Source organism: Lolium perenne, chromosome 1, assembly GCF_019359855.2.
Source record: "Lolium perenne isolate Kyuss_39 chromosome 1, Kyuss_2.0, whole genome shotgun sequence".
NCBI classification, from domain to species: domain Eukaryota; kingdom Viridiplantae; phylum Streptophyta; class Magnoliopsida; order Poales; family Poaceae; genus Lolium; species Lolium perenne.
This window is the reverse complement of record NC_067244.2, coordinates 108,703,119-108,775,207: the sequence shown is the minus strand read 5'-3', so window position 1 is coordinate 108,775,207 and position 72,089 is coordinate 108,703,119. Positions and strand designations below refer to the sequence as shown.

The window sequence follows — 72,089 nt, the reverse complement described above, 5'->3', positions numbered from 1 at the left end:
AACCTATGCATCCGAGATAGTTCCATTCGTCTTTTGTTGTTGCAGGAGGCAGATTGATGGGTCACTTTGGTGTGAAGAAGACGGAGGATGTACTTGCTGCACACTTCTTTTGGCCACGTATGCGTCGAGATGTTGAGAGATTTGTGGCACGCTGCACTACATGTCAAAAAGCTAAGTCTCGACTTAATCCACATGGTTTATATATGCCTCTTCCTGTTCCTAGTGTACCTTGGGAGGATATTTCTATGGATTTCGTTTTGGGATTGCCTCGTACACAGAAGGGGAGGGATAGTATCTTTGTTGTTGTGGATCGGTTTTCTAAGATGGCACACTTTATTCCATTTCATAAGACTGATGATGCTACACATGTTGCTGATTTGTTCTTTCGCGAAATTGTTCGTTTACATGGTGTGCCAAATACTATTGTTTCTGATCGTGATACTAAGTTTCTTACCCACTTTTGGAGATGTTTATGGGCTAAGTTGGGGACTAAATTGCTGTTTAGTACTACATGTCATCCCCAAACTGATGGACAAACTGAAGTAGTGAATAGAAAATTGTCTACTATGTTGCGGGCTGTTTTGAAGAAGAACTTAAAATTGTGGGAAGAGTGTTTGCCTCATATTGAATTTGCTTACAATCGTCGCTGCATTCTACCACTAAGATGTATCCTTTTGAGATTGTGTATGGTTTTGTTCCACGTGCACCTATTGATTTATTGCCTTTACCATCTTCGGTGTAAAATGATTTGGATGCTACATGATACGTCGCAAACGTATCTATAATTTTTGATGTTCCATGCTTGTTTTACACCAATTACTATATGTTTTAAGGGACTAACCTATTAATAGTTGCAAAAGTGCACAAGTTCTAGGTTTCAACTTTGTTGTGCAGGAAATAGGCAAATATGGAAGGAAATAGCTCATTATGGTGAAATCTGGAATTTCCCGGAATCTGTCCCTGCTGAACACGTTTCAAAGATCGCTTCAAAACTCCATCAAAACGACGTCCAATGGAAAATTCGTAAACTACAAGGTTGTAGATAATTGCAAGCCGAATAATTTGAACATCTTATTCGTCCAGAACGGACAACGGATGCATCCGGAATAGCAGAATTACTGCGGGGGTTTGTGCAGTCTCGGGACTCCGAAAGTTGGTGACGTATTTGACACAAACTCTTTCCATAGCTGGATATTTCGGCCCAGTCACGTGTTATGAGGATCATGAAGGACATATGGGAGTCCTAAGAAAGTTCTAGAGGTGCCCAAGAGCCCTTGGATCAAAGGGGCATCCATCCCATGGCCTATATTGCATCTCCAACACTATATATTGATGGAAACCCTATTTTTGGAGGCCCCCAAGCATTGTCACGAAAATCCTCCTCCTTGGCAGCAGCCAAGGAGGGGGAAACACTCATCTACACCAGCACCAACTCAAGGAAGAATAAGGCTAAGGGGCGGCGCTCCCCCATGATGCCGGCGGCGGGGAAGGAGTCCCCCGCGCCACCGCCGGCGCCGCCCAGGCCTCCGCCTCTCGGCGCTCCTCGCTGAGCCCTCCAACATCTTCACCGCCATCTCCATCACCAACTCCTCATTTTATTCAGTGGTCCATCCTCTCACAAAGCTCTGTACCGCCCTATGTAAACATGGTGTTTGATGCTATAAATTATAATCCTATGATCTATGTCATGTTGCCATAGTTTATTTGTTCTTTGATTGATTGGTTGTTTCTCTTTGGTTCATTAGAGTTGTATGTTGATATGTTACCGTCCTTGGTGCCCATTATATTTGTGCGCGCATGGATCAAGCACCATAGGGCTGGTAGTACTTGTATACTAGAAGGGGGAAGTTCTGCCGGAGTGACAGAAACCTAAGGAAGCGAACCGGATAGTTGCATGTATGGGAGTAAGAGGACCATTTACTTAAGGCTATGGTTGGGGAAACCTTAATGCTTGCTAGTATTTACGGATGTTTGCTAGCAAGCCAATCATATAGTACTTGTAATCCCGGAGGGAGAGCATGTATATTTAGCCTTTCCTACATTGAAAACTACATCAAAGACAATGAACTAAATGTCTTCACTAATTAATCTTGGACAAAGCCACCACAATTACCACCACTTTTCCACACTCATGGTACTGTTAGTATATGGTTACTTAGTGTACTTTATTGCTGCAGCACTAACATTTACTTTCATGTATTTATTATCTTGCAAAGCTATCTCTCATACCCGTAATGCTACCGTAGTTTTATTTCCCAGATAATGCAAACGTTTAATGCGCGTAGAGTTGTATCAATGGTTGATAGAACTTGAGAGAATACTTATCCTACCTTTAGCTCCTCGTTGGGTTCGACACTCTTACTTATCGAAAAGGCTACATACGATCCCCTATACTTGTGGGACATCAAGACCTTTTCTGGCGCCGTTGCCGGGGAGCCATAGCGTAGGTGAATATTTTCGTGTGCACTTGTTTGCTTTATCTCTAAGTAGTTTTACTTCCTGTACCTAGTTGTTCTCTATCTCTTGTATGGATAGGGATTGAGAATTACAAAAAAATTAGTTGTACTTCCTATATAAAAAAATAAAAAATGTTTTCAGAAAAGAAAAGTGATTGGAAAGATGAGTAATGGTGAAGTGGGGGTCGACCTTGAACACTTGTATTCATGCCTGCGAAACCAAAACAATTCTTTCCATGGAATTTTTTCATTAAAAACTTGTAAATAGTGTATATAGTGTACATATCCCGCTGTAAATAGAATGTATAGATAACCCCTAGTTTGTTATGCAAGTTTGTCACTATGTTGCCTAGAAAACAGATTTCATGTGCTCCACTGTAGAAAATTTTAAAAATCACCAGAACATGATCTTGATCTGAAATTTCTTGAGCGCATAGTAGTGCTTGCTCTCTAACTTTCGTTAGTTCTGACTTTTCTGATTTGAGGTACGTAGACAAATGTAATAATTCAATCTTTACGGACTGATTCTGTTGAGACAGATTTGCTGTGCTGTGCTGCAAAAATTCGTGAAAAATCTCAGTATGGCATTTTGATCTGAAATATTTTTGTGCACAGACCTGAGGTTATGATCTGTCTTTCATTAATGATGAGTTTTTCGATTTGAGCTACGTAACTATCTCATTGAGTGACATCTTTACAGAGTGTTCAGTTTTGACAGATTTCTATTCTCTTTGTTTAAATATTGTACTTAGGATTCAAAAGTTTCCTTCGTTTTCGACGTACGATTGAAATAATAAGAAACCTCAGTATTACTGTGGCTAAATATTTGATAGATTTTATAGAAATTAGGGATACTTGAACACTTGTGGATTTTATTTAATGAGTACTAACCTACTAATGAGTTTTGTGAAGCTTTATGTGGATGCAGTTTTTAAGTTCCAATCAATATGGTGATATGAGATGAGCAAGAGGATGCAAGAGCTCAAGCTTGGGGATGTGTAGATGGATACCAAGAGAATATTCAAGAAGATGCAAATATCTAAGCTTGGGGATGCCCAAGGCATCCCCTATTCATCAACCAACATGAGGTTTTCTCCTTCAAACTCAATATTACCCATCCACATGTAAGCATTGTATATAGTTGCTTTTATTATCTTTGGTTTTATCCTATTTAGTTTTATTAGGTTCTTTATTTGGTTCTTGTTTCTTTGTCAGTTTCACTTATAATTGGAAAACAACAAAAAAAGGGGGTTTGAGAGCTACATCAAATAATCATGTCCATCTTAAATGGCTATAAAGAAAGAGTTTTATGGGAGACAACCCAATATGTTTATATTTCTGTTATTTACTTCTTTTTTGAGTCTTGGAAGTCATTACTACTGTAATGACCTCTCCTTATCATGTTTGTTTTGTTTTTGTGCCAAGAACTGCCTCTAATGGTAAGAAAGTGGTATTTGGGAGATTTGCAATCATGTTTACTGTTTCTGGTTCGTCACGAGAAAAATCGCCAAAAATCACCAGAACGAAAGTTGGAGCTGCCAATTTACGAGCATCTTCCCCAGGTATTTATCTAACTTGCATTAGTTCAGAGTTTTTCGAGTTACGCAGCGTAACTATTATTCAAAAATCAATTTTTTCGAACTGTTCTGTTTTGACAGATTCTTGCACTGTTTTGCATTTGCATCTTTTTGCCCACCTTTTTGAGTTCTCTTGATCAAAGAACCTTATTGAAGTTGTGCTAAAGTAGCTAATGCTTATTAAAATGCTTTTCATATGTCATACTGAACTTTGTAGATTTGATTAATATTATCATTGCACTAACGCTGCTAATGAGATTTGTGATGAGTTTTGTATGAAGGAAGTTTTCAAGTGTAGGAAAGAAGAATGATGAGATGAGATGAAGAATGGACAAAAGCTCAAGCTTGGGGATGCCCATGTCACCCCAAAATATATTCAAGAATTACAAGTGTCAAAGCTTGGGGATGCCCAAGGCATCCCCTTCTTCATCAATAAAACTATCAGGTCATGTTTCTGTTCACTATATTTTTATTGCTTCATATACTATGTGTTATTCTTGGAGCGTCTTTATTTTCTGTTGTGTATTTTATTTTCAATAAAGTGGGCACCATCATACCATGTTTGTTTGGGAGAGAGACACGCTCCGTTTTAATAGTATGAACGCTCTAGTTTTCACTCTTATTGTTCAACGAGCGTTTTATTTTTGCTAGTACTGCGTTTAGCTCTGGTTTTTCACTCCTATTTTGTTCAGAGCTTGTTAGTATGCTTCAGTTATATATGATTAGCTCTCTGATCTTTAATGAATATTATAAATGAGAGTTGTTTCAAATAAGTTGATTGGTGTTGGATACGAGTAAAAAGATTTCATATTAATAGTGATGCAAATGGAAGATCTCCTCTGATGTTTCAATTGGGTTGAATTGATCATTTAGTTTAGACTTTTAATATCACCATATGCTTTAATTAATAAGTTTTGTCGCTATGCATGATTATGACCATTATTGCTCTCTTAGTTGGTCGCTATCTTTCTTTTTGCTAGCCTTCATTCTGTACTGAGTATGATCTCTACTCGTGCATCCAACCACCAAAAACCAAAATATGCCAAAAGTGTCCACCATACCTACTTATATGTGGTATTTCACCGCCACTCCAAGTAAATTTACATGTGCTACCTTTAAAACCTTCAAAATAATTCCTTGTTTTTGCAATACATAGCTCATGGGAAAGTAGCCTAAAAAATATTGTGGTGAGGAATATGTCACTTATGTATCTTAGTTCTTATAAGCTGCTTGTTGTGTGGCAACCATGCTGACATGGGGACACCATCATCATATTTTTGATAAATATCATGTGAGTTACTATGCATGTCCGTCTTGTCTAAAGTAAAGGAGATAAACATGATAAAAGGTTAGAGTATGCATATTGTTAGAGAAGAACATTGGACCGCTAACCAAAGCCATGTTTACATGGTGGAAGTTTCAGCATGGACATTAAAACCTTAAAAATCTCTTATGAGAAATTTATGTTGCCAAAAGCTTTAAGCTTAAAGAGGAGTCCATTTGTCTGTTGTTCATGTTGTCCCGGTATGGATGTCTAAGTTGAGAATAATCAAAAGCGAGAAATCCAATGCGAACTTTCTCCTTAGACCTTTGTATAGGTGGCATGGAGGTACCCCTTTGTGAAACTTGGTTGAAACATATGTAATGCGATGATAATCCATGGAAATCCAAACTAATTAGGATAAGGTGTGGGCGCTATTAGTATTCGATGCATGAGGCTTGCAACTTATAGGAAGTTTTATACATAACCTATATTACTTATTGCTACCGTTGACACAATTGCCTCTCTTAAAATTTTATATCTCTATGTTTTCCAAATAAAAAGCTCTAGCACATGTTTAATCTCTGCTTCCCTCTGCGAAGGGCCATTCTTTTACTTTTATGTTGAGCCTTCATCTTCTAAGTTATATGCACCGTCTTATGAGATCTTAGTTGTCATTCTTAGTTCTATGTGCATGGTCCCAAACTTATTATTGATTGAATCATGAATGCGTTATTAATTATTCTTAAATTATTTGTATCTAGTCATCCTTTGAACTTTGAAGGTGCATGTCACCTCAAAAATTATTCTTTTTATCACTTACCTACTCGAGGACGAGCAGGAGTTAAGCTTGGGGATGTTGATACGTCGCAAACGTATCTATAATTTTTGATGTTCCATGCTTATTTTACACCAATTACTATATGTTTTAAGGGACTAGCCTATTAATAGTTGCAAAAGTGCACAAGTTATTGGTTTCAACTTTGTTGTGCAGGAAATAGGCAAATATGGAAGGAAATAGCTCATTATGGTGAAATTTGGAATTTCCCGGAATCTGTCCCTGTTGAACACGTTTCAAAGATCGCTTTAAAACTCCATCAAAACGACGTCCAATGGAAAAGTCGTAAACTACAAAGTTGTAGATAATTGCAAGCCGAACAATTTGGACATCTTATTCATCCAGAATGGACAACGGATGCATCCGGCAGAGCATAATTACTGCAGGTTTTGTGCAGTCTCGGGACTCCGAAAGTTGGTGACGTATTTGACACAAACTCTTTCCATAGCTGGATATTTCGGCCCAGTCACGTGTTGTGAGGATCATGAAGGACAGAGGGGAGTCCTAAGAAAGTTCTAGAGGTGCCCAAGAGCCCTTGGATCAAAGGGGCATCCATCCCATGGCCTAGATTGCATCTCCAACACTATATATTGATGGGAAACCCTATTTTTGGAGGCCCCCAAGCATTGTCACGAAAATCCTCCTCCTTGGCAGCAGCCAAGGAGGGGGAAACACTCATCTACACCAGCACCAACTCAAGGAAGAATAAGGCTAAGGGGCGGCGCTCCCCCATGATGCCGGCGGCGGGGAAGGAGTCCCCCGCGCCGCCGCCGGCGCCGCCCACGTCTCCGCCTCTCGGCGCTCCTCGCTGAGCCCTCCAACATCTTCACCGCCATCTCCATCACCAACTGCTCATTTTATTCAGTGGTCCGTCCTCTCACAAACCTCTGTACCTCCCTATGTAAACATGGTATTTGATGCTATAAATTATAATCCTATGATCTATGTCATGTTGTCATAGTTTATTTGTTCTTTGATTGATTGGTTGTTTCTCTTTGGTTCATTAGAGTTGTATGTTGATATGTTACCATCCTTGGTGCCCATTATATTTGTGCGCGCATGGATCAAGCACCATAGGGCTGGTAGTACTTGTATACTAGAAGGGGGAAGTTCTGCCGGAGTGACAGAAACCTAGGGACACGAACCGGATAGTTGCATGTATGTGAGTAAGAGGACCATTTACTTAAGGCTATGGTTGGGGAAACCTTAATGCTTGCTAGTATTTACGGATGTTTGCTAGCAAGCCAATCATATAGTACTTGTAATCCCGGAGGGAGAGCATGTATATTTAGCCTCTCCTACATTGAAAACTACATCAAAGACAATGAACTAAATGTCTTCACTAATTAATCTTGGACAAAGCCACCACAATTACCACCACTTTTCCACACTCATGGTACTGTTAGTATATGGTTACTTAGTGTACTTTATTGCTGCAGCACTAACATTTACTTTCATGTATTTATTATCTTGCAAAGCTATCTCTCATACCCGTAATGCTACCGTAGTTTTATTTCCCAGATAATGCAAACGTTTAGTGCGCGTAGAGTTGTATCAGTGGTTGATAGAACTTGAGAGAATACTTATCCTACCTTTAGCTCCTCGTTGGGTTCGACACTCTTACTTATCGAAAAGGCTACACACGACCCCCTATACTTGTGGGACATCACTACACAACGTGCTGAATTGATATTAAAATTGCATAAGACTACTAAAGACAACATAGAACGCATGAATGCTAAGTATAAAATTGCTGGGGATAGAGGAAGAAAGCATGTTGTGTTTGATGTTGGTGATCTTGTTTGGTTGCATTTGCGCAAAGATCGTTTTCCTGCATTGCGCAAGTCTAAGTTAATGCCCCGTTCCGCTGGTCCTTTTAAGGTGTTACATAAAATAAATGATAATGCATATAAACTTGAGCTTCCTGCAGAATTGGGTCCCGTAAGTCCTACATTTGACATTGCAGATTTGAAGCCTTACTTTGGTGATGAAGATGAGCTTGCGTCGAGGACGACTTCAATTCAAGAAGGGGAGCATGATGAGGACATCCCATCTATTGATACAACCGCTGTGCCTACAACCACACAAATACAAGGACCAATCACTCGAGCTCGTGCCAAACAACTTAACTATCAGGTACTTTCGTTTCTTGGAACTATTCCTCATATACATGAGAATATGATGCTGCCTAAATCAAATATGTTTGTTACTCTTAGGAATGATGGACCTAGCATGGATGAGGAGGACAAGCATTGGAGCATGATCACACATGGAGGAGATGGCAGCTGATACGTCTCCAACGTATCTATAATTTCTGATGTTCCATGCTTATTTTATGACAATACCTACATGTTTTGTACACACTTTATGATGATTTTATGCGTTTTTCGGAACTAACCTATTAACGAGATGCCGAAGTGCCAGTTCCTGTTTTCTGCTGTTTTTGGTTTCAGAAATCCTAGTAAGGAAATATTCTCGGAATTGGACGAAATCAACGCCCAGCATCTTATAATTCCACGAAGCTTCCAGAACACCCGAGAGGGACCAGAGGAGAGCCACAGGCCCACCACACAGGTGGCCGGCGCGGCCCAAGGGGGGGTGCCCCCCTATTGTGTGGCGCCCCCGTAACACTTCCGACTCCGATTCTCCACCTATAAGAAGCCCCCTGACCTAAATCTTCGAGACGAATAAGCCACGGTACGAGAAACCTTCCAGAGCCGCGGCCATCGCGAAGCCAAGATCTGGGGGGACAGGAGTCTCTGTTCTGGCACGCTGCCGGGACGGGGAAGTGCCCCCGGAAGGCATCTCCATCGACACCACCGCCATCTTCATCATCGCTGCTGTCTCCCATGAGGAGGGAGTAGTTCTCCATCGAGGCTAAGGGCTGTACCGGTAGCTATGTGGTTAATCTCTCTCCTATGTACTTCAATACAATGATCTCATGAGCTGCCTTACATGATTGAGATTCATATGAGTTTTGTATCACTATTAATCTATGTGCTACTCTAGTGATGTTATTAAAGTACTCTATTCCTCCTCCATGATGTAATGGTGACAGTGTGTGCATCATGTAGTACTTGGCATAGTTTATGATTGTGATCTCTTGTAGATTATGAAGTTAACTATTACTATGATGGTATTGATGTGATCTATTCCTCCTTTCATAGTATGATGGTGACAGTGTGCATGCTATGTTAGTACTTGGTATAATTGCGTTGGTCTATCATGCACTCTAAGGTTATTTAAACATGAATATCGAATGTTGTGGAGCTTGTTAACTCCGGCATTGAGGTGCTCTTGTAGCCCTACACAATTAGTGGTGTTCATCATCCAACAAGAGAGTGTAGAGTAATTTTATTATGTGATCAATGTTGAGAGTGTCCACTAGTGAAAGTGTGATCCCTAGGCCTTGTTTCCAAATACTGCAATCATCGCTTATTTACTGTTCTACTGCATCTTTACTTCCTGCAATATTACCACCGTCAACTGCACGCCAGCAAGCTATTTTCTAGCGCCGTTACGGCTGCTCATATTCATTCATACCACTTGTATTTCACTATCTCTTCGCCGAACTAGTGCACCTATATATATGACAAGTGTATTGGGTGTGTTGGGGACACAAGATACTTCTTGTATCGTGATTGCAGGGTTGCTTGAGAGGGATATGTTTGACCTCTTCCTCCCTGAGTTCGATAAACCTTGGTGATCCACTTAAGGGAAAACTTGCTGCTGTTCTACAAACCTCTGCTCTTGGAGGCCCAACACTGTCTACGGGAAAAGAAGCGTGAGTAGACATCAAGCTATTTTCTGGCGCCGTTGCCGGGAGGAAAGGTAAAAGGCACTCACACGCTGGTCCCAGGTAACTAAGTTATTTTCTGGTGCCGCTGTAAGTGCTCGAAGCTATTTCCTTTAGATCCTGCAATTGCATCTTTTTGTTTCTTGTTTATCACTAGTTAGGCATAATGGAAAGCAACTGTGAGCTTTTGAAGCTATTTCCTGAGTTAAGACATGGATTGTTTGCTGCGAAAATTAAAAAATCTATGGAATCTTATTTGCATGATAGTAGCAATGATATTAGTATGAACGCTTTGAACACCATTGTTGCTAATGATATGAAAAATTCTAAGCTTGGGGAAGCTGGTTTTGATGAGCATGATATTTTTAGTCCCCCAAGCATGGAGGAGAAAATTTTCTTTGATGATACTTTGCCTCCTATTTATGATGATTATAATGATAGTAGCCTTTTGGTGCCACCTACTATGGAGAGTAAATTTGATTATGATTACAATATGCCTCCTATATTTGATGATAGCTACTTTGTTGAATTTGCTCCCACTACAATTAATAAGATTGACTATGCTTATGTTGGGAGTAGTAATAATTTTATGCATGAAGCTCATGATAAGAATGTTTCATTTGATAGTTATATTGTTGAGTTTGTTCATGATGCTACTGAAAATCTTTATGAGAGAGGAAAATACGGTTGTATAAATTTTCATGTTACTAAAACACCTCTCTTTTTGCTGAAAATCTTGAAGTTGCACTTGTCTAGTTTTCCTATGCTATTCACTTTGCTCTTCATGAATTTGTTTATTTACAAGATTCCTTTTCATAGGAAGTGGGTTAGACTTAAATGTGTTTTGAATTTGCTTTTTGATGCTCTCTTTTGCTTCAACTACTATTTCTTGCGAGTGCATCATTAAAATTACTGAGCCCATCTTAATGGCTATAAAGAAAGCACTTCTTGGGAGATAACCCATGTCTTTATTTTACTACAGTACTTTTGTTTTATATTTGAGTCTTGGAAGTTGTTATTACTGTAGCAACCTCTCCTTATATTATTTTATTGCATTGTTGTGCCAAGTAAAGTCTTTGATAGTAAGGTTGATACTAGATTTGGATTACTGTGCAGAAATAGATTTCTGTCTGTCACGAATTTGGGCAGTGTTCTCTGTAGGTTACTCAGAAAAATCTGCCAATTTACATGCGTGATCCTCAGATATGTACGCAACTTTCATTAAATTTGAGCATTTTCATCTGAGCAAGTCCAGTGCCTCTAAAAAATTCGTTTTTACGGACTGTTCTGTTTTGACAGATTCTGCCTTTTATTTCGCATTGCCTCTTTTGCTGTGTTGAATGGATTTCTTTGTTCCATTAACTTCCAGTAGCTTTGGGCAATGTTCAGAAGTGTTAAGAATGATTGTGCCACCTCTGAACATGTGAATTTTTGATTATGCACTAACCCTCTAATGAGTTTGTTTTGAGTTTGGTGTGGAGGAAGTTTTCAAGGGTCAAGAGAGGAGGATGATATATGATTAAGAAGAGTGAAAAGTCTAAGCTTGGGGATGCCTCCGTGGTTCATCCCTGCATATTTTAAGAAGACTCAAGCATCTAAGCTTGGGGATGCCTAAGGCATCCCCTTCTTCATCAACAATTTATCAGGTTTCTTCTATTGAAACTATATTTTTAGTCCGTCACATCTTATGTACTTTACTTGGAGCGTCTGTTTGTTTCTATTTTTGTTTTTGTTTGAATAAATTCATGCTTGTGTGGGAGAGAGACACGCTCTGCTGGTTCGTATGAACACATGTGTTCTTAGCTTTTAATGTTCATGGCGAAGGTTGAAACTGCTTCGTTAAGTGTTATATGGTTGGAAATAGAAAATGCTACATGTGGTAGTGGTATAATAAAACACTTGCATAATCTTGTAGATCATTGAGCTTTGATAACTTGATTCTTTGCAAATGTTTTGAGGTATTTAGATGGTAAGGCTTGATGGATAAATAAGTTAAAATTAGTAGTGGATTGTTGTCTTTAAGCTTGTGCCGTACTACAAACTCTATCTAAATAGCTGAAGGTGTAGTTGGACTTGATAGCTTTCCATGTCTAAGAGTTCATCGTAATAACTAAGTTGTGCTGAAGGTCGAGGGAGCTAGCGGGGTACTTGTGCCACCGTGAACGTCCCTCCTTGGAGTAAATTTTAATCATGCTCTTAATGTTGAACCTGCTAGTTGTTTGCAATAAGCTTGTGAGTTCTTTTTGACTAATGTTAAGCTACGGTTTTTGGCACTTCCACCATCCAAATTTGCCAGCCTCTTCGGTACTGTGCATTGCCTTTTGCTCACATTGAGAATTGTGCATACTTCGCCAGTACATCCAAACCCGTGGGAGGACTTTCTCTTGTTCTCCTACACATAATTAAGCCCATACATCTTCCTCAAAACAGCCACTATACCTACCTACCACAGCATTTCCATAGCTGTTCCGAGATATATTGCCATGCAACTTCCATCTTACATTACATGTTGTCATTTAACATTTATATATTGCTTTGCATGATTCTATACAGCTGATGTGAGGTTTACCCATGTTACGCTAGATCATTGCACATCCTGCTACACTGGCAGAGGCATATAGTTTCATACATCATGTTTTATTCATTATTAGTTATTTGTAGTAAAAAGTGTGTTGTCATATTAGGATGTTGCCCCTAAAAGTGAAAAGAGCCATGGAGGCCATCAAAAAGAGAAATAGAAAAGAAAGAAAAAAATAGAAAAGAAAAAGAAAAAGAAAAAAAGGGAATAAAGAAAAAGGGGCAACATTACTATCTTTTATACACACTTGTGCTCATGTTTCAGCACCTGCATTATTCATAGTCATCATTTGTGCTCATGTTTAGTACCTACACTTCATATGAGAGAGTTTTCATGTTTTACTAGTATAACTATGTGGGGAATTTACACTATAGAACTTGGGCTGTATATTCCAATGATGAGCTTCCTCAAAAGTGCTCTAGGTCTTCGTGAGCAACCAAGTTGGATGCACCCCCACTAGTTCCATTGGAGAGCTTTCATACACGTATAGCTCTATGTGCATCCGTTGCATGGCAATCACTACTCCTTGCATAGCTTCGATCATAAGGCTTCCTCTTGTCTAATGATCACTTATAGCTTTGTAAGCATTTCTTCTATTTGGCCTTCCAAACCCACATTAACGTTCTTTATGCCATAACATCCTGGTGCTAATACCAAATGCTTGCGCTCACCGGTTGAGTAGACTTCGAAACAGTTGATTCATGACGTTCATGTTTATGTTTACTTGACTGAATCCTTCTTATGTTGTGAAAATTTACATGATGCTTGGAATGAAGGATAGAACTTCTACGCTGAATACGTAACACATCTTTAATGAACTTTGTACGGTTTCATGTCTTTAAAGCAATAGTTCATGAAAACTTCTAGCTTGTTTAACTCTTGCATTATCATCTCTTATATCAATATAGACATTTGCTTTGAGTGATTTGATCTCAGTTCATATGCTTTACATCATTATTGGATCAAGCTTATGTTGGTAGCATGTAACTTCAGAAATTATCTTTGTTATCGTTTACCTACTCGAGGACGAGTAGGAACTAAGCTTGGGGATGCTGATACGTCTCCAACGTATCTATAATTTCTGATGTTCCATGCTTGTTTTATGACAATACCTACATGTTTTGTACACACTTTATGATGATTTTATGCATTTTCCGGAACTAACCTATTAACGAGATGCCGAAGTGCCAGTTCCTGTTTTCTGCTGTTTTTGGTTTCAGAAATCCTAGTAAGGAAATATTCTCGGAATTGGACGAAATCAACGCCCAGCATCTTATAATTCCACGAAGCTTCCAGAACACCCGAGAGGGACCAGAGGAGAGCCACAGGCCCACCACACAGGTGGCCGGCGCGGCCTAAGGGGGGGGCGCGCCCCCTATTGTGTGGCGCCCCTGTAACCCTTCCGACTCCGATTCTCCGCCTATAAGAAGCCCCCTGACCTAAATCTTCGAGACGAATAAGCCACCGTACGAGAAACCTTCCAGAGCCGCCGCCATCGCGAAGCCAAGATCTGGGGGACGGGAGTCTCTGTTCCAGCACGCTGCCGGGACGGGGAAGTGCCCCCGGAAGGCATCTCCATCGACACCACCGCCATCTTCATCAACGCTACTGTCTCCCATGAGGAGGGAGTAGTTCTCCATCGAGGCTAAGGGCTGTACCGGTAGCTATGTGGTTAATCTCTCTCATATGTACTTCAATACAATGATCTCATGAGCTGCCTTACATGATTGAGATTCATATGAGTTTTGTATCACTATTAATCTATGTGCTACTCTAGTGATGTTATTAAAGTACTCTATTCCTCCTCCATGATGTAATGGTGACAGTGTGTGCATCATGTAGTACTTGGCATAGTTTATGATTGTGATCTCTTGTAGATTATGAAGTTAACTATTACTATGATGGTATTGATGTGATCTATTCCTCCTTTCATAGTATGATGGTGACAGTGTGCATGCTATGTTAGTACTTGGTATAATTGCGTTGGTCTATCATGCACACTAAGGTTATTTAAACATGAATATCGCATGTTGTGGAGCTTGTTAACTCCGGCATTGAGGTGCTCTTGTAGCCCTACACAATTAGTGGTGTTCATCATCCAACAAGAGAGTGTAGAGTAATTTTATTATGTGATCAATGTTGAGAGTGTCCACTAGTGAAAGTGTGATCCATAGGCCTTGTTTCCAAATACTGCAATCATCGCTTATTTACTGTTCTACTGCATCTTTACTTCCTGCAATATTACCACCGTCAACTGCATGCCAGCAAGCTATTTTCTGGCGCCGTTACTACTGCTCATATTCATTCATACCACTTGTATTTCACTATCTTTTCGCCGAACTAGTGCACCTATATATCTGACAAGTGTATTGGGTGTGTTGGGGACACAAGAGACTTCTTGTATCATGATTGCAGGGTTGCTTGAGAGGGATATCTTTGACCTCTTCCTCCCTGAGTTCGATAAACCTTGGTGATCCACTTAAGGGAAAACTTGCTGCTGTTCTACAAACCTCTGCTCTTGGAGGCCCAACACTGTCTACGGGAAAAGAAGCGTGAGTGGACATCAAGCTATTTTCTGGCGCCGTTGCCGGGAGGAAAGGTAAAAGGCACTCACACGCTGGTCCCAGGTAACTAAGTTATTTTCTGGTGCCGCTGTAAGTGCTCGAAGCTATTTCCTTTAGATCCTGCAATTGCATCTTTTTGTTTCTTGTTTATCACTAGTTAGGCATAATGGAAAGCAACTGTGAGCTTTTGAAGCTATTTCCTGAGTTAAGACATGGATTGTTTGCTGCGAAAATTAAAAAACCTATGGAATCTTATTTGCATGCTAGTAGCAATGATATTAGTATGAACGCTTTGAACACCATTGTTGCTAATGATATGGAAAATTCTAAGCTTGGGGAAGCTAGTTTTGATGAGCATGACATTTTTAGTCCCCCAAGCATGGAGGAGAAAATTTTCTTTGATGATACTTTGCCTCCTATTTATGATGATTATAATGATAGTAGCCTTTTGGTGCCACCTACTATGGAGAGTAAATTTGATTATGATTACAATATGCCTCCTATATTTGATGATAGCTACTTTGTTGAATTTGCTCCCACTACAATTAATAAGATTGACTATGCTTATGTTGGGAGTAGTAATAATTTTATGCATGAAGCTCATGATAAGAATGTTTCATTTGATAGTTATATTGTTGTGTTTGTTCATGATGCTACTGAAAATCTTTATGAGAGAGGAAAATACGGTTGTATAAATTTTCATGTTACTAAAACACCTCTCTTTTTGCTGAAAATCTTGAAGTTGCACTTGTCTAGTTTTCCTATGCTATTCACTTTGCTCTTCATGAATTTGTTTATTTATAAGATTCCTTTTCATAGGAAGTGGGTTAGACTTAAATGTGTTTTGAATTTGCTTTTTGATGCTCTCTTTTGCTTCAACTACTATTTCTTGCGAGTGCATCATTAAAATTACTGAGCCCATCTTAATGGCTATAAAGAAAGCACTTCTTGGGAGATAACCCATGTTTTTATTTTACTACAGTACTTTTGTTTTATATTTGAGTCTTGGAAGTTGTTATTACTGTAGCAACCTCTCCTTATCTTATTTTATTGCATTGTTGTGCCAAGTAAAGTCTTTGATAGTAAGGTTGATACTAGATTTGGATTACTGTGCAGAAACAGATTTCTGTCTGTCACGAATTTGGGCAGTGTTCTCTGTAGGTAACTCAGAAAAATCTGCCAATTTACGTGCGTGATCCTCAGATATGTATGCAACTTTCATTCAATTTGAGAATTTTCATCTGAGCAAGTCCAGTGCCTCTAAAAAATTCGTCTTTACGGACTGTTCTGTTTTGACAGATTCTGCCTTTTATTTCGCATTGCCTCTTTTGCTGTGTTGAATGGATTTCTTTGTTCCATTAACTTCCAGTAGCTTTGGGCAATGTTCAGAAGTGTTAAGAATGATTGTGCCACCTTTGAACATGTGAATTTTTGATTATGCACTAACCCTCTAATGAGTTTGTTTTGAGTTTGGTGTGGAGGAAGTTTTCAAGGGTCAAGAGAGGAGGATGATATATGATTAAGAAGAGTGAAAAGTCTAAGCTTGGGGATGCCCCCGTGGTTCATCCCTGCATATTTTAAGAAGACTCAAGCATCTAAGCTTGGGGATGCCCAAGGCATCCCCTTCTTCATCAACAATTTATCAGGTTTCTTCTATTGAAACTATATTTTTAGTCCGTCACATCTTATGTACTTTACTTGGAGCGTCTGTTTGTTTCTATTTTTGTTTTTGTTCGAATAAATTCATGCTTGTGTGGGAGAGAGACACGCTCCGCTGGTTCGTATGAACACATGTGTTCTTAGCTTTTAATGTTCATGGCGAAGGTTGAAACTGCTTCGTTAATTGTTATATGGTTGGAAACAGAAAATGCTACATGTGGTAGTGGTATAATGAAACACTTGCATAATCTTGTAGATCATTGAGCTTTGATAACTTGATTCTTTGCAAATGTTTTGAGGTATTTAGATGGTAAGGCTTGCTGGATAAATAAGTTAAAATTAGTAGTGGATTGTTGTCTTTAAGCTTGTGCTGTACTACAAACTCTATCTAAATAGTTGAAGGTGTAGTTGGACTTGATAGCTTTCCATGTCTAAGAGTTCATCGTAATAACTAAGTTGTGCTGAAGGTCGAGGGAGCTAGCGGGGTACTTGTGCCACCGTGAACGTCCCTCCTTGGAGTAAATTTTAATCATGCTCTTAATGTTGAACCTGCTAGTTGTTTGCAATAAGCTTGTGAGTTCTTTTTGACTAATGTTAAGCTACGGTTTTTGGCACTTCCACCATCCAAATTTGCCAGCCTCTTCGGTATTGTGCATTGCCTTTTGCTCACATTGAGAATTGTGCATACTTCGCCAGTACATCCAAACCTGTGGGAGGACTTTCTCTTGTTCTCCTACACATAATTAAGCCCATACATCTTCCTCAAAACAGCCACTATACCTACCTACCACAGCATTTCCATAGCTGTTCCGAGATATATTGCCATGCAACTTCCATCTTACATTACATGTTATCATTTATCATTTATATATTGCTTTGCATGATGTGAGGTTTACCCATGTTACGCTAGATCATTGCACATCCTGCTACACTGGCAGAGGCATACAGTTTCATACATCATGTTTTATTCATTATGAGTTATTTGTACCAAAAAGTGTGTTGTCATATTAGGATGTTGCCCCTAAAAGTGAAAAGAGCCATGGAGGCCATCAAAAAGAGAAAAAGAAAAGAAAGAAAAAAAATAGAAAAGAAAAAGAAAAAGAAAAAAAGAGAATAAAGAAAAAGGGGGCAACATTACTATCTTTTATCCACACTTGTGCTCATGTTTCAACACCTGCATTATTCATAGTCATCATTTGTGCTCATGTTTAGCACCTACACTTCATATGAGAGAGTTTTCATGTTTTACTAGTATAACTATGTGGGGAATTTACACTATAGAACTTGGGTTGTATATTCCAATGATGAGCCTCAAAAGTGCTCTAGGTCTTCGTGAGCAACCAAGTTGGATGCACCCCCACTAGTTCCATTGGAGAGCTTTCATACACATATAGATCTATGTGCATCCGTTGCATGGCAATCACTACTCCTTGCATAGCTTCGATCATAAGGCTTCCTCTTGTCTAATGATCACTTATAGCTTTGTAAGCCTTTCTTCTATTTGGCCTTCCAAACCCCCATTAACGTTCTTTATGCCATAACATCCTGGTGCTAATACCAAATGCTTGCGCTCACCGGTTGAGTAGACTTCGAAACAGTTGATTCATGATGTTCATTTTTATGTTTACTTGACTGAATCCTTCTTATGTTGTGAAAATTTACTTGATGCTTGGAATGAAGGATAGAACTTCTACGCTGAATACTTAACACATCTTTAATGAACTTTGTACGGTTTCATGTCTTTAAAGCAATAGTTCATGAAAACTTCTAGCTTGTTTAACTCTTGCATTATCATCTCTTATATCAATATAGACATTTGCTTTGATTGATTTGATCTCAGTTCATATGCTTTACATCATTATTGGATCAAGATTATGTTGGTAGCATGTCACTTCAGAAATTATCTTTGTTATCGTTTACCTACTCGAGGACGTGTAGGAACTAAGCTTGGGGATGCTGATACGTCTCCAACGTATCTATAATTTCTGATGTTCCATGCTTGTTTTATGACAATACCTACATGTTTTGTACACACTTTATGATGATTTTATGCGTTTTCCGGAACTAACCTATTAACGAGATGCCGAAGTGCCAGTTCCTGTTTTCTGCTGTTTTTGGTTTCAGAAATCCTAGTAAGGAAATATTCTCGGAATTGGACGAAATCAACGCCCAGCATCTTATAATTCCACGAAGCTTACAGAACACCCGAGAGGGAGCAGAGGAGAGCCACGGGCCCACCACACAGGTGGCCGGCGCGGCCTAAGGGGGGCGCACCCCCTATTGTGTGGCGCCCCCATAACCCTTCCGACTCTGATTCTCCGCCTATAAGAAGCCCCCTCACCTAAATCTTCGAGACGAATAAGCCACGGTACGAGAAACCTTCCAGAGCCGCCGCCATCGCAAAGCCAAGATCTGGGGGATGGGAGTCTCTGTTCCGGCACGCTGCCGGGACGGGGAAGTGCCCCCGGAAGGCATCTCCATCGACACCACCGCCATCTTCATCAACTCTACTGTCTCCCATGAGGAGGGAGTAGTTCTCCATCGAGGCTAAGGGCTGTACCGGTAGCTATGTGGTTCATCTCTCTCCTATGTACTTCAATACAATGATCTAATGAGCTGCCTTACATGATTGAGATTCATATGAGTTTTGTATCACTATTAATCTATGTGCTACTCTAGTGATGTTATTAAAGTACTCTATTCCTCCTCCATGATGTAATGGTGACAGTGTGTGCATCATGTAGTACTTGGCATAGTTTATGATTGTGATCTCTTGTAGATTATGAAGTTAACTATTACTATGATGGTATTGATGTGATCTATTCCTCCTTTCATAGTATGATGGTGACAGTGTGCATGCTATGTTAGTACTTGGTATAATTGCGTTGGTCTATCATGCACTCTAAGGTTATTTAAACATGAATATCGAATGTTGTGGAGCTTGTTAACTCCGGCATTGAGGTGCTCTTGTAGCCCTACACAATTAGTGGTGTTCATCATCCAACAAGAGAGTGTATAGTAGTTTTATTATGTGATCAATGTTGAGAGTGTCTACTAGTGAAAGTATGATCCCTAGGCCTTGTTTCCAAATACTACAATCATCGCTTATTTACTGTTCTACTGCATCTTTACTTCCTGCAATATTACCACCGTCAACTGCACGCCAGCAAGCTATTTTCTGGCGCCGTTACTACTGCTCATATTCATTCATACCACTTGTATTTCACTATCTCTTCGCCAAACTAGTGCACCTATACATCTGACAAGTGTATTGGGTGTGTTGGGGACACAAGAGACTTCTTGTATCGTGATTGCAGGGTTGCTTGAGAGGGATATCTTTGACCTCTTCCTCCCTGAGTTCGGTAAACCTTGGGTGATCCACTTAAGGGAAAACTTGCTGCTGTTCTACAAACCTCTGCTCTTGGAGGCCCAACACTGTCTACAGGAAAAGAAGCGTGAGTAGACATCAGCAGCAAGCACTTGAGGATTGAAGATGACGCCACAAGTGGAGATTTCAGAACTTTGAAGCCACCATAAGAAGAGATGAAGACATGGACGAAATATAGAGTTCACCACTTCATAATTTTGTCCATAGCATAATATGGTGCTGCGTCACCTTTAGTTTTGGGCCAGGCCCATGTCATTTTCGCTGAATTAAGTCAGCCACTTTTTAGAGTCCGTATTGAAGGGGGAAAGGCCTTCTAGGGTTTGGTTCGGACACCATACGTATGGCTGGTCGAAACCCCACCTTTTCCTCCTTTAAATACCCCCATAGCCATCACGTTTATACTTGGATTTTGATTAGACTAAAAGTTAGCCATCGCTGCAACTCTCGTGTACTTCTTTTGAGGCCAACGCCCAGAACAAGACCGACTATTCGGAATCCCACATTATTCAATAAAGCTTTAATCCTTCATTCGCAATATTCTGATTGCAATATTAGTTCTTACTTGTTCTCTATTTCATGTAGGAATTAAGACCCTCGCTGGTCAGGCTGATCGTGCATCCGCAAGATCAGTAACTCCCGGAGATTGTCCTAGCGATTGCATTGACGCACGAGCTTTGCACGTGTAGTCGGATCATCAAGCACGAACTCCACCAACAAATCGACGCTATCATACTCTCATCGAAAGATCGGCCACCTTTGCCCTATCAGGTTTTTAAGGGTGAAAATAACGGGTGAGAAGATCCACTTGCAACTGAAATGAACTACCACTGGCTACTCAAATTAAGTACTGTTTTAAGTTGTAAGCTAACAAAGTTGCTAAAATATTCTAAATAAAATTTACTTTTTAGGGTTGCTAGGTATTTATATTTACCGTTGATAAATAACTAGGCACCGGGTTGATAACTTGTAAATAAAAAAAAGAGTCGCTACATATTTTAAATTAAATTAAATATTTAGGGTTTATATTTATTTATATTTACCATTGATAAATAGCGGGTCACCGGGTTGATAGCTTCTAAACTAAAAGAGAGTCGCTAAAATATTCTAAATGAAATACTTCATAGGGTTATTATTTATTTATATTTACCGTTGATAAATAACGAAGCACCAGGTTGATAGCTTGTAAAATAAAAAAAATGTTCGCTAAAATATTCTAAATGAAATACTTTTTAGGATTGGTAGTTATTTATAATTACCATTGATAAATAACGGGGCACCGGGTTGATAAATTGTAAATTAAAAAGAGTCGCCAAAATATTCGAAATGAAGTTAGATTTTTAGGATTGGTAGTTATTTATATTTACTGTTGATAAATAACAGAACACCGGGTTGATAGCTTCTAAACTAAAAAAGATTCGCTAAAATGTTTAAAATAAAATTAACTTTGGGGTTGATAATTTTAAACATTTTACCGTTCATCACTCAAGTATGGAGGGTTGATTATTCAAACAGAGAGGGTTGATAACTTTTAGCTCGAAAAAATGTTTCTCGAAACATATCAACATTGGTGCTAGTTTTGTAGATCTCGTCGAGACAGATTTATTGGTGAAAGTGAATCTTAATTTGGAGTTATCGTTTGAAAGTTAAAACGTTTTGAATTTTCAAATTTGGAAAAGATTCCGCTGACATCAATAAATTCGTCTATTTATGCATGCATGCAGAACTTTTCCACAATAGCCTGCACCAGGTTGATAATTTTATACATTTACCGTTGATCACTTAAATACGGAGGGCTGATTATTCAAATGGAAAGGGTTGATAAATTTTAGCCAAGAAAAAAGTTTGTCGAAACATATTAACATGGGTGCTACTTTTGAAGATCTCGTCGAGACGGATTTATTGGTGAAAGCGAATCTTAATTTAAAGTTGTCGTTTGAAAGTTAAAACGTTTTGAATTTTTAAATTTGGAAAAGATTACGCTGACATAAGCAAATTCTTCTATTTGTGCATGCATGCACAACTTTTTCTTAATAGCCTGTACCAGGTTGATAATTTTATACATTACCTTTGATCACTCAAGTACGGAGGGTTGATTATTCAAATAGAAAGGATTGATAACTTTTAGCAAAAAAAAGTTTGTCAAAACATATTAACATGAGTGCTAGTTTTGAAGATCTCGTCGAGACGAATTTATTGGTGAAAGCGGATCTTAATTTGGAGTTGTCGTTTGAAAGTTAAAACGTTTTAAATTTTCAAATTTGGAAAAGATTCCGCTGACATCAGCGAATCTGTCATCTAGCGCTTGCATGCAGAACTTTCCCTATATAGTAAATTTGGTTAGAATCTTTTTGCCAAAAAAGGAAATTTCGCCATAAACAGTAATTTTGAATGTTACTAAAAATTAAAATTTCTAGTCCGGAGCTAACCGCCCGAACGGCCGACCGCCAGCTAGGGGAGCCCATTTGATGCGACCAGCTTAGAGCACCAACCGATTAACAATGTGGTTGGTTCATGTAAGTTAACCAAATTTGTTACCACTCATATATGAACTTGCCCTTGTGCATTTTCATTAAATAAAAACTTGCAGATTATGGTACCTCGGTACACAAATTTGCATTTCACGTGCATTTTCGCACTACAGAAAACCGCTCTCAAGCTAACACTTGCATTGCCACGCTGGTGAAAGGGCATGCCTAGCTGTTGAACATTTTGCAGAAAACCTCCTTTGTTCATTCAGCGCAAAAAGTCCCTCCATGAATTCGAAGAGGGAATTCCCTATACACCAAATCATGTCCATTCCGATCAAATCCCTAACCCTACCGCAAGCACAAGTTGGGTTACGAGCGGCGGCAGCGGATGTGGTTGATATCTTTCTTGGTTGCCAATTTGGGTAAACATAGTCTGATGCGGCGATCTTGGTGCACCAACCGATTAACATCATGGTTGGTTCATGCAAGTTAACTATTGTAATCACTAAAAAAGTGTACTAAAATTAACGCGACACACAGACATGGCACTCACTCACGCACTGATGACCCACAAGTATAGGGGATCGCGATAGTCTTCGCGGGTAGTATAACCCAAATTTATTGATTCGACACAAGGGGAGGTAAAGAATACTTATAAGCCTTAACAACTAAGTTGTCAATTCAGCTGCACCTGGAAAAGCACTAGCAACAGGGGTGATGTGAAAGTAGCAGTAATATGAGAGAAGTAGTAACAGTAACACAGCAGCAGTAATAGCAATATGAGAGCAATGGCACCAGAAGATAGTTGATACTACTTCCAATGACATGTAGAACAAGTATATGATGATGAGAGATGGACCGGGGTTCCCAGCGATCTACACTAGTGGTAACTCTCCAATAAGTGACAAGTGTTGGGTGAACAAATTACAGTTGGGCAATTGATAGGAAACAAAGCATTAAGATAGAACATCAGGCTTATTAATTATGTAGGCATGTTTTCCGTATATAGTCGTACGTGCTCGCAATGAGAAACTTGCACAACATCTTTTGTCCTACCAGCCGGTGGCAGCCGGGCCTCAAGGGAAACTACTGGATATTAAGGTACTCCTTTTAATAGAGTACCGGAGCAAAGCATTAACACTCCGTGAAAACATGTGTCCCTCACATCACCGCCATCCCCTCCGGTTGTCCCGATTTATGTCACTTCGGGGCCTTTGGTTCCGGACAGTGACATGTGCATACAACTTGTAGATACAATCTAAGCAATAAGTATAGAGCTCAAATCTAAGATCATGCCACTCGGGCCCTAGTGACAAGCATTAAGAATAACAAGATTGCAGCAACAATAACTTCACAAACTTTATAGATAGACTAATCATAATGTATCATCCATCGGATCCCAACAAACACAACACCGATTACATCAGATGAATCTCAATCATGTAAGGCAGCTCATGAGACCATTGTATTGAAGTACATGGGGGAGAGTATACCGACATAGCTACTGCTAGAACCCGTAGTCCATGGGGGAACTACTCACGGAGCATGGCAGAGGCGATGGCGTCGATGGAGATGGCTTCCGGGGGCACTTCCCCGTCCCGGCAGGGTGCCGGGATAGAGTTCAGTCCCCCGAATTGGAGTTTCGCGACGGTGGCGGCGCCCCTGGAGTCTTTCTGGAGTTTCGTCAATTGGTACTGTGTTTTTAGGTCGAAAAGGATTTTATAGGCGAAGAGGCGGCGCAGGGGGGCACCTGGGGCGCCACACCCTAGGCCGGCGCGGCCAGGGTCTGGCCCGCGCCGCCATGTGGTGTGGTGGCCCCCTGGCCCCTCTCCGACTCTTCTTCGGTGTTCTGGAGCCTTCCGGGAAAAATAGGAGGTTTGGCGTTGATTTCGTCCAATTCCGAGAATATTGCCCGAACAGCCTTTCTGGAACCAAAAGCAGAAAACAGAACCGCACTGTGGCATCTCGTTAATAGGTAATTCCAGAAAATGCATGAAATCATCATAAAGTGCAAGCAAAACATGTAAGTATTGTCATAAAACAAGCATGGAACGACAGAAATTATGGATACGTCGGGGACGTATCAGCATCCCCAAGCTTAGTTCCTGCTCGTCCCGAGCAGGGAAACGATAAAAAAGAATAATTTCTGTAGTGACATGCTACTTACATAACCTTGATCATACTATTACAAAGCATATGAAATGAATGAAGTGACTCAAGGCAATGATCTATAGTTGCTAACAAATAGATAACATATAGCAAAACTTTTCATGAATAGTACTTTCAAGACAAGCATCAAAAGATTGCACAAGAGTTAACTCATAAAGCAATAGATTCAAAGTAAAGGCATAGAAGCAACACAAAGGAAGATATAAGTTTCAGCGGTTGCTTTCAACTTTCAACATGCATATCTCATGGATAATTGTCAACACAAAGTAATATGATGAATGCAAATATGCAAGTATGTAAGAATCAATGCACAGTTGACACAAGTGTTTGCTTCTAAGGTGGAAGGAAGTAGGTAACTGACTCAACATAAAAGTAAAAGAATGGTCCTTCAAAGAGGAAAGCATCGATTGCTATATTTGTGCTAGAGCTTTGGTTTTGAAAACATAAAGAGAGCATAAAAGTAAAGTTTTGAGAGGTGTTTGTTGTTGTCAACGAATGGTAATGGGTACACTAACTACCTCGCCAACCGGACTTCCAAGAGCGGCTCCCATGAATTATTTGCTTGTTTATGTGGCACTCCTTCCAACCTTTCTTACACAAACCATGGCTAACCGAATCCTCGGGTGCCTGCCAACAATCTCATACCATGAAGGAGTGCCTTTTTATTTTAGTTTTATTATGATGATGACACTCCCCCCAACCTTTGCTTACACAAGCCATGGCTAACCGAATCCTTCGGGTGCCATCCAACAATCACAAACCATGGAGGAGTGTCTATTTAGGTTAATTAATTTGGGACTGGGAATCCCGTTGCCAGCTCTTTTTGCAAAATTATTGGATAAGCGGATGTGCCACTAGTCCATATGAGAGTCCGTCAAAAGTAAATGACAAGGTTGAAAGCTAAACACCACATACTTCCTCATGAGCTATGAAACATTAACACAAATTGAGAAGCATTTTGAATTGTTTAAAGGTAGCACTCAAGCAATTTACTTTGGAATGGCAGGAAATACCACATAGTAGGTAGGTATGGTGGACACAAATGGCATAGTTTTTGGCTCAAGGTTTTGGATGCATGAGAAGTATTCCCTCTCGATACAAGGCTTAGGCTAGCAAGGTTGTTTGAAGCAAACACAAGTATGAACCGGTACAGCAAAACTTACATAAGAACATATCGCAAGCATTATAATACTCTACACTGTCTTCCTTGTTGCTCAAACACTTTACCAGAAAATATCTAGACCTTAAGAGAGATCAATTATGCAAACCAATTTTAACAAGCTTTACGGTAGTTCTCCACTAATAGGTTTAAACTACATGCAAAAACTTATGATCTACTTGAGAGCTCAAAACAATTGCCAAGTATCAAATTATCCAAGACATATGAGGCATTTTCTGCTTCCAACCAAATAAAGATAAGTATTGTAGCTTCCAACTTTTATCATTGAACATTAAAAGTAAAACGAAGAACAAGTGTTCATATGAAAAAGCGGAGCGTGTCTCTCTCCCAAACAAGGATTGCTAGGATCCGAATTTATTCAAACACAAACAAAAATAAAACATACAGACGCTCCAAGTAAAGCACATATGATGTGACCGAATAAAAATATAGTTTCAGGGGAGGAACCTGATAAGTTGACGAAGAAGGGGATGCCTTGGGCATCCCCAAGCTTAGACGCTTGAGTCTTCTTGAAATATGCAGGGATGAACCACGGGGGCATCCCCAAGCTTAGAATTTTCACTCTTCTTTATCATATATCATCCTCCTCTCTTGACCCTTGAAAACTTCCTTCACAACAAACTTCTCATAAACTTCATTAGAGGGGTTAGTACTCAAAAAATTTGAATCCACCTTGGTCCTGTAGTGGCACATTGCAAGAACTCAATAAAACATTAGCTACAGCTCTCTATGTCTAGAAAAGCTCGCTTAAAGTCCACAAGAGACAATGCAAAAAACAGAGACAGAATCTGCCAAAACAGAACAGCCAGTAAAGACAAATTTTAATAAAATACTTCCGTTGCTCAAATCAGAAAATTCAAAACTAATGAAAGTTGCGTACATATCTGAGGAACACGCATGTAAATTCGCATATTTTTCTGATTTTCCTACAGAGAAAACAACCCAGATTCGTGACAGATAGAAATCTGTTTCTGCGCAGAAATCCAAATCTAGTATCAACCTTCGATTAGAGGCTTCACTTAGCACAACAAAACACAAAACTAAGATAAGGAGAGATTGCTACAGTAGTAAACAACTTCCAAGACACAAATATAAAACAAAGTACTGTAGCAAAATAACACATGGGTTATCTCCCAAGAAGTTGCTTTCTTTATAGCCATTAAGATGGGCTCAGCAGTTTTAATGATGCACTCGCAAGAAATAGTATTGGAGGCAAAAGAGAGCATCAAAAAGCAAATCCAAAACAAATTTAATTCTAACATGCTTCCTATGCAAAGGAATCTTGTAAATAAACAAATTCATGAAAAGCAAAGTAACAAGCATAGGAAGATAGAACAAGTGTAACTTCAAAAATTTCAGCACATAGAGAGGTGTTTTAGTACCATACAAATTTCTACAACCATATTTTCCTCTCTCATAATAATTTTCAGTAGCTCCATGAACAAACTCAACAATATAACTATCACATGCAGCATACTTTCCATGATTTCCAAACACATAATTTTTATCAAGTTCAAGAATAGTGGAATTAAAACTTTCAAACTTACTTTTATTAATAATATAACAAGGTAGTTGATCAATCTCAAGAGATATGGGACTCATAGAATAAGTCAAGAACTCTCCAATCCCATTTTTATTAGTAGTACAATTAGTATTATCAAGTAACATAGGACCATCATCTAGAGCTTTATCATAAACATTTGCTAAGCAAAATTCTTTAGTACCATGCATTTCGACATCAGGCACAAACAAAGCATTATCATAAGATTTATCAAAGTAGCATGGATTATCATATATAACAGTAGCATAATTATTCTCACAAGTTTTACTCATAGGGAATATTTCAAGAGAATCCACAGGAACATAACATTCAACCTCTTTCGGTAAGCATGGAGGACAATCAAATAGTGTAAGAGATAAAGAGTTACTCTCATTAGAAGGTTGGCATGGGTAGCTAATCCATTCTTCCTCTTTTTGTTCGTCGCTCTCCTCTTCTTTTTCATCCAATGAGCTTTCAGGTTCATCAATTTCCTCCTCTTTTTCATCCAATGAGCTTTCAGGTTCATCAATTTCTTCTTCCACTGGTTCCTGCAAATTGTGAGTGCATTCTTGTGCATTAATGTGTCTCTCTTTATAATCAAGGATATAAGGATTCCTACTGTAGCATTCTATGCAAGAATTAAGGATAGTAGAGACATAATCTTTAAGGTCCTTACAAATAGCACAAGTTTCATAATTCTCAACCATGAAGGATTCTATCTCAGAGGCTCCCATAAATAAGACAAATTGTTCTACCTCTTCGAACCCATAATGAATATAGCAATTCCGATTATAGCTCTTAATTAAAAATTCCTCACTAGAGCCACATTGAAATTTAAGATGTTTATCCTGTTGAGAGCAACAGTTTATATCATGGCGTCTAAGCAAGATTCTAGCCATTGTATTCAATTTTTCTATCATAGCACTCATTATTTTACCAGTTCTTGATTCTCTATAATTATTATAACATTCTATGAGCTCCAAGTAGGTTGTTGGTTCTCCCATAACAGCAGTTTTTAATTTTTCGGTTTTTCAAATTTTTATGGATTTTTGGGTATATAGGAAAAGTAAAACAAGACAAAAATAAACTAAGCAAAAGTAAACTACGCAAAATAATACTAGACAGAAATAAACTAAGCACAAATAAACTAGACAAAAGTAAACTAAGCAAAACAAAATAAAATAAAACAGAGAGAGAGGTAGAGTGTACTCCCCAGGTGAACTTATGAGTAGAGCTATGCCTCCCCGGCAACGGCGCCAGAAAACAGTCTTGATGACCCACAAGTATAGGGGATCGCGATAGTCTTCGCGGGTAGTATAACCCAAATTTATTGATTCGACACAAGGGGAGGTAAAGAATACTTATAAGCCTTAACAACTGAGTTGTCAATTCATCTGCACCTGGAAAAGCACTAGCAACAGGGGTGATGTAAAAGTAGCAGTAATATGAGAGCAGTAGTAACAGTAACGCAGCAGCAGTAATAGCAATATGAGAGCAATGGCACCAGAAGATAGTTGATACTACTTCCAATGACATGTAGAACAAGTATATGATGATGAGAGATGGACCGGGGTTCCCAGCGATCTACACTAGTGGTAACTCTCCAATAAGTGACAAGTGTTGGGTGAACAAATTACAGTTGGGCAATTGATAGGAAACAAAGCATTAAGATAGAACATCAGGCTTATTAATTATGTAGGCATGTTTTCCGTATATAGTCGTACGTGCTCGCAATGAGAAACTTGCACAACATCTTTTGTCCTACCAGCCGGTGGCAGCTGGGCCTCAAGGGAAACTACTGGATATTAAGGTACTCCTTTTAATAGAGTACCGGAGCAAAGCATTAACACTCCGTGAAAACATGTGTCCCTCACATCACCGCCATCCCCTCCGGTTGTCCCGATTTCTGTCACTTCGGGGCCTTTGGTTCCGGACAGTGACATGTGCATACAACTTGTAGATACAATCTAAGCAATAAGTATAGAGCTCAAATCTAAGATCATGCCACTCGGGCCCTAGTGACAAGCATTAAGAATAACAAGATTGCAGCAACAATAACTTCACAAACTTTATAGATAGACTAATCATAATGTATCATCCATCGGATCCCAACAAACACAACACCGATTACATCAGATGAATCTCAATCATGTAAGGCAGCTCATGAGACCATTGTATTGAAGTACATGGGGGAGAGTATACCGACATAGCTACTGCTAGAACCCGTAGTCCATGGGGGAACTACTCACGGAGCATGGCGGAGGCGATGGCGTCGATGGAGATGGCTTCCGGGGGCACTTCCCCGTCCCGGCAGGGTGCCGGGACAGAGTTCTGTCCCCCGAATTGGAGTTTCGCGACGGTGGCGGCGCCCCTGGAGTCTTTCTAGAGTTTCGTCAATTGGTACTGCGTTTTTAGGTCGAAAGGGATTTTATAGGCGAAGAGGTGGCGCAGGGGGGCACCTGGGGGCGCCACACCCTAGGCCGGCGCGGCCAGGGTCTAGCCCGCGCCGCCATGTGGTGTGGTGGCCCCCTGGCCCCTCTCCGACTCTTCTTCGGTGTTCTGGAGCCTTCCGGGAAAAATAGGAGGTTTGGCGTTGATTTCGTCCAATTCTGAGAATATTGCCCGAACAGCCTTTCTGGAACCAAAAACAGCAGAAAACAGGAACTGGCACTGTGGCATCTCGTTAATAGGTTAGTTCCGGAAAATGCATGAAATCATCATAAAGTGCAAGCAAAACATGTAAGTATTGTCATAAAACAAGCATGGAACGACAGAAATTATGGATACGTCGGGGGCGTATCACGCACACACCCATTCGTGTAGCAATTTTCAAAGATCTGATTTCTTTTTTTTAAAAAAAAATCCATATTGCTGTTTGGAACAACGAAAATACAACCTTAGATATCTTGCAAATTCATGTGAGATGGGAAATTTCATAAACTCTGGAGCGAAAAGTGTAAAAAATGTCAGTAACTTTCAAATGATTTAATCCATAAAAATTGTAGATAAAACGTCACTAACAAAAAATAGATTGAATTAGCCATGTTGTTTAACAGAGAGCATTGAAATAGCAACATAATGCTCAAAGTAGATTATGTACCATGGTTCTATCAAAGTTTTTTTTTTCTACCTGTAGAGGTAATCTATGGTTTCCACCGCCATTACCCTCCCACTGCCGCAATCGGACAACAGCTGGGTAAAGCACATGCGGGGGATGATGGCAGTGGCGGAGCCTTCCTCCGTAGAAGCTTTGGGGCGTGACTGTGGTGGGTCCTCTAACAAGTGTCCTAGTTAAAAGTATGTGTAGTCCATCGTCGGCAACGTGGCAACGTGGCTTCATCTGCCGTTGGCGGCTCACCTCGGCAGTGCGGTTCCTTGCGGTGAAAATGATGCGGCTTTGTGTTGTTGATGGTGTTTACCAATGGTGGGGGCATTCAGAAGACGGTGGAGGAGGTTCCACTAGTCCAGCTGGTACTACATGCGAGTACGCCAAAGAAAGCATGTTCTGACCTTGACTAGAACAACCGACGGTGGCGCTTGTGGGTGTCGTTACCTCATTTGAGGCCTTGTGATTCGATTCTCATTTCCTATGTGCTCTAGGTCAAATCCCGGATTCGGGATTTCTGGATCGGGTGAAGGTGATATTCCTACTTCGTCAACCTAGTGGGGGTATCATCTTTGGATACACACATCAGCTAGGAGACAAGTGGATGGCTTCAATGGCTAGGCGCATGTATCTGCATGCTTCTTGCTAGATGTGACCAAGGTGGAGCGGCGTGGAATCTACCATATCTAAGACGGTGAGTCTCAGTGGCATGGTTGTAAGGGTTATGTCGGATAGGGTGTACCACGGTAGAGGATCGACCTAGCAATCCTAGGTAGCCCATTTGGGTGACATGAGTATTAGTGAAGCTAGGTGGCCAAGTTGCTAGAAGATTGAGGCCCAAGCCGACTAAGAAAGGTCTGATGACTCACAAGTATAGGGGATCGCAACAGTCTTCGAGGGAAGTAAACTCGAAATTTATGGATTCGACGCAAGGGGAGCCAAAGAATATTTATAAGCTTTCACATATGAGTTGTCAATTCACCTGCACCTGAAAATAGACTTGATCGCAACAGTTTATCAGTAGTACCAGTTTTATAGCAGTGGTAGTAGTACAATAACAACAGTAATGAAATAAAAGCAGCAGTAGCGATGATTGCGGTAGACAACAGGATTAAAATAATGTAGGCACACAGATGGATGAACGGGCGCTGCATGAATGATAGAGTCCATATAATAGCAAGACATAGACATTGCAAGTAATAATAATAAAAGCATCCTAGTATAATATAACCATAGGCGTGTGTTCCTATTTAGTCGTGCGTGCTCGCAATGAGAAACTTGCACGACATTTTTTGTCCTACCAACCCATTGCAGCGGGGCCTCAAGGGAAAGTACTGGTAATTAAGGTACTCCTTTTAATAGAGTACCAGAGCAAAGTATTAACACTCCATGAACACAGATGATCCTCACATCATAGCCACCCCCTCCGGTTATCCCAATTATTGTCACTTTGGGGCCTCGAAATCCGGACAACAATATGTGTATACAACTTGCAGATATGATGAAAACAATAATTATCCTCATGAATCAATAACATGTTCAGATCTGAGATCAAGGCACTCGGGCCCAAAGTGACAAACATTAAGCATAGCAAGTTGCAACAATGTCAAAAATACTAACAACGAATACTAGACACTATGACCATAACAATCTTATAGCTATTACATGACCAATCTCATCCAATCCCTACCATCCCCTACAGCCTACAACGGGAAATTACTAACACATGGATGGGGAATCATGGATGGTTGATGGAGAGGCGTCGGTGATGGCGATGATCTCCTCCAAATCCCCGTCCCGGTAGGGTGCCAGAACGGAGTTTCTGGTCCCCAGATTGGGGTTTCTGGTGGCGGCGGAGCAGCGGAACTCTTTCTGAAAAAACGCCGAACCCCCTCGGTTTTTAGGTCAGGGGCTTCTTATAGTGCGAAGGAGAGGTCGACGGGGTGTCCGAGGTGGCCAGACCACCCCTAGGCGCGACGAAGGCCTAGTCCGCGCCTATGGTAGGTGTTCGCCCCTCGTGGCCTCCCTCCATCTCGTCTTCTGGCTCCGTGAGTCTTCTGGTGAAATATGAGTTTTGCGATATTTTTCGGGAATTTTCCTGAAAGTTTGATTTCTGCAAAAAAACGAGACACCCGAGCAATTCTGCTGAAAACACTGTTAGTCCACGTTAGTTGTATTCAAAACACACAAGATAGAGGGTAAACATCAGCAAAAGTGTTCGGGAAAGTAGATATGTTTTGGACGTATCAACTCCTCCCAAGATTAGTTTATTGCTTGTCCCCAAGCAATTCAGTGACAACTGAGTGCGATAAACGAAACTTCCGCGAACCTATTTTGTTCATATGAACATGATCAAATGCTTAGGAAAATCATAATAAGAAGTATGCAACTAAGGATACTCAACAGTTATGCAAGCTATGAAAAGGTACCAACACAGAAATAAGCAACATGAAACATAAGTATCTGTAGGATTGCGATGTTCATAACATGATATGATAAAGTGTGGTATCTCGCTTTCCCTATTTGTGGCGCAAAACATAAATGTCGGGGCACCTCTGAAGTTCAAGAGAAGACTAGAAGTAAAATATATCGAAAGGTTCAAGCATCATAGTTATACGACAATTAATCTTATTCCGGGACAAGCACATTAAACTAACAATGACACCTATGCTTTTGAGAAAGTGCTCGAAGAATGGATGGTGACTGTAACATCCCAATATTTTCAAAATTTAAAAATTGCATGCATTTTTTCCATGCATACATGCACTTATTCGAGTTCTTGAAGTGTGGCAACACTACCTTTGGCCAAAAGGTTTTGTCATTTACTCAGACCATGAATCTTTGAAATAGTTAAAAAAAACCAATCGAATTTGAACAAACCTACACACTAAATGGGTTGAATTCATTAAATCTTTCCCCTATTTAATCAAATACAAGAAAGTAAAGGACAATGTAGTTGCAGATGTTCTTTCCCGCACACACTTTTGCTCACATGTTTGGGTTTTCATGTTTTGGTTCTTGATGAGATCAAGGAACCTTATCATTCCAACCACTTCTTTGGCCTAATTTTTTTCTAAGTGTTCTATTGAAAAGGGCATCGATGATTTTTATTTTCACAAGGGTTTCTTGTTTAAATATACCAAAATTTGCATCCTGGAATCCTCTCTTCGGCATTTTATTTTGCATGAATCACATAGAGGTTTCCTTACGGTACACTTTGGCCATGACACGACCCTTGCCATGATCTCCAACAGTTACCACTTTCCCAAGATGCAACAATACATCCAACGCCTCTTTAAACGATGCAACACATGAACTAAGTCCACTACAAACCCGTATGGCCTTTATATTCCATTGCCAATTCCTCATGCACCTTGGTCCGCTATAAGCATAGACTTTTGTCAGGACTCCCACGCATCAAATATGGACATGATTCGAGTTTTGTTTTTATTGTGGATTGTTTCTCTAGAATGGCTCACTTCACTCCATTCCATGCCGCCGGACAAATGATGGTTCACACATTGCAAATTTGTTTTTTAGGGACATCATTCAACTTCATGGAGTACACAAGAGCATCATCTCAGACCGCGACGTCATGTTCATGAGCTACCTATGGAAGATCATAATGGCCAAGTTTGGAATCAAGCTCTTGCTTTTTTCATCATCACACCCACAAACGGATGGAAAAAATGGAGGTTGTCCACCGTAGCCTCTCCACACTACTTCCAGTCCAGATGAAACTCAAGTCTTGGGAGGATTGCATTCCACGCACGAAGTTTGCTGACAAAAACGCAAAGCACCGCATCATCGAAAGAAGCACCTTCATGATCCTCTATGATTTCAAGCCTCCAATGGCACTTAACCTAGCTCCTCCCACTACCACTTGATGAGAGAGTCAACATGAACATCACCAAGCGCGTTGCATACATGAAGCAACTCCATGAAGACACAAGATCCACAATCGAGAAACATGTTCTTTAACAAACGACAAGACTCAATGCAAAGAATAAAGCAACGCTATTTGAAGAGGATGATATTTTATGGCTACACCTTTGCAAGTATATATTTTCTCATGAACACAACTCAAAGCTCAAGCATCACGTCGACGATACCTTCAAGGTCCTCAAGTGCGTCAATAATAACGTGTACACCATTGACCTTCCACAAGAAAAGTACGTGGTTAGCAATACCTTCAACATCTTGGATCTTAGGTCATATCATGGAGATGAGGAAGCACTATAGTCGTGGATGACTCTTTCCCAAGGAGGGGGAGATGATGTGGGCCTCCCTACAAGCAATACTCTGTCAAGACCGCAAAGTCCCCAAGTGGAGACATGACACGAGCACGAGCCAGAGCCATACAACAAGAGGTGAATTCGCCTATTCTTGTGTGATCTTGATACTACTTTGGATGGATTGCAACCTCATGCGAATATCCTTTGTGTTATAGAATACGTTGCACAAGAAGCACACTATGGGATCCAAGCCATCAGAGAAGAAAAGGAGGAAGATTATGAGAAGTTGACGTAGATCGACGTAGATCGATGACCAAACCGACATGCCGGGATCAACGCCGAACTGGATCGGCGTGCTACACTGAAACCGGAGCTCGTGATAAAACCAAAGCAGTGTTTTGTAAGCTATTTCGACATACGCCGGAATAAGGCCCTCCCCAATGGACCCTAGGCAGAACCAGTCCAGCATGCAAACTAGCACTGCCGGTTTTACCGCCGAAATCTCCATAAATTTGTGCTAAATTATCTATTTTCCATGTAATTTACTCCTTTGCCCCCTAGCACTATGAATACCCCCTAGTCGCCCAGATCTAGATCAGACTGAGATTGAGATTCGACTTGAGCTATGCTCTTGTCCCTTGAGGGAAACCCTACCGTAGATTAATCATCTTGTATCACTCGTTCTCCTTATCGAAGGATATTGTCCTCTTTTGTGACTTCTATCATTGTTGATTGTTTGCTTGCACTAATCTCAACCTTGATCTTTTCACCCTTCTAGGGTTCTATCCTTTTATTTGTCAATCTCTTTGGGGGACTTTTACCAAAAGGTCTTTTCTCGCAAACTTCATCAAGTTGGTGTTTGAGGCCGATGAGGGCAAACCAAATTGCATGTGTGAGTGTGTTTGTATCCCCGACTTACGCATCGTGCTCATCGTGTTCATCCACCCCCCCCCCCCCCCCCCGTGATTTCCCGACAAATTCACCCAAATCCGTGTAGATCTGGCCACACCCCAGGCCTAGCCCACATATATATAATACAAGCAACACACTTGCTGCACACACCCGCTACACATGCCACCGCACTTCCTCGGTCTCTCCGCTTGTAAATATAGTCTCAAGCATCCGTCTCTCCATGCCAAACGCTAGATCTTAGGCTCCCCACATCTCTCCCAAGTACGGATATGCCCAAGCGGTCCTCAGGCGGTCTTGTTGCTCTATCTGCTCAAGCCACATGGTCCTATGCCCCAATCTTCTCAAGTCGTGTTGGAGTACTCCACCGCCCTGGTACATGTTCATTCACCTTATACATATGTCGTTAGTATTGTTTTTTTTTTCTTTCACATTTAAATCACACTTATCTTTCTTTTGGATCTAACACGAAGAGGACAACGGGCGGATCACCGGCAAGGTCATCAGCGTATGGCAAGCTAAGAGTAATAGACAAAATCGCCTCACCGAGAAACGACGAGCGCATCATCGGCGAGGTCAGAACTCGAAGAGAAACCGAGAAATTTTCCAAAAATAATTTATAGTTGGTAGCTAGGTGTCTAGAAAGATCGATACTCAAGAGTCTCTCTTTAGAAAGGACTTGATAGTTATTCTTTACATCAATAGCTTAGCTACGATTATTACGTACATCCAAGGTCATAAAATATACTCCCTCTGTTCCATTCTACAGTGCCTATTGTTTTTTGGCACGGAAATTAGCGCAAGAGTATTTCTTACACAAGACCCCTAGCTGAACGATTTGAGTATTTACGATGTAATGTAATGAGATTTTGTCTTAATAAATCGGAATTGTACATCTGATTGAAATGTTCAACGGAATATTTTAGCAATGATTCTGCTTAACTTTTGTGCCCTTGAGATGTGTACCTAACACGGTAAGACAATTGTGCCGCATCTTATCTGTGCACATCGCTATTTTCTTGTGCCGGCTTTTAATCTAGTGAGGTGAATCATCGAGATGTCGAACAGATCGTGGGGCAGATCATACCCGCCGAGCCAAAAGAATCACTACGTTTTCACTTTCCCCAACACAGTTATTTCTAACGGATTTGAAGCAATGTCTCGAAGGAAAAATGCTTATCTTGGGAATATTTTAACTTCCTAATCGACGAAAAGAAGGTCGAAGGAAAACTGGAGCTTGCTCATGAAGAAATGCAAAAGATGGAGGAGGCAATGAAGAAGGTTGAAGAAGGTTTAAAAAATCCGCCGAGCAAAAAGTGTCACTACGCTTTCACTTTCCCCAACAGAGTTTTTCTAACTGGTTTGAAGCAGTGTCTCGAAGGAAAAAATGCTTATCTTGGAATATTCTAACTTCCTAATCGACGAAAAGAAGGTCGAAGGAAAACTCGAGCTTGCTCATGATGAAATGCAAAAGATGGAGAAGGCAATGAAGAACTTTGAAGAAGGTTCAGAAAAATAAAAAAAGGTAAGAAGAGAATCAGAAAAAAAGGTGTATCTGAATATACTAACTTCGTCAGTTTGATCGACTTAATATAAGTTATATATTACAAATAATATATAGTTAGAAATTTTAGATGTTATAACTTTGATAGTATTTTATGTTACATAATTTATACTCCATCTGTTTCTAAATATAAGCCATATAATTTTTGGCACGGAAATTAAAGAACACATATTGAGAGAAACTTACACCAAGTTTGAGTGGGATTACCACTATGAATTTGACGTGAGAAAATAAGCAAAAGATTAGGAAATATAGTTAAATCCTTTAAAAAAATTCCATACAAATGGTGCGTCGCACTAAAGTCTATATTCTAGAATTTTTTTTTGAAAAATTATATGGCTTACATTCAGGAAGGGGAGGGAGTATTACATATGTCAAATTTATAATCTAGAGATACACGCATGACTAATAAACCAGGATGGATGGAGTAGCTAACATCGTTCATCACTGCAAGAACAAGGAGGAAGCAACTAGGTTAAAGATGAGGGAAACAAATATTTGTTATGTAGAAAGAAATTTGTCTTCAATTTTCATTCGATGCGATTGTGATTATAATCCCAGTGTTAGTTTTTTCTAGTCATGAAGTTGTTTTATAGCAAAATGAAATTCAAGAAGCACATTTAGAGCATCTCCAGTTGCGTCCCCCAAAGCTATTTGGCCAACTAGTTTAACTCCCTTAGCCGTGCGCCCTAAAGGGTCTTTTCGCCCGACGTGGTCCAATACAATGTCCGGCGTCCCGAGGCCATCCCCGCTCCATAGGGGACCCTTCAGACGCGTCGGAACATAGCGAAAAGTGAGGCGGGTTCCCATCTGGTGGCGACCACATCCAGGACGGTTGCTTCTTGCCTTTATTTCTCGTCATGCCTCCCACCCCTACGTCGTCGCTCGATTTGCCGGCCGTCTTGAATGACAATTTCTCCTGCATTGGACACCGCCATGACGAATGACACCCTCACCGTCCTTTTTGCAGCCACCGCTTCGCCAACGCGTCCCAGAACGTGCAGGCAAATCCGACGAGAAATGCATATGGAGCGCCTACCGATACACAAGACGATTACCTTTGCAATAGTGAGTCTACTGCCATTGAGTGCATGTATAAGTTTTGCCGAGTTGTGGTGGGAATGTTTGGCAAGTACTACTTGAAAGGGCCAACTGAAGAAGAGACTACCAGGATCGTGGCCCAAAATGTAGCGAGAGGATTCCATGGGATGCTTGCAGGCATCAATTGTATGCACTAGTCATGAAAGAACTGCCCGTTTGCTTGGCAATGTATATACAAAGGGTGTCATAGATATTGCAGTGTGGTGCTTGAAGTTGTGGCAGATTGACCTATGGATTTGGCATTCCTTTTTTAGCATGGCGGGATCACACAATGAAATCAACCTGTTGTTGCAGCGGTCTCCTATGTTTAACAAACTAGTGGAAGGTAATGCTCCACCATGCAAATATAAGATCAGTGGCCACCAATATACCAAAGGCTATTATCTAGCCGATGGTATATATCTAAAATGGCAACATTTGTCAAAACAATCCTGCATGTCAGAAGAATTTTCACTTTCCTTCGCGACACGAGGCTTGCCGTAAGGATGTCGAGTGGGCATTCGGTGTGCTCCAAGCTCAATTTGCTATTGTTCGGTGCCCTGCACTAAACTAGTCTTACGACCAAATGTGGGAGGTGATGCAGACTTGTGTGATTATGCACAACATGATCATCGAGGATGACTGCAAGAATCGGGCCAGGGCACATGTTTGTCCCTATGACTATGAGTGCCAGGGCCCTCTTGCGAAGGTTGATCACGAGGTGCCTGCAGATTTTACTGAAATCCTCGCCATGCACGCAGAGATCCGTGACAACAATATTCACGATTAACTGCAACATGTTCTTGTTGAACATCTATGGAGGGTCAAAGGATTATCATCAATTGCGGCGACGCCTTGATCTAGCCTAACTTGTTTGGTTTGTTGTTGATTTGTTGTATTTTCATTTGGAAATAATATTAGCAAACATAAATATATTATTTATGTGCTATGTTTAATAACTTACTTGTGTTTTCAAATACCTAATTGAAAAGAAAAACAAATTTTAGGGCCTCGTTTGGGGGCGCGACTGGGGAAAGATGCGCCCCAAACGTGGCACCAAGCAACAACGTCCCCGAAACGTTCGATCCAGCGCGATTTAGGGGATGCTTTGGTATACGCGGCTGAAGATAATTCTATTGCTAGAGATGATCAGTTTTAACTTTCAAAATTTACTAAACTGAGAACTAACTTCGTGCTAAGTTAAGTTCTACGTCATTTAATTCATATTAATCAATCGTGAGTTACAATATAAATTGCAACTAAGATTTGATGACACAGTCTAACCGAGTGACTCACTGAGAAATAGCCATCGAAGGGTGCCGAAGGCGCGGCGGCAGGCAACAGATGGTTGGTGCCGCGACTGATTTTTTTTTTTTTTTTGAAACCGAGGCAAAAGCTTTGCCCCATCGAAGCAGAAAGTGCACAGTTTTTAGGAGAAAACCGGGCGAAAATCATACAACAAGACACCGCAGGGCCAAGCTCCCACTCGCCACGCCATAAAGGCAAGCCCACTCAAACCCACTACTGATACAAGCAAACGACACACTCGCGAAGACTAGCTTGCCATCCAACTAAGCCGGAGAGAAGACATCGTACCTACTATGAGAGGAGCAGACACGGGACACTCCAACATAGCTGAAGAAGACGAACCGCTCAGCCAAAACGACCTTGTCGCCCTCGCGACACAAAGTCGATGTCCTCAACACTGTCAAGATGACGAACATTCGGAGCCGCCGCTCCGACATACCGCTGCTCCGTCACGCCCTGCGCATCCACCAAGACCACCACCTTCCGGGGCCGCCGCCCCGACGTACCACCGCTCGCTCTCGGGCTGCAACGCCGCACGAACCGTCCACCCGCAACCCAAGCTGCCCAGGGCAAACGACCGCAGACCACGGTCATCACACCAACTCATCCGGGCCGCCGCCCCGACATAACGTCCGACCGTCCCCACTAGGACGCGCCGACCGAGCCGACTGCCCTGCCGCCCACGCGGCCAGGGTCGCCACCCAAGTCGTGGCAAGCCGCATCCCCGCACCATAGAGATGTTGCCGCACCGCCTTCCGGGGCCGCCGCCCCGGCTCACAGCCACCTATCCGAGGCCACCGCCTCGACATCCTCCAACCCGTCCGGCAAGGCAACATAGCACGACAAGCAAAACCACCACCGCCGAGAGAAGGTCAAGCGCTCCAAGACGACGCCTCCAAGAAGGGAAGCAACGAGACCGTCGCCGTTGCCCGCACCGGCCGAGGCCAAAGCTTGGGTTTTCACCCGGAGAGCATGAATACTTCAATGCAGGAGAGGTAGGAGCCCCACGACGATGCCTTCAAGAAGGAGAACGGCGCCCCGGGGCGTCGTCATCGCCGGCACCGACCGAGTCAGGCAGGGCTTTCACCCGGAGCACCATCCTGCCAAAGAGTCCTTCACCGGCAGGGTAGTCAAAGCATGCCGGCCAGCATGCCATCGCGGATGCCCACCATCCCGTCGCCGTGCCCCTGAATCCCAACGCCACCAGCACCTGGCCACCGCTGCAGCACCATGCACGAACCATGCCGCAGCCCCTTGGAACAGCCACCATGCCCGTCGCCATGCCCGCCCTCTACAGCCTCGCCGCGGAAGCCAAGAAGGAGGACGCGGCCACAGCCGCAGCGCGACCCCCTGACAAGCGCAACCAGGCCCGCACGAACCCATCTGGGCCCGTGTTATCACCAGAATTTGACCAAGTCAGAGGTGGCCGCGATCAAGATTGGGCTTGAAGAATATACATGGAAGAATACGCGAACCGGCCTTGTACACGAAGTTTGGGCTAGTTTGCCCTTGTATCTGTAAATATGATAGGATACGTGTCGGTTAGTTAGAGTTTGGCTCGTCCACGGTAGGGATTATTCCCACGTTAGAAAGTCTACGGACTATAAATATGTATCTAGGGTTTATGAAATAAACAACAATCACGTTCACCACAAACCAATCTAGGCGCATCGCCAACTCCCTTGTCTCGAGGGTTTCTTCCAGGTAAGCATCATGCTGCCTATATCACATCTTGCGATCTAGGCAGTACACGTTTATCCGCTGTTCATGCGTTGCTCGTACTGAAGCCTTTTTGATGGCGAGCAACGTAGTTATCTTAGACGTGTTAGGGTTAGCATTGTTCATCGTTTCATATGCTGTCGTCGTGCAACCCTGAGACGTCTAGCCGCCCTTACACCTAAGATAGGTGTAAGGGCGGCACCCCGCTTGATCATTATTTAGTAGATCCGATCCGTTATGGTTGCTCCTTGTTCTTCAAGGATTAGTTTAATATCTGCATCGTTAGGCCTTACAAACGGGTTGAAGGATCCAGTGGCGCGTATGGTGTAGTTTGCTAGCCCTAGACATGATGTTCCGGGGATCAACCTCGTGTTGGTTTTTAGGCCTTGTCTAGGGTCGGTTTACGATCACCGTGCGTGGCCGCCAGGCTCAATCACGAGTAGGATGTTCCGATTATGTGGTGAAAACCCTAGATCGTAGTAGGTCGTTTTAGCTTTATTTTGATCTAGCAGGACCACCATATATTCGTACACCTCGTACGGATCATGGGTGGATCGGCTCTTTGAGCCGATTCACAGGACAACCTGAGAGCCGATCGAGGCTCGTATTTAATGTTTACGTGTATGCCATGCAGGAAACTAAGCGAGGCACATCCATCACCTTCCTGACCAGGTATAGGTCAGGTGGCACGCCCTTGCACCAGCATCGGACGTGCGTGCCGAGTCTTTGCGGGCCGTCGCTCGGAGGGACCAGGGCCAGCCGCAGTCCTGGGAGCCTCCCGGCTCTACTGTGTTGCCCGTCGCTGCTCGCCGGTGGGTTTCTGACCGCAACACATTCTGGCACGCCCGGTGGGACAATCTTCGACATCAACCGCATCGCCATCTACATCTGAGATGGCGGAAGGGACCCCAGTCACGTACGAGGATCTGACCGAGGAGCTCAAGAAGAAGTATGACGAGGTCAAAGCAATCCTCGAAGCCGACCTCATCGGCTCTTTTCACAGAACCCGCTCACATGGCATCAGGTGGAAAGGGTTCTCACCTGAAGGCGCGCTCGATGGAGTGGACCTGTCCGCCCCGTCAGAAGAACGCACCAGGTCCCTGCGTCAGGAGATTAACTTCATGGTAGCTCACTCGCTGCACCGCCATTCTGAGAGCCTGGTGAACACTTTGGAGCGTGTCGCTCTTTGGGTGATCCAGGAAATCATGAGGCATCAGTACTCTCCGTCAGGACCAGCTCTCGGGACTTACCAGGGAGAGATGCCACTCCAGTCCCGTCCACCGCTGCCATTCACGTTGGCAGCATCAGAAGTGCCGAATTCACTGGCACACGCCGTTGACATGGTGGAATGCACGTACCCTGGGAGGTGCCAGCCAAGATTCTCGTTCAACATCAACATGGTAGGACTTGGGCGCCACCCTGGTAAGGACAGAGACGAGGGCAGCTGCTCTCATAGCGAGGACAAGGAGGAAGCCGTTCCACGCGATTGGCTCCGACACTTCCAAAAAATCCTGGTTACAATCGAGATGAAGGCCGATTCCAGCAATCGGCCCGTATTATCCTTGCCACACGTTCCCCCTGTATTTAGTGTCGACCTCACAGGTGACGAAAAGCTAGGGTATGGGTTTACGTCGGCTGATGAGCTAGAAGAAGTCGACATCGGACCTGGGGATAAGCCGCGACCAACTTTTATCAGCAAAAAGTTAGATCCACATCTTAGGAGTCAGATGATAGCTCTGTTAAAAGAATACCCAGATTGCTTTGCATGGGATTACACAGAGATGCCTGGTTTAGACAGGAGCATCATTGAACATCGGCTCCCCCTTAAGAAGGGATTTCGGCCGTTCCAACAACGAGCACGTCAGATGAAGGCCGAAATTCTGGAAGAGGTCAAGAAAGAGATCGAGAAGATGTTGGCCGCCGGATTCATCAGGCCATGCAGGTATGCTGAATGGATCTCCAGTATCGTTCCTGTATAAAAGAAGGACGGCCGATGGCGTGTGGCCATCGATTTCCGAGATCTCAACAGAGCCACTCCGAAAGATGAATATCCGATGCCTGTGGCAGAAACGTTGATCAATGCAGCTGCTGGCCACAAGGTGTTGAGCTTCATGGATGGCAACGCCGGCTATAACCAAATCTTCATGGCTCCAGAAGATATACACAAGACCGCATTCAGAGTACCAGGGGCAGTAGGCTTGTTTGAATATGTAGTCATGACCTTTGGGTTGAAGAATGCTGGTGCAACGTACCAAAGAGCCATGAATTATATATTTCACGATTTGATCGGCAAGTTGGTGGAAATCTACATCGATGACGTGGTAGTCAAATCTGTCTCCATGGAGGGACACTTGGATGATTTGCGACGCATCCTAGACCGAACTCGAAAGTTCGGACTGAGAATGAATCCAAAGAAGTGTGCTTTTGGTGTGACGGCTGGTCAGTTCCTAGGTTTTCTGGTTCATGAAAGGGGAATTGAGATCGGCCTGAAAAGTCAAGAGGCAGTGCGTACCATGCAGCCGCCCACCACGAAGAAGGAGCTCCAACGTCTTATCGGCAAGATCAACTTTGTCCGACGATTCATCTCTAACCTGTCAGAACGAATCGAGCCGTTCATAGCACTGGTGAAAATTAAATCTGATGACGAGTTTCACTGGGGGCAGAGCAAACGACGAGCGTTTGATGAGATTAAGCGGTATCTGACAACGCCGCCTGTGCTAGTTCCGCCCCAACAAGACAGGCCGTTCTATATCTACTTATCAGTAGCTGACACGTCCATCGCGTCGGTGGTGGTGCAACTCTATGAGGGTGTTGAAAAGGTCATTTTCTACCTCAGCAGAAGGATGTTGGACGCGGAGACAAGGTATCCTGAGGTCGAGAAGCTTTGCCTTTGCCTGTTCTTCACCTGCACCAAGCTTCATCACATCCTTTTGACGGCAGAGATCATCGTCATATGCAAGTCAGACGTTGTTAAGCACATGCTGTCGGCCCCTGTTTTGAAAGGCCGACTTGGTAAGTGGATGTTTGCGTTGTCGGAGTTCGATCTTCGGTATCAGCCTGCGAAAGCAGTCAAGGGACAAGCGTTGGCCGATCTTATAGCTGAACGGATCAATACCAATATAGCAGCACTATCTATACGTGCATGGGCTATGTTCTTCGATGGATCGGCTTGTGACGATGGTTGTGGCATCGGCATTCTGCTCGTGTCGCCTCGGGGGGCAGCGTACTCCTTCTCCATCAGACTATCTACCCCTTGCACCAACAATATCGCTGAGTATGAGGCAGTACGTAAGGGAATGGAGTTGCTGCTGGAAGCCGGGGCAGAAGCGGTAGAGCTTTTTGGAGACTCGAAGTTGGTGATTAACCAGCTCACGGATGAATATAAGTGAAAGATCGAGATGTCGCCTAGAGGGGGGGGTGAATAGGCAATTACAAACTCTTGCGGAATTTGTCTTGTAAGAATGCGGAATTAAACTATCGTTTAGTTTACAAGCACAAACCCTAAATATGCTAAGCTCAACTAAGTGTAACAATGGCAACTAGAGCTAAGCAAGATAGGCACAAGATATATGTAGCACAAGGCTAAGCAAGATAGGCACAAGATATATGTAGCACAAAGCTAAGCACGATAGGCACAAGATATATGTAGCACAAGTGATAGCAAGATATATATACTTCAAGCACGATGGCTATCACAAGAAAAGAGAGCTCGGGTATAGAGATAACCGAGGCACGCGGAGACGAGGATGTATTCCCGTGTTCCCTTGCTTTGCAACAAGGTACGTCACGTTTGGAGGAGTGGAGGTCCCACGAAGGATTCCCCGCGCCACGAAGGCTCACCCTATTCTCCGAACCACACCCACGAAGGATAATGGCCCTTTCCTTATGGTTAGCTTTTCCTCCGCTCCGGAGATGGCAAGCTCCACAACCACTTCACAAGCTCCACGAAGGAGAAGCCCGGGCCTCTTCACAATCTTCTTGAAGAGATCACCGGAGCACCAATCACCAAGCCAACTAGGAGGTCACCCTCCAAGAGTAACAAGCTCACGGTCTCTCACTCGAACAAATCGTGGTGGAGAGCTCAACACTATGCAATAATGCAAAGCAAGAACACCGGAGGTGTTCAAGTCCTTCACACTCAAATCCCACCAAAGCAACGAATGCTAGGATGAGATTGGAGAGGAAGAACAAGGGGGAAAGTCAACCAAAGACTCCAAGATCTAGATCCCAAGAGATTCCCTCACTTAGAGAAGAAACGGTTTGGTGGAAGTGTAGATCTAGATCTCCTCTCTCAAATCCTCAAATATGAGCAAGAACGGTTGGAGGAATCAAGGGGGAGAGCAAGTTCTTCAAATAGCAACAATGGAGGTGAGAGAATGGGAAGAACTACACAGCCCAAGGTGGAAGAAGGGCTATTTATAGCCCAAGAGCAAATATAACCGTTGGGGAAAAAGTTGGGCTGAGTCAACCATCGAGGAGGCCGGTCAACCGGGCCTGGGGCCGGGCCGTCCGGTCCAGGGCCCGGTCAGACCGGGCCACAGACCGGACCAGCCGGTCCAAACCGGTTGATAGGCCGGACCTCGAGGTCACCCTGGTTGGCGCCGGCTGTCGCCGGCTGACCGGGCCGAGCGCCGGACACCCCGGTCTGCAGGCCGGCTGACCGGTCGGCAACCGGAACTGCTGGCTCTTCGTTTGGAGCTCGGTTGCCGCCCGGTTGACCGGTCGGCACGCCGGGCAGGCCGGTTGAGAGGCCGGTCCGACCGGGTCCCTGACCGGGTGAGCAGGAAAACATGTTTATACAAAAACTGTGATAACTAACGCTCCCGAACTCCGATTGACATGAAACCAATTTTGTTGGAAAGATAACGACGAATAGAACCCCAACAAAAACTGGAAATATGGAGACTCCTCACAGAACATTTTTAGATGATTTTAGAGAGGGAGTCTCCCACCGTCAAGAAACGGTGAAGACGTCCAAACTCGAAAACGCAATAGAAGATGCATGCGGATTCCGTTTTCGATGAACTTGGGCTTGTTGTAAAGCTAGCAACAAGCTCAAGAACCTCACACAGAGAAACACCAAGAAGCAATAAGAATATGCAAAGTATGCAAAGGATTGAGCTCCCTAAGACGATGCGATCAAGTTACCCAACCGAAAGCCCCTCTTGATAGTGCGGTTATCTATCCTATAATCCGGTCTCCCAACATCCACCTTGAGACCGGTAAAAGGAAAACCTAGCAAGGTCATACCTTTGCCTTGCGCATCCCGCTTGATCTTGATGATAGCTCTTCAAGCTCCACTCAAGCCGGAATGCCTCACTTGATCATCGTCGCTTCGTGAAGACTCACAAATGCTCCCCCATACACCATGATGGGAAAGCTCTATTGATGCACATCTTCACAAGTCCATTATCACCAAATGGACGGCAAGCTTCAAGCATGTTATCCACTTGAGATGCTTATCTTGAACTTGCCCAACTCAACCTTGTATCTTCACATACTCACTTAAGATAGAGCATGGCTAATATTGAGTTCCACATAAGAACTCCATCTTCATTTCTTCTTCTTGATCATATCACATATATATCTTCATACCGATGATCTTGATGCCAATACACAAGGTATACCTTTATCTTTATGGCATCCATACTTGAATCCAACACATGGAGAGCACGTAGTACCTATGGAATATTCCTTCATATAAACTTAATGAAAACATTAGTCCATAGGGGTTGTCATTAATTACCAAAACCACACATAGGGGCAATGTACCCTTACAATCTCCCCCATTTTGGTAATTGATGACAACCACAATAAGAGGGTTTATATAATGAATATTAGTGACAAGTACGCAACTTATCCGAGAATAAGTTGTATACAAGAGGTTGTATTTGATATGGTCAAGTAACACAAAGCAACTAGTCCATATCAAAACCGGCTCTACTCACACAACTACAACAAATGCAATGGATGTGAGTAGAACCAATATATATAGAGAAAACTCCCCCACAATGTATGCACGTGTGATGAACATGAATTCATTGCATATATTGTCAAGATTAACCTTTGGGATAGTTTCCACTATATATATATACAACCATGCAAGACATATAAATATGGAATGCATGAGAGGCAAAACACTTAAGCACAAACCAAGCTTAAGTATAAAACCATTCCCTTAAACCCTCTAAACTTCTCCCCCATTGGCATCGATTGTCAAAATGGGTGAAAAAAAAAATTTAGAAGGCCAATATAATGTGAGTTCCTCCCCAAAGTGTGCACTTCTCATAATTTGAGTGGAATCAAGTGCACATATCCAATGATGAATACTTGAAGGAAATCAAACTATATTGAGGATCAAAGATTGCATAAAGATAACATGGTGAGGTGAGCTTCAACAAATAAAGCAAGCAATCAAAGATCCAATTGGACAAACAAAGATATCATGATAAGAGAAATATAGTGCTCAAAAAAATAAGAAAGCTCCCCAAGGTTCGTGCACAATTTATAATGTTTGCATTTGAATACAATATGCACAAACATGGAATCCTCACTCCCTATATATCATTTAGAACACAACTAAGATAAAGAGAGTTTGCTTATCAAGAACAACTTTAATCCAACAATTACGATATATGAGTGCATGAAGAAAATAAATAAACCAAGCACTCATAAATTTTCTTTACCAACCCACTAAAAACAAATGGGGTAAAAGATGGTCGGCAAAGATCAAGGATATCAAGGTGATGGATTAACACTCTTATGTATATGAGTTTCTAAAGTGGACAAAGTGATCCATAAAGAAACATGCACACACAAGAGGTTAACAAAATAGATAAAACAAGATATCCAAGATGAAGTCATAAAATATACCAAAGGATGTTTGCTTAAGAAGCATATATAGCCTATGGCTCCAATTTTCACTTATGGTACATATGAATGAACTTCAACCAAGTTAAACCTCAAAAACATTACAACTAACAATAAGGGAAGTAGAGCTAGTTGGAGTGTTTTGAGAAAGGCAACAAGTATCGCAAATACGGATTTATTTCACAAATTCATCAATATTGCACACAAGAGCTCTTTGAGGAATTGATATGCAATAAATTGCTAGAGGGCATATTTGTGATAGGTGAATCATAAAATATGATATATATATATATATAACCTATCATATGCATCTTCTCAAATTACTCAAATGTTCAATAAGAAGTTTTACTTTAAAAGGGTTTTTCAAGAACCGCAATATTTTCAAAATAAATAATTTCATGCCAAGATACAACCTACAAGAGGTTGGATGCTATATGAGAGTGCATGAATAAGATACTTGTTACCGAGATGGCAATGGCTTGATGTAGTAGATAAGAGTTCATCGATCATCCTAGCTTGACTCCAATCCTCATATGGTGACAACACCTTCCTTATAGATGAGACAAGCCTCCATTGCATCTCCAATGTACCTAAAACATCATTCAAGTACATCTTGGTCCCCAAACTCATTGGGTCCAACATGGTTAGACTAACCACAATATATAGGATACACTCCATATAAACATGTGCATATTTAGATGAAGTTTGAATTTCATGCACATCTTAGCCATTTAGGATTTGATGGAGTATATCCTACATAATGGATCGAAAGAAAGCAAGCATGCTACAAGTATAAACAAATTACATATAAGCATGCACCAAAACTTTTAAAGATCCAAGAAAGATATACTTTGGACAAAACACCAAAGGAATTAAATAAGGCATAGAGGTGTCACAAAACAAATTTGTTGTCCAAATTATATCTAAGAAGTAAATCACAAAAGATTTGTTCAACAAAGTTCAACAAGTGAACTAAGAAGAAACCATTGAGCATAGAGGATGAAATAAAGCAAACATACTCAAAGATTTATCTCATTCAAGCTAATAGAATATGTAAGAAGGAATGAGATAGCAAACTCCCCAAAAAGAGCAAGGTTCGAACAAATAAACCAAACCCTCTACACCTTTCACAATGGCACAATGTACCATAAAGAAAAGATATGTATTCCAAAACAAACACTTGATATGAATCAAGAGGATTTATCAAAAGATTTTTCAAATGGACAAGGAAGACATATGGGAACAATAGAGATTTCTTGGAGATAAAATAAGGAAGTAAGAAACAATCCAAGGTGAAGATGATCCAAAAATTCAACCACATACAAGGTTATCAATTGTCAAAGACAATGAGTATATTGGAAATAATTTCCGGTGGAGTATTGACAATGTTAGTAAGGATCAACTTCACAATAAAAGGCATAGGATAAGTATATAGAATTGAGCACTATGCACGGATGAAGATTCTTGATAGCTTCAACTAGTCAAACAATTACGCACGGCAATGATTAGAATAACTTGAAGCAATCGGTGTCCCAAATAAATTATAGAGATATGTATTTGAGGAAAACCGTACCAAGAATTTCTTATTCAAACAAGAATCCATAAGATGAGCAATAAAAGCTTTTTAATAGAAGTGGAGCTTGTTTGAGCAAACATGCCACCTAGGAACGAGATAATTAAGAGCATCAACTCTAAGTGGCATAACCTCATATGTTCATATTTTCTAGGCTTGTGATATGTACAAAACATATTACTCCCCCATAATGTGATAAAACATTTCTTCTAAATAAGAGGCAACTAAAATTCAACTAGAGATGATTAATGGATATTTAGAATTTGAATTTCTCATGAGTATGGCACACCACATAGTGACTAGATAATCTTGCAATATCAATACTAAGTGATGGTACCCATGTACACACATTTTAAAGAAAGAGAGATGCACAAAGCATATCACTCCCCCAAAATGGGATGTTCCATTAATCACTTCAAAGAGAGCCAAATAAGATATCATCAAGATGCATTAGGCTCAAAGCAATACACAAGTACATGGTGAGTCAAACAAACATACTTGAATACACAAATAAGCAAGTAAGACACAACACATACATACACATATTTGGTACAAAACCAAACATGCAAAGGGGCAAGTAACTTACAATAAACATGAAGAGTTGAAGTATAAGTTACCGCAAGGAGGAACATTGGATTATGAGATATAGATGATAATCCATACGACTTGGCTTGGTCAAAATATAATATATGAAGATCCCTTAATTCTTCATGAAGTAGCCAAATCTCCAATGCCCTCCACATGCACCTATTGATCAAGTTTGAGATTGTTGGTCCCCAACCAAGTTGGGTCCTAAGAGATTAGTCACAATAGGCTTGGCAACCCAAATGGTTCTTTTCTTGAAACCACTTTGAGTTCCAACAAACTTGGCAAACACATTGCCATCCTTATCCTTCCCTAGAGAATAATCATCATCAACAATTATAAGGTTAGATAAGGTACCACCTAAGCAAGAAGAAGCAAAGTGCCCCTTCTCACGGCATAAGTAGCAAGTGTTCCCCTTTCTCTTCTTTATTGATTTCTTCTCTTGGGGAACAATATCTTGATTCTTCTTGGGAAGTGGCCTATCTTCAACTTGAGGTCGAGCATGAGCTTGACCTTTACCTTGTGGCCGTTTCCCTTGTTGTTTCTCACTCAAGTGCTTCTTCTTCTTCTTCAATGGGCATGATCTAACATGATGCCCTTCAACCTTGCACTTGAAACAAACCAACTTGGCCGAATCCTTGACTTTGTCTTGGCCCTTCTTCTTGTTGCTCTTGCTCTTGGACTTATTCTTGTTATTGGAGTTGAATCCAAGTCCACTCTTGTCATTGGGGGATTGTTGCACACTTAGCATCTTGTCAAGTGCGGATTTCCCTTCATGACGCTTTTCCAAGTCTTTCTTCAAAGAAAGGACTTGGGCCTCGAGCTCTTTTATTTCCTCTACATGGTTAGTAGAAATACAAGTACTAGAGGAAGTAGAAGCTTCATTGTTAGAGCAACAAGGCAAAGTGAGTAATCCAACACAAGGTGTATCACTAGTTTGACTAGATAGATTACAAGGACTAGCACATGAAGATATAGCATTTGTAGTAGAGATTGTGCTAATGTCCATATGAGGCTCACAAGATGTTACCTTAGTGATACTAGCCTCATGAGCTAACTTTAGCCCATCATAGGAAATTAGAAGTTCATCATGAGAGCTTGAGAGCTTTTTATGACTTTCTTCCAATTCCCTATAATTGCTAGTTAGCAACTCAAGTTGAGCCCTTAGCTCAACATTCTCCTTTAAGGTCGATGCTTCACAAGAATTAGAGTTAGTAGCACAAGCATCAACAATAGTTTTCTCATTTTCATGCATATAGGATTCAACTTTTTGTGTAAGCATGAAATTAGCATGTTTCTCATCTTTTAGCTCATGCTTGAGGAGAGTGAATCTCATTTCCTCATTTTCAACATGGGATTCCAACTTCACTATGGTTTCCTTATATTTATTCAAGATATCCATAGAGTATTCGAGATTAGCACGAGCTTCTTTATTACCATGAAGAGAAGCATATATCATTGCCATATTATGCACCAAGGTATTATATTCTTCATCATTATCATCATCATCACTCTCATCATTAGAGGAAGTGTTAGGAGTCAAAGTAGGGGATACCTTTGATCCATTTGCCATAAGGCACATGTGCATATCGGAGAATGAAGATGAAGATATTCTTGAATCCTCATTTGAAATCATGTCTTGATCCATAGAGTGTTCGGTTTCCTCTACAATGTTAGTCAACAAGCAACTAGAGGAAATAGAAACATTTTGATTATGGGAGCAAGACAAGGCAAGCATATCCTCATGAGATCTATGTAAGCAATTTACACATGATATGCAAGGACTATCAACACAAGCATGTAGATTATTTTCAATGCAAGATGTGTTTAAGTCCAAAGAGGAAACATTGCAATGAGATAGAGATGAAGAGTCATCACTATTGAGCACAATATCAACATTGCAATTTCCCTCACCACTCACCATATCATTACCTTGTGTCTTGCAACACGTTGGTGAAGTGGAAGAAGATGATATATCATCACGACCGGAGGTGGAAGCAACTTGGAGCTCTTCATGATGTGAAGGGGAAGAGAGCTCCTCGGAGTCACCACCGACCAATTGAGAAGTGGATCCACCAAACATTTCCTTAAGCTTGATCCACATCTCATGAGACGATTTTCGCTTTATATATATCAAGAACCTACGAAAATCGGGTCTCAAAGAGAATAAAAGCTCATTAGATACTTGAGCTTCAAGATGTAAGTTTTTCTCATCCTCTAAAGATAGATTTTGAGAATCCATCGGAGGAGAAAAACCGACATCTAGAAATTGCTCTATATGTGGACACAAGGTCCGAAGCTTACAAAGCAAGCAATTTCTCCACAAAAGATAATTTGTGCCATTAAAGACAATTGTGTCATTGTGCACTATACTAGCCGACATCTTTACTCTCAAGGCGGTGAAGCCTTAAACAAGGAGAGACCTTGCTCTGATACCAATTGAAAGATCGAGATGTCGCCTAGAGGGGGGGGTGAATAGGCAATTACAAACTCTTGCGGAATTTGTCTTGTAAGAATGCGGAATTAAACTATCGTTTAGTTTACAAGCACAAACCCTAAATATGCTAAGCTCAACTAAGTGTAACAATGGCAACTAGAGCTAAGCAAGATAGGCACAAGATATATGTAGCACAAGGCTAAGCAAGATAGGCACAAGATATATGTAGCACAAAGCTAAGCACGATAGGCACAAGATATATGTAGCACAAGTGATAGCAAGATATATATACTTCAAGCACGATGGCTATCACAAGAAAAGAGAGCTCGGGTATAGAGATAACCGAGGCACGCGGAGACGAGGATGTATTCCCGTGTTCCCTTGCTTTGCAACAAGGTACGTCACGTTTGGAGGAGTGGAGGTCCCACGAAGGATTCCCCGCGCCACGAAGGCTCACCCTATTCTCCGAACCACACCCACGAAGGATAATGGCCCTTTCCTTATGGTTAGCTTTTCCTCCGCTCCGGAGATGGCAAGCTCCACAACCACTTCACAAGCTCCACGAAGGAGAAGCCCGGGCCTCTTCACAATCTTCTTGAAGAGATCACCGGAGCACCAATCACCAAGCCAACTAGGAGGTCACCCTCCAAGAGTAACAAGCTCACGGTCTCTCACTCGAACAAATCGTGGTGGAGAGCTCAACACTATGCAATAATGCAAAGCAAGAACACCGGAGGTGTTCAAGTCCTTCACACTCAAATCCCACCAAAGCAACGAATGCTAGGATGAGATTGGAGAGGAAGAACAAGGGGGAAAGTCAACCAAAGACTCCAAGATCTAGATCCCAAGAGATTCCCTCACTTAGAGAAGAAACGGTTTGGTGGAAGTGTAGATCTAGATCTCCTCTCTCAAATCCTCAAATATGAGCAAGAACGGTTGGAGGAATCAAGGGGGAGAGCAAGTTCTTCAAATAGCAACAATGGAGGTGAGAGAATGGGAAGAACTACACAGCCCAAGGTGGAAGAAGGGCTATTTATAGCCCAAGAGCAAATATAACCGTTGGGGAAAAAGTTGGGCTGAGTCAACCATCGAGGAGGCCGGTCAACCGGGCCTGGGGCCGGGCCGTCCGGTCCAGGGCCCGGTCAGACCGGGCCACAGACCGGACCAGCCGGTCCAAACCGGTTGATAGGCCGGACCTCGAGGTCACCTGGTTGGCGCCCGGTTGCCGCCCGGTTGACCGGGCCGAGCGCCGGACACCCCGGTCTGCAGGCCGGCTGACCGGTCGGCAACCGGAACTGCTGGCTCTTCGTTTGGAGCTCGGTTGCCGCCCGGTTGACCGGTCGGCACGCCGGGCAGGCCGGTTGAGAGGCCGGTCCGACCGGGTCCCTGACCGGGTGAGCAGGAAAACATGTTTATACAAAAACTGTGATAACTAACGCTCCCGAACTCCGATTGACATGAAACCAATTTTGTTGGAAAGATAACGACGAATAGAACCCCAACAAAAACTGGAAATATGGAGACTCCTCACAGAACATTTTTAGATGATTTTAGAGAGGGAGTCTCCCACCGTCAAGAAACGGTGAAGACGTCCAAACTCGAAAACGCAATAGAAGATGCATGCGGATTCCGTTTTCGATGAACTTGGGCTTGTTGTAAAGCTAGCAACAAGCTCAAGAACCTCACACAGAGAAACACCAAGAAGCAATAAGAATATGCAAAGTATGCAAAGGATTGAGCTCCCTAAGACGATGCGATCAAGTTACCCAACCGAAAGCCCCTCTTGATAGTGCGGTTATCTATCCTATAATCCGGTCTCCCAACATCCACCTTGAGACCGGTAAAAGGAAAACCTAGCAAGGTCATACCTTTGCCTTGCGCATCCCGCTTGATCTTGATGATAGCTCTTCAAGCTCCACTCAAGCCGGAATGCCTCACTTGATCATCGTCGCTTCGTGAAGACTCACAAATGCTCCCCCATACACCATGATGGGAAAGCTCTATTGATGCACATCTTCACAAGTCCATTATCACCAAATGGACGGCAAGCTTCAAGCATGTTATCCACTTGAGATGCTTATCTTGAACTTGCCCAACTCAACCTTGTATCTTCACATACTCACTTAAGATAGAGCATGGCTAATATTGAGTTCCACATAAGAACTCCATCTTCATTTCTTCTTCTTGATCATATCACATATATATCTTCATACCGATGATCTTGATGCCAATACACAAGGTATACCTTTATCTTTATGGCATCCATACTTGAATCCAACACATGGAGAGCACGTAGTACCTATGGAATATTCCTTCATATAAACTTAATGAAAACATTAGTCCATAGGGGTTGTCATTAATTACCAAAACCACACATAGGGGCAATGTACCCTTACAATAAGTGCGAGAGTGAATCGCTTTTCCCATATTGGATGGAATGCCGTGAGTTGATGACACAGTTTCGGTACATCAACTTTAATTGGGTCCCAAGATCCCAAAATACCGAGGCCAACGATCTCGCACAAATGGCGTCAGGCTATAAGGACATATCAGACGGGTCAGAAGTTCAGGTGCAGTTCCTGGAACAGGATGATTGGAGAGCCGAAATCTTCAATTACTTAAAAGATTCGGCTCGCGGGGCACCTAAACGGATAAGATACAAGGCCATGAAGTATGTCCTCATAGGAGACGACATGTTCTACATGACGTTGGAAGGGTTACTACTCAAGTGCCTGGGACCAACTGAGTCTAATCGGCTCTTACATGAGGTGCATGAAGGCGCCTGTGGAACTCACCAGTCGGCTCATAAGATGAAGTGGCTAATTAGGCGATCAGGGTTTTATTGGCCCACCATGCTTGAGGATTGCTTCAAGTACTACAAGGGGTGCCAAGCGTGCCAGATGTTCGGGAAGATTCAGATGGTACCCGCATCAGCAATGAACCCTATCATCAAGCCTTGGCCGTTTCGAGGGTGGGGCATGGATATGATCGGCAAAATCCATCCGGCGTCAAGTAAAAAACATGAATGGATTTTGGTCATTACAGATTACTTCACCAAGTGGGTGGAGGCCGTCCCTATGAAGAAGGTGAAATCAGAAGATGTGATCAAGTTTGTGAAAGAACACGTCATTCATAGGTTCGGGATTCCCCAAACCATCACGACCGATGGAGGTTCGGTCTTTATTTCTAAAGAATTCAGAAAGTTCTGTGATGACATGGGGATTAAGCTGATCCGATCATCTCCATACTATGCTCAAGCCAACGGGCAAGCTGAAGCGTCCAATCAGAGCCCGATCAAGCTGATCAAGAGAAAAATTGACGAGAACCCTAGGGATGGGCATGAAACGTTATCAGAAGCTTTGTGGGCCTACCGCATGTCATGCCATGGAGCTATAAAAACTTCGCCATACCAGCTCGTCTATGGACAGGAAGCCGTATTACCTTGGAAAATTACGGCTGGATCAAGACGTGTCACGTTTCAGAATGATCTAACAGCTGAAGAATATGCAGCTTTGATGAGTGACACTATTGAGGATGCAACGGAACTTAGACTTTGGTCGTTGGAGAAGATCAAAGAGAACAAAGCCAGGGTAGCTCGTGCATACAATAAGAAGGTTAGACCAAAGGAGTTTCAAGTTGGTGATCTAGTATGGGAAGCTGTGTTGCCATTAGGAACCAAGGACAAAGCATATGGCAAATGGTCTCCTAATTGGCACAGTCCGTACAAAGTCGTCCAGGCCTTGAAGGGTAATGCATACATGCTGGAGCAGTTGGACGGCGTTAAGTTCCCAGTAGCCGTCAATGGTCAACACCTCAAGAAGTATTTCCCAAGCATGTAGGATGACCAGTAAATGAAGTATGAGGGGGGCCGATTGGAAATCGGCCAGTAAAATTTTTTTTATACAAATCATAGCCGATGCGCAGACATTGACTTGAGAAATATGGATACCAGTATAGCCGATGCACGGACATCGACTTTAGAATAATGAAAAGCCGATGCGTAGCCATCGACTCTAGAGGAACAAAGCTCAATGGAGCAGGTTAACAGATCGGTTTCATGCCAGAGTTCACGGCATGTTTATGGCATGAATTGGATCTATTGACCGTATTGAGATCGGAGGATGGTGTGGACACGAATTGGATCTGTTGACCGTATGAATAGGCAACTGTTATGGCCTTAAAGCATGTTTATGGCATAAGCCGATGCCCTGCCATCGGCTCTTTGTACATCAACTTCGTTTGACAATCGGCAAAATCGATAAAGGATTTCTTACAAAGAAAGAGCCGATTGCTCGGGAAAGGAAGAACAAAAGAAAGGCCTACTGGCCGATCTATTACTACTACTGGGCCTATGCTACTAGGTCCTAGTCTACGGGCCGTTGCTGCCCTCATCGTCGTCGGAGCTCTCGTCGGCGCTGCTGCTGGCGGGCTCCTCGTCGCTGCTCCAGTGGCCCCCAGTGGGGGCCTCCTCATCTTCATCATCATCGTCGTCGTCGTCATCATCGTCTGACCCGGCACGGAACCGCTTCGCCGGCGGGTAATCCTCGAGGGAGTCGTCGTCGTCGACTTCCACCTCCTCTGCTTCGGAGGAGGTGTAATCGTCCCAGGAGAACGAGTCATCCTCGCTCCATGGCTCCAGTTCCCCATCAGCGAGGAACTGGAGATCTTCATCTCCGCTGGTCAAGGACTTGTCGTCCTCGGACCAGACGGAGGAGGCGTGGTCCTCCTGGTCCCACTCCTCTGGGGCGTGCTCGTTGTACGCCGCCATCTGAGCCGCTACCGGATCCCATTCTGGTGTGGGCTCGCGGGAGGAGGAGGATGAGGAGGAGTAGGACTGGGAGGAGAGGTCCGATGAGGAGGAAGAGGAGGAAGACATTGCTCTGGGATTGGGGGTTTTCTTGGTGCCGATGGCCAGAACAGAGCAAGGGGATATAGTGGAGATTCAATGCCACAGCAGTTTCCGAGGAGGTGGTGCCCAAAGAGAAAAAAACAAAAAAAACTGCCAAGTCACGCGGAGAAGTTGAGAAGGCAAGGCATCATGATGAAGGATACTGCGACGGTTCTGCCACGACATGACCCGACGAAGAAAAAAGCGGAGTGATTTTGGAATTATCAATTCCAAAACCAGTGGGGCATGTGTTATCACCAGAATTTGACCAAGTCAGAGGTGGGCCGCGATCAAGATTGGGCTTGAAGAATATACATGGAAGAATACGCGAACCGGCCTTGTACACGAAGTTTGGGCTAGTTTGCCCTTGTATCTGTAAATATGATAGGATACGTGTCGGTTAGTTAGAGTTTGGCTCGTGCACGGTTGGGATTATTCCCACGTTAGAAAGTCTACGGACTATAAATATGTATCTAGGGTTTATGAAATAAACAACAATCACGTTCACCACAAACCAATCTAGGCGCATCGCCAACTCCCTTGTCTCGAGGGTTTCTTCCAGGTAAGCATCATGCTGCCTAGATCGCATCTTGCGATCTAGGCGACACGTTATCCGCTGTTCATGCGTTGCTCGTACTGAAGCCTTTTTGATGGCGAGCAACGTAGTTATCTTAGACGTGTTAGGGTTAGCATTGTTCATCGTTTCATATGCTGTCGTCGTGCAACCCTGAGACATCTAGCCGCCCTTACACCTATCTTAGGTGTAAGGGCGGCACCCCGCTTGATCATTATTTAGTAGATCCGATCCATTATGGTTGCTCCTTGTTCTTCAAGGATTAGTTTAATATCTGCATCGTTAGGCCTTACAAACGGGTTGAAGGATCCAGTGGCGCGTAGGGTGTAGTTTGCTAGCCCTAGACAGGATGTTCCGGGGATCAACCTCGTGTTGGTTTTTAGGCCTTGTCTAGGGTCGGTTTACGATCACCGTGCGTGGCCGCCAGGCTCAATCACGAGTAGGATGTTCCGATTATGTGGTGAAAACCCTAGATCGCAGTAGGTCGTTTTAGCTTTATTTTGATCAAGCAGGACCACCATATATTCGTACACCTCGTACGGATCATGGGTGGATCGGCTCTTTGAGCCGATTCACAGGACAACCTGAGAGCCGATCGAGGCTCGTATTTAATGTTTACGTGTATGCAATGCAGGAAACTAAGCGAGGCACATCCATCACCTTCCTGACCAGGTATAGGTCAGGTGGCACGCCCTTGCACCAGCATCGGACGTGCGTGCCGAGTCTTTGCGGGCCGTCGCTCGGAGGGACCAGGGCCAGCCGCAGTCCTGGGAGCCTCCCGGCTCTACTGTGTTGCCCATCGCTGCTCGCCGGTGGGTTTCTGACCGCAACAGCCCGTGCGCGCCGCCTTGCGCCATCCTCCCTCGCAGGCCGCAGCACCTCCACCGCTCCCTGGCCGGCCACCACCAGGCCCGCACGCAGACAAGCGCCAGCAGCCCCGCCCGCGCGTGCCCAACCTTCGGTCCCTATCATGGAGGCGTCCCTCCAGATCCTCCGCGCCAGGAGCCGAGAGGAGCTAGGTCCCCGCCGCCCCCTTCACCGGCGTCGCCCGGCTTTGCCCGGCGGCAGCCTCGGGGGGCGACGAGGAGGGGGAGATGGTGGGGAGAGGTGGCGGCGGCGGGGGGCTAGGGTTTGCGCCCCATGTCGCCCGGAGGAGACGACGAGGGGAGCGGAACGGGTCAGGATTAAGCTACTGCCTATGTTGGATCGGTCCGCGACTGATTTTGGCGGGCTGAATATGCTGAAGTTGGTTTTGCTCAGGTCCGATTCGCAATGACTTAACCGAACCTCTTCTTCCCCCTTGCCGAGACCAGATGAGATAAGCTGCCCCGCTTCCTCTGCGCTCCTCCATTCCATTCCCTTATCACCACCATGCTCTCCCTTCCCCACCCGCACCCGGCCTCCACCGGCCCGCGCCACCGCAAGCCCCTCGCCACCACCCACCACCACCGCCGCCGATGCACCTTCACCATTGCCGCACTCATCCTCCCCGGCGGCGGTGGGACCCCCCGGGGCAGCCCCCCAAACGGCGGCAAGCTCATACTCCCCGGTAGCAGCGGCGGAGGCGGAGGCGGAGGCCGCGGCGGTGGACTGCTCCCGCGCACCCCGCCCCCGACGGCACCGGCCCAGCTTTACCAGCCCTTCCACCCGCCCATCTCCCCTCTCCCCGCCAACTTCCGCAACCTCGACCTCACCGAGCGCCTGGCCGTGCTCCGCGACCGCATGGGCCGCTGGTACGAGTACGCGCCCCTCGTCTCCTCCCTCTTCCGAGAGGGCTTCACCCCGGCCTCCATCGAGGAGGCCACCGGCATGTCAGGCGTCGAACAGAACCGCCTCATTGTCGCCTCCCAGGTCCGCGACTCCCTCATCTCCGACGACTTCCCCCAAGATCTCCTCCACCACTTCGACTCCTACGGCGGGCCTGACCTCCTCTACGAGCTCCGCTTCCTCAACGCCCGCCAGCGCCTCAAAGCCACCAAGCACGCCATCGCCAGGAACCTCGAGGCCAAGGGCGTGCGCGAGCTCGCGCGCGCCATGAAGGACTTCCCGCAGCGCCGCGGCGACGAAGGCTGGGACGCCTTCGACAGGCACTCGGCCGGCGACTGCCTCGCGTACGCGCGCTTCCGGCTCTCGCGGGAGGCCATCGCCAAGGAGAACCGCATTCCCGTGCTCGAGCGCTCACTCGACGTGGTCGAGACCGAGTCGGCCAGGGCAAGGGTGGAGCTCGAGTTGGAGAGGGCCATCAAGAAGGCCGCCGGAGTGGAAGAGGAGGAGCCCGAGGAGGACGTCAACGCGCGGCCCGCGGTGCCGGTGGTGCGGCTCATGTACGGCGAGATCTCCGAGGCGTCCATCGTGCTGCTGCTCCCGGTAGTAAAAGAGACGGACGGCGTGCAGGCCGTAGATCTCGCCCCGAGGAGGAGCAAGACGGACGCTGACCTCGGCATCGTGGAGGTGGACAAGGGGTGGGCGCGGTGGGCGGTGCTGCCAGGCTGGGCCCCCGTCATGGCGGTAGCCGACGAGGCGGTGGTGATCGAGCTGGCGGACGGCCGGGTTCTGCCATGGCGATCGGCAGATAAAGAAAGGGTGCTGGTCGTGGCCAACAGGAAACGGAAGGAGGTTGTGGATGAGGGGATATACGTGCTGGAGAAGGGAGGAAAGCTGGTCGTGGAGAGAGGCAACAAGTTGTTGGAGCAAGGCATCAGCCAGGCCGCGGCAGAGGTGGTCACCGTCGTCCGGCCACCCAAGGACGAGCAAGACGTCATCTCCGGCGACGAGTGGGACTGAGGGTTCTAGAGAGGGTTTTTGCACATGCTTTCTTTTCGATTGCTAAATGTTGCCAAGTCTCTTCATAGTAGCACAGACATGCATTAGAGGATGCAGTTTCCATTCTTTGTTTTGCCGCATATCATAGGAAGATGGCAGGTCCAATGCTTTTAGATGATGCTATCGTCAATGCTTATAATAATTTGCCGAAATAAGCTGTTCAGATACACATATATTGTATACTTTCAGGTTACGAATTTGTCAATTTATACTGACGAATAATTTGCTGAATCATCTGTTTCCTGACGAGTAACTGAATGGCGGAAGAACTATGATAATGCCATTATGCACCAGGAATGTTGTAGGAACCAAATACTGTAATTCTCACCACCAATTTGTCAATTTATACTATAGTACTCCTAGAATGGAAGACGTGCGTAAAACACTATGAAGATCACTTCCTAACCAACCCATCTCAAGAAGCAAACAGGGGTACACGCTGTTACAACATAATGAAATTCAACACCAACTGAACTAGTTTATCAGCCATTAGAACGTGATCAGAGTCCCTCTGCATGGGTCAGAATGTCATGCATATTTAACTGCTTCCAAAGGTCAACGTGTACCCATACCAGCTTCAGAAGATCCCTGTGGAAGCCCAAGGACTGGGGAATGAAACTTCACTCGGAGTCGGAACAAAAAGGGAACCCCTGACACCATCAGGCAAAAATATGTGGCTGTAGACATTCAGAACCTTAGTTTGTCTTCCACTTGGAAGCCTTCTTCCTGATCGTCTGCCTTGTGGGAATGGAATTCTAGTCGCAGCGAACTTTTTGTTATTCAACACAATATTGACAAGCATGCTTGAGAATTAACTTGGGGGGAACAATTAAATTAGGAGGCTCTTGCATTTACCTGTCTGAAGTTGATGAAGAGCTGCACAAATTCAGCACTTTCATATATATAGAAATCATTAACGATACGGGTAACAACAGCGAGGTAAACAGACTGCAGATGCGAGTAAAAGAAGCATCCCTGAAAATGTATTTTATTGCCATAATATGATTTTCTAGACTATAAATTGTAGCATAGTTGTAGTCTCACAGAGACAAAGATGAACCCTAATATGTAATAGTATAATAATATAGTAGAACTATCCAGTTAAGCAGACTCACCTGGCATAACCTCAATCCAGTTATATAAGACAAGTCAAAGCAATAAGCCCTTATTGTACTAACTTTCAGTCTTCCATCCAAACTTAATTCCGGAGCTCAAATGAGTTGTTCATGTGTTCTAGCAACCGCCAGAAAGAAGTATGTAATATTTATATTTACAATTTTCCATTCAATTAGTTCTTTATCGTATCTCTGTGAACTTAATGTGGTATTGGTTAAGCCTTCCGACTTCTGAAGATCTTAGTTGGTCGTTGGCATTTCACCTACTCTCAGGTCTGGCAAGTGGGATCATACAAAGAAGCGATGCCCTCCATTCTCCCACGATCCCCGCCCTTCAGTCAGACTAGGATTACTCGATGTGTTGCAGAATCAATAGGATCGCGATACATATTCGACACTGTGTGATCTCCAGTTCTGCCAAAAACAAACTTGGTTGCTGCAACCAGTCTCTGCCTTGTCCTACCCGGTATACCTGAACGCGAGTAGACTATCTAAACTGTATGGAACATCCCCGACTTGGCGATGAGGGAATAAAGTTTGGTGGAGTGCCGGCCCTGATGAATACACTCAACTGGGCTCTAAACAGGTATGATATGGGGCTCCCAGCGAATAGGGTGGACTACTGGAGCTTAACAATTAGGGCCCATGGGCCACTAATAGCCAATCGGCTGACACCTTGGCCACCCATGCACAAATCTTCACTTTGCATGAACTATGATGCTTATTATGTTTGTTCACCTTAAAATTAATAAATGATTTGTATCAAACATATTGATATGTAATCCTATACTGTTCTATCAGATAATTAATGTTGAGGTATTTTTTATGATACAAAACTAATCATACTTGAAACTAAAAATCTCACAGACAACAACTACTCCACTAGTAGTACAATATAATGCATGGCTAGAACCCAAAGAATGCATAGTTTGTGTCAGCATACGATACAGATACACATAAAAACAACCATAGAAAGAACCCGGCAGAGAAACTAAAGACACCACTAGAGCAGTAGAGGATTATGTTGCTTTAGTTGGGAAAGTAGAACTATAGCTAATTTCTTTCTTTTTAGCAAAACGGCTATCACACATTCAAGAAGGTTTCCTCCACTTAGTTCTTGGTATATATCACATGCATCCCTGTGCTTGAGAACAGGATATAACAAAATAAAACAAACCTCAGCAGCACTGATTGTGAAACACCACAAAAGGATAACCATTGATTGATGGAACTAAGTTTAGTAAACAGAATCACAAGATGTGAAAGTTCATAGAACTTGTAAAATGAGTTGGACTTTGATACAAGTAGCAAGTGGGTAATGCTGAAACGACCTCTGTTTTGAACCAATGGGAGTATTTCAGTTCTCCAATACATACATCTACATAAACATGTAAGTGATGGGATAAGGACCAAAAAATGTAAGGAGTCGGAAAATTCTAAAATAAATAACCCAAACAAATTACAAACAACATTTTTTTTTTAAAATCAAACCAAGGTGAACAAGTGAGTAGTTGCAGTGAGTGGGAGCTTAGGCTTGCATTTTCTCGGTTATAGCCTATGCCAGTGTTCGAGAAACTAGACTGACAGCTGAGTAAGTTGACGATCGGACCACAGCTAGTTAGCAGGCTGAACTAATCTCATAACTGGGGCTACGTAGTCATAGCCGGCCTAATAGCGGCAACCAAATGGCTTCCTTGGAGGCCGACTCACCACTTTGTGGAGGTACAAAAGGGCAGCATCAGGTGGCGAAGTGGCTAGAATCAATGTCGGAGGAGTTGGTATGCAAGGAAAATTATACTCCATCAAATTACGAATGTATAACTTCTTAGAATTCTCTAGTTTTATTTACATGTAAGACATTTTACAATTTATATGCATTTCTGATCCTATAGCATCATGAACAAGGATAGCTGCAATCAGCTGGAGTAAACAAGAGATTTCTAGAAACAGCGTGCGTATCCAGTTCCAAATACGTTCACACGCCTAAATATTCAGTAGAAATCCTACTACTTGGTTTCGTTCTTCTATCTAACTTGCACAGTTCAGAGGCATCAGACGGTAATTCACAAGTCACGACACTAAATCACTTCCGTAGAAAAGAAACTAAATCATCAAATAATGGTGCCGCGAGCAGAAGTCGAATTTTTATCAGCAACCACAGTTAATCAATTTTGGGTACCCAAAATAGGTTACTACCCAATTGCACACAAGACCACGTACCCAGATCCAAACGCAACTAGCGACAGTGCGGAGCAAGGTCTGAGGAGGGAGGAGGTAGTGAGGTCAGGGACAGAGGGAGCGTAGTACGACGTACTCTTGGCAGGCGGAGAGGAGGAAGGCGGCAGGAGGACCCTCCCGGCGGAGGGCACGAACCCCATCTCGGCCGCTACACCGTATCGAAGGCGGAAAAAGGGAGAAGGAGCAGAGGGGGTGGTCCGGAACGCGCGATTTGATTTTTGCCGCTACTAGCAAAAAAATGCCCGTACCTTGCACCGAGTTTATAATTAATTAAATATTTTTATGTTGAATTGGATCCTAATTTTAGTTGTATCATTATGTTTGTTTGATTATTACTAGTAAAAGTGCCCGTGCGTTGCACTGGGTGTGAAAAAATATCAACTTCTCTACAAAAATAATCGGCACTATCTAAAATTTTCTACAAAGTACATCAGAATTTGATTGTATTGTTACCATTTATTCTGTCCTTGGAATTGAATTAGATCTGGAATAAGATGGTGCATAATATTTTTACATGTGAACTTTTGACAAAAAAAATCGCAAAAAAAAAAGAAAAGTTTTGACAAATTGATTTTCCGGAATTTTTTTATCTACTCAGTGTACTGCCATACTGTGTTTAGTTCATTAACCACCTTGTTTTGCTAGGCTTGATTTCCACCACACGTTTCTACGATGTTTCTTTTTTTGCTTTCTTTCATCTACATAGTCAAATTCTTCACACATGATTTGGCCTAAATCGTAAACATGTGAGTCTCGGCAGGAGTTGCCCTTGGAAAGTTGGAAAGTTGGAATTGAGCTGGCAGGCATCTTCGACGGCTGAAGGTAATATTGTTAGACTGGGCAATACTACGCTGATGATACCTGTTCGTACTAAACTGATGATACATTAATTGATACGAACAGTTGAAATAGTGCTAGTTTTGGTCGGCTAGGAGCCTACGACAGTTCGTTCAGAACCCCAGACACAGTTTTGATATGCGGACGAATCATCCGTGGCTACGAGGGCTCAGCCTTTGCTATAGATTAAACCGCTGAATTCACCGAGACAACACAGAATCTGGCGACAACCCAAATTTCACATCGTTATCTCAATAAGCGTGCTCTGACTGCGGCCAATGCGCTAGGAAGGACAGGGAGTGCACCGGGATCCTCGACATGGAGGGCCGAGCGGCGAACCGTGCCGATCGATGCTGGCGACCACGCTGGCGAGACCATCGCCGGTTAAGACGTCGCTGTAGCTAGTACTACATCCTCCTCAACGGGGCAGGGACTGGGGTGCGAGATCTAGCAGACGGCGGATCTGACATACGTCGCCCAGGCCCAGCCGACCCATCTCTCGACGGGAGGTGATACATCGAACTGGTGCTGCCGAATCGAGTAGCTATCATCGTGGTGCGGCAGTGTGGGCTTCTGCAAGGACGGCGGGAACCGCTAGGGGTAAACGTGGAAGGCGGCGCATCCCGCTCCGTCGGGATGCTTTGGTTTTTGACGGATTTTCGTCGTAATCTCGTCCGGTCTTCCGTACAGACAAGATAAGAGTCCCCGATATATTCCTTTCAGTCAGTCCTCCGCGGCTCCGCTGCTCGTGTCGATTTCCCCTACTTCAGAAATAGAAGATGTATGATTCGCTCACAGTAGACTACTTTTGATACTGCGACCATGTCCGTGACGGGGGATAGCTTGCCGCCGCCGCCGCCTTGATCTCCCACCTCCGGCCAGCTCCGCCTCCGCCGCGACAAGATCCGGAATCCTCTCGGCGCCCTCTCTCCCTCCATCCCGAGGTCCACCGCAGCTGTCGCAGGCTCGCAGCGGAGCCCCTGCTCCGTTGTGTAGTCTCGTCGGCTACTTTGCGTGCCGGCCCTCGTCCTGGCTGCTGCCTCCTCAGCACCTCCACGCGCTCAGCCGGGTGCAGAAGGCCAGAAGCTCTTTCATCTCCGCCCTCTACAGCTTCGATGTGCGCTCCTAGCAGCAGGGGCACTTCCGCTCGTCCCCAGGCACCATCCGCGGAGGTTGTTCTACCGCAGACCTGCGGGACTCCCCCAGCTCCTCTCCCTCCGACGGCCCCTCCACGATCGTCGAGGCTGCCCCCGGCAGGGAGGTTCCGGAAGGAAAACGCCGGCGCGATGGTCACGCCCCTGGCCGGCCCCATGCCTGCGGCAGCGACCGCCTCTGGCCCGATGCTTGGCGCCCCTGGAGCGCTCGCGGGTGCTGTCGCCGGCCTGCCGCTGCAGTCGGTACTGATGCCTGCAGGGTCTTCCATGGCTCCGACGGGCTGCTGCCCGCCGTCTGCTGTTAGTTGTGCTCCATCTTCTCGCCGGCTGCGTGATGCCGACCCGTTGTGGGTTGGCTCTTTGGGCTCAGACGATGATGATGACGAGGAGCTGGCGCCGCAGACTCCGTTGGTTGTTGCCCCTGGCCCTGATTCTGGTGTCGTTCGGGTTTCCAACATTGTTGGCTCGCCCCCAGCTGGTGGCGGGACAGTGGATGAGCACATGGAGCCGGTGGCTGCTATGTCCTGCAGTGTTGCTGCTAACGACGAGGTCGAGGGTAATGCGATGAAGACCTGCGCTGCACCTGTTGTTGTTGAAGATGATGAAGGTTGGGTGAAAGTGGGTCGGGGCGGCCGCCCTGGCCGTGAGCCAACATCTTTGCTTCGAGGGGAAGGTCTTGACTGTAGTCTCGCCTTGTCTTCGCTTCGTGAAGGTCTCGACCGTAGCCTCGCCTTCAAGCGCTGGGCTCGAGGGAGGTGTTTTCGGTGCCTTGAGCGTGGACACCAGGTCAGCTCATGTCGTGGGTCATTCAGATGCATCCGATGTCGTCGTCCTGGTCACCGGGAGCGTTTCTGCCGTGCGCGCTCAACTGCTGCTCGTTCTCGCTCTCCGGAGGCTCGGGCTCGTTCTCCGGTCGCTCGTGCTCCTTGCCAGCGGAGTCTCTCTCCGTCCGCTCACCCTCGTCGCCCCTCGTCGCCTCTGAGTTGGGCTGGGGTTTTGGGCCACTCGTCGTTGCATCCTGTGGTGCAGCCGTGTTGCAAGGATTCGCCTCTTCTGTGGAGTCCCGGTTGCTCTGCTACGCATGGAGGTCCTTCGAAGTTTGAGTTGCTTCGCTCCGAGGTTCGGGACGCTCTTGCCAAGCTTCGGGTTGCGTACGTTGTGCCTCTACCACCCGAGATACAGACTGGTTACGGTGATGAGGGGTTCGAGTGCTGCTTTGGAGAATTTTCTCCCCGTGCTCTACATACGTCGTCGTCTGTCCTTACGACGGTTGTCGCCACCGAGGTTGTGGCTCCAGTTGTGGAGATCTTGCCTGAGTTGCAGGATCATTGCGGGAAATCATATGTGGTGCTTCCAGTTGAGCTAGGCCATTTGGAGCCTTTGACGATGGACATCGCGCCATCCCCATCTCCGTCTGAGTCCTGCGAGTTGCCCTCCTCTGTGGATAGTGGAGGTTCGTCCATACGGTTGCCCCTCTTCGACCGTGATGCTATGTTGGCAAGTATTGATCAGGCGGTCTTCGTGAAAAAGCTTAGTGGCTTGCTCGCTTGCTTGGAGGCAGCTAGCCCTGGATCTGGCGAGGCGATTGCTTGCCTCATAGCTGAGGAGGCTTCTACCGGCAAAATCAAAAAGGTGAAAAAGGCTCTTAGGAGCATAGGCAAGAAGGGTGGCGCCATTGGTAAGGCTCCCGCGACTGCTTAACGCAGCTGCGTGGTCCTAGGGTAGTCGTGAGTCTGCGGTTGCTTAGCTAGAGTGGGGTTGTCGCTTCGTGAGTTGCTGGTCTTAGGTGTTGCCCTTTGTGGTTGTGTTGCCTCATGTTGTTGGTGTTTGTTGTATGGTTTTCGCCCGGTTTCTTCCATTAATAAACCGGGCACTTCCTTCTTAATAAATGGTTGGGGCAAAGCTTTTGCCCCACAGTTCAAAAAAAAAAAAAGAAATAGAAGATGTATAGGTTGGGCGATCAGAGTCTGTAGCTGACCCTAGCTGCCGACGGAAACCGAACTATGCACGACTCAAGGCTCGTGCGATGACAAGATTCTGCGTGATGGACGAACAAGAAACCAGACGGAGAAGAGAAGAACGGACCAAACCGCGGAAACCTTATTTTCTTTATTATTATAGGTAGTATAGATATAGATAGGTATAGATAGCACAAAATCCGTGCGTTGCTACGGTGTGACATTAAATAAAAGGTTATACTTTCACATGTTTATATTCGTGTGTCGATACCTCTCGACTCGCGCGCAAGGCCATCCTCCTCTCTCTCACGCGATATTCTTCCTCCCGTCGCCACCCTACCGCTCCATGGCGGCAGCTTGAGCTTCGAGATATAGCCCAGTTCCTCTCGATATGCCGCACGTCGCGTGATTCCTCTCGTTCTTCTCTTCCTCGGCTCAACCGTCCCGACCGTCGCTCGCCATGCCAGCACCATCTCCTCTACTGTCGGCCTTCTCATGCTTTGTTGCTAATATTTTATTTCCATTTTAAAGAAATCTATCTTTTTTTGTTTTTAACACATAATTTTTTTTTTGTCAAACCAAATGGCCTTCAACAGGACACATCTAAGAGTTAAAACCCTATACGCCGCGCATCGTCGAATTTAGTTTTCGGCATATATTGTTCTTCATATTGCATATATTTCTCCGTCCCCTCCCAACAAGAATGTCTCAGCCAGCACCATCTCCTCTACCGTCGGCCTTCTCATGCTTTGTTGCTAATATTTTCCCTTGCTTTTTATTTCCATTTAAAAAAAATATCATTTTTTTAACACATAATCTTTTTTTGTCAAACCGGGACACATCTGAGAGTTAAAAACCTATACGCCGTGCATCATCGAATTTAGTTTTCGGCATATATTGTCCTTCATATTGCATATATTTCTCCGTCCCCTCCCACGAAGAATGTCTCAGTTATCAAAATTTAGATGTATATAGTTAGTAGAGATCACACGGATCTGAATTGCAAATGAAATCATTTTTCTTCTCTCTGCCGCTGACTTGACTGTAAAGCAGGTGAGCTGAAGATCCCCTTTTAGGCTTTGTTTGGTACTAGAGTTTTAGTGGGGATTAGCGGGGATAATCCGCTCGAAATTTTAAATCCCCACTTATCCCCAATGCATGTTTGGTGCTAGAGTATGAGAGAGTTTAATCCCCACTTATCCCCACTTATCCCCACTTTTCCCCCAAATTTTAGTGTAATTTTTTCAATCCCCAATACTCCACCCCTACCTAGTGGATTGGGGATGGGGTTTTGTGGGGATTGGGTGACAGCAGTAATTCACCCAAATATCTAGAGTATTATCCCCAGTAATCCCCATTGATACACTAGTACCAAACAAGGCCTTAGTTGGGCAGTCCGTGTGAATGCATACGCGAGTTCAGGCCACCCGGTGTCCGTAGTTTCTCATATCAACCACTCGATTCTCGGGCGATAAAAAATCAGGAATCGATCGGCATCAGTTAAATAAATGGCATACGCATGACCAGCTGTATCATTCTTACTCCGGCCTCCACCCCAGGGTCGAGACTTAGAACATCCCCACTCGCCTCCCCGACGAGGCTCCCGATCGACGTTTTTTCCATCCGGACGGCGTAATTCGGCCCAGTCGCGTCCCCGGTTCCTCGTTTTCGTCCGGATTTGGCCTTAAATCCATCCGGAGAGCCCACGCCAACCCCGGTCCCCCGAGGCACGCTCGGGGACTCCGGACGAGTGAAAAGCGGGGAAGGGTCCGCTCTGTCGGCGACTGGACACACGAACCCCACTCAAAATCTCTTCCACCCCTCGTATCTCTATCGCCGCCGTCACCACCCCGTCGGCTTGTTGCCCAGATTCCGCCGCCCCTCCTCCCCCACCTGCCTATATTCCGCCGTCTTTCGACGACGGCCTATCTGGCTGCTCCTCCGCCGGACTGTTTTCCGACGACGGCCTACTCCTCGTCGTTTGCGGCTCGGGTTCCCTCGACCACACCCGTCAGGTGTTCGTCCATTTGCCTCGCCGGCCATGGACTCGGACGAAGAGGACGAAGACGAAGAGGACTCGGACGCTTCATTTGTTTCAGCACTTGTTAAACATTGTACTGATTATCGTCGAATTTGTTGCAGCAATTTTCGGACTCTTGCTCGCCGAAGTTGTTAAATTTTATGTCGAATTAGTTTGAAATATGTCAAATGGTCGAGGTTGGGGGTTTCCTGACGGGGGGACGGCTGGAACTTCGGTGCTCCCCAGGCCAAATTTTCGTCCAATCCGGGCGAAAATTTCGCCGGATTTGGGCGTGGGGAGCGCCAACGAGTGGGGATGCTCTTAGGGCATCTCCAACGGGGCGACCTAAACGGACGCGCTGGGACGTCCGTTTTGGGCCGTTTGGGTAGCGGAGCGGACGCGCGGACGGAGCCTCGCGTCCGCGCGTCCGTTTGGGTCGCGCGGTGCGCCCAACGCAGCGGCCACCCATTTGGCCATTTCGCATTTTTCTTTGGGAAATAGGCCATCTGGCCACACATACTTATAAATAATATCTAACAAATATAGAATAATATCTAACAATTATAGAATAATATCAAATAGCATACAAATAAAATGTTGCATGATGAAGAAATCAAATGTGCCATAGTTCGAACAAATATAAAAATTACAAATTGAGATTGTCAACTCAATTTGGGCGCTCTAGGATCTCATTCTGCCTCTTCTCGAACCAAGCTCTCTTCGCCTCGCTCCTGGTGGTCAGATCGGCATTCATGATCAGGTTGTCCTCGGCTCGCCGTTTGAGCTCAACTTCCTTCGCCTTCAACTCCACCTCTTTGGCCCTTGCCATTGCTACGAGCTCAATTTCTCTCTCTTTGAGCTCAATTTGTCTAGCTTTGGTCTTGGCCTTGTGTAACATCCCAAATTTCAATAAAAAGAAAGTTAGAGAATTCTAGAGAGCAAAATTTCAAAACAACAAAAACTTTTTAAATTGCATATAGTGCCATGCATAGGACTTGTGCATTTGATTGATATGCCATGATGATTGTTATTTTGTGTATATGCTAAACCCTAAAATCCTAATGTGATCATATGAAGATCACCAATCAAATAAATCAAAAAGAGAAAGAAATCAAATAAAGGAAAAACCCTAAAACCCTCACATATGCCCTATGGCATTTTTATAAAATTTTGACCCTAGACCAATTTGGTCTTCACCATTAGTTGAATAATGTTAATAAACACTTATTACAACTTTTGGAACCAAAGAATCACAAATCAAATGATTTTCAAATACAAAATGGGCTCACATATGATAATGGTCAAATCTGCCAATTATAGTCTGATCACTACTTTGAGCCCTTGAAATTCAAATTTCTCAAACTAAACCTTGCTAACTCTTTGCACCTCATCCAAGACAACATCAAGGTGAACACTTTTTGTAAAGATCACCATGCCAAATTCTTTCTAGATCAATAGCTATGCTCATCCAAAGTTGCAACATTTTAACATGTGGAACAATCTCACACTTAGCCAAATTTGCAAAACTTTGAATTTAACAATTCCACCACCACACTCCATCACCTCTGGTCATTTCTAACTCAATGAAATACTCACAATTCAAAACTTGCAACCATTTGAAT

The 72,089-nt window shown here is 43.7% G+C and overlaps 1 protein-coding gene and 1 long non-coding RNA gene across 2 annotated transcripts; one reads left to right on the top strand and one right to left on the bottom strand.

Moving 5' to 3' along the window:
* Positions 1 to 59,606: 59,606 nt before the first annotated feature.
* LOC127298882 (rubisco accumulation factor 1, chloroplastic) lies at positions 59,607 to 61,376 on the top strand. Its single transcript, XM_051328746.2, has one exon. It carries the CDS (start codon positions 59,694 to 59,696, stop codon positions 61,104 to 61,106), a length of 1,413 nt encoding a protein of 470 aa, XP_051184706.1. The 5' UTR covers positions 59,607 to 59,693; the 3' UTR covers positions 61,107 to 61,376.
* Positions 61,377 to 61,403: 27 nt separating this feature from the next.
* Positions 61,404 to 64,731, bottom strand: LOC127298890 (uncharacterized). Its single transcript, XR_007850175.2, has 2 exons — positions 62,001 to 64,731; positions 61,404 to 61,900 (listed from the first exon to the last, which is right to left on the bottom strand). It is a non-coding gene; the product is annotated as an uncharacterized lncRNA (long non-coding RNA).
* Between the last annotated feature and the right edge of the window lie 7,358 nt (positions 64,732 to 72,089).

Coding starts and splice junctions, on each gene's coding strand:
- LOC127298882 (XM_051328746.2), top strand. CDS start 59,694: ATGCTCTCCCTTCCCCACCCGCACCCGGCCTCCACCGGCCCGCGCCAC.